The sequence below is a fragment of the Adiantum capillus-veneris genome, chromosome 28 (assembly GCF_014529385.1).
Source record: "Adiantum capillus-veneris isolate H3 chromosome 28, ASM1452938v2, whole genome shotgun sequence".
Taxonomy (NCBI): domain Eukaryota; kingdom Viridiplantae; phylum Streptophyta; class Polypodiopsida; order Polypodiales; family Pteridaceae; genus Adiantum; species Adiantum capillus-veneris.
In genome coordinates this window covers 36,705,367-36,777,455 of record NC_140958.1, presented here as the reverse complement: position 1 = coordinate 36,777,455, position 72,089 = coordinate 36,705,367, and the positions used below count along the sequence as shown (strand labels likewise).

At 43.3% G+C, this 72,089-nt stretch overlaps 1 protein-coding gene across 1 annotated transcript; it reads right to left on the bottom strand.

Annotated features, from left to right (window-relative positions):
* Positions 1–18,620: 18,620 nt before the first annotated feature.
* Positions 18,621–70,787, bottom strand: LOC147420288 (uncharacterized). The gene is made up of 10 exons (XM_086503975.1): positions 70,242–70,787; positions 69,948–70,085; positions 69,551–69,724; positions 69,329–69,466; positions 69,071–69,189; positions 27,775–27,913; positions 27,575–27,704; positions 19,533–19,612; positions 19,310–19,444; positions 18,621–19,219 (listed from the first exon to the last, which is right to left on the bottom strand). The coding sequence occupies exons 1-10, from the start codon at positions 70,695–70,697 to the stop codon at positions 19,019–19,021; spliced, it is 1,710 nt and encodes a 569-aa protein (XP_086360101.1). The 5' UTR covers positions 70,698–70,787; the 3' UTR covers positions 18,621–19,018.
* Between the last annotated feature and the right edge of the window lie 1,302 nt (positions 70,788–72,089).

Sequence of the window (72,089 nt, the reverse complement as noted above, 5' to 3'; positions counted from 1 at the left end):
ATAGACTTGGATAATCCAAAGATAAAATCCATGGATATACTCTCCCATGGTGAATTAGGGATTGGCAATGGCTAGAGTAATCCAGGTTGCTTCCCTCTATCATACTTGGTCTTTTGGCATACCACACATTTTAAAAGATACTCTTTTATGTCCACTTTCATGGTAGGCCAATAAAAGTGCGTCTTTACTCCTCAAAGAGTAGGTTGAATGCCTCTTTGCCCTGCATATGGAGGATCATGGCATTCATACATGACTTTCTCACGAAGAGAGTGGGTAACACATAGCCTATTTCCATGGAGAAGATAATCATCATGCAAGGTGAATGGTTCCTCTTTCTTCCCCAAAGCAAGGGCTGACATTATGTCTTTAAAGTCAGGGTCAATAGCATACTCATCTATCATAGAAGAAAGATCATTCTGAGTTGCTATAGACACAACATTAACTTTTAATCATCGTGAAAGTGCATCGGCCACTTGATTGTGCTTACCAGCAATGTGAGAAATATGAAAATTAAATTGCGAAAGAAAATTTTTCCACCTCATTTGTTTGTTGGAAAGCTTTGTTTGCGTCATGAAGTACTTGAGACTTTGATGGTATGTTCGTAAAATGAATGGAGTTGCCAATAGATAGTGCTTCCATGTGTCTAGGACATGTAGACTAGTTAAAAGCTCTTTTTCATAAATGCCTAAGACCCGTTCATCCGTATTGAGCCTTCGGCTCTCATATGCTATGGCATGCCCTTCTTGAAGCAAGACTGCTCCAAGGCAATCACCACAAGCATCACATTGGGCTTTAAATGGCTTTGAGAGATTCGGAAGCATAAGGACTGGTTGAGAGGTAAACTTCTCTTTGAGCGTGTCAAAAGTATTTTTCTCCTTAGAAGTCCATAAATACTTAACGTTCTTCTTTGTTAAGTCATGGAATGATACTACTATTTGAGAGAGATATGAAGCATCTATAGTATGCAGACATACCAATAAAGCTTCTTAGCTCATGTAGATTCCTTGGACTAGTCCATGCCTTTATTACCTCCAACTTTGATGGATCCATAAGGATACCATCTTGAGAGATAATATGACCTAAGTATTGAATCTCTTGAAGTAGGTAGAGCCTTGTAGCTTATCAAACAGATCTTCTACCCGAGGCACGAGAATTTTGTTTTTGATAGTGATATGGTTTAGTACGCGATAGTCCACACACATGTAGTATGTACCATCTTTCTTTTGCACTAAAAGAATTGGAGAACAAAAGGGAGAGGAGCTAGGCCTCACCATCCCTTTGTCTACCAATTCTTGTACTTGCCTCATGATCTCCTCTTGTTGATCTTGGAAACTCGATAAGGAGTCTTGTTAGGCAATGAGCTTCCTTATAGGAGCTCAATTTAATGGTCATCATCCCCTCGTTTTGGAGGTAAGTCCATAGGGATATCATCGATGAACACATCTTGGAATCCTTTTAGAAAGTTAGACAAGTCTAACTCTTCTTGATTCCTACCATTTACATTTGATGAAACATTAGAACCTTTAAGGGACTCTTTGACAAAAATCATGTACACAGAAACTGAGCTCTTCATTGATTTATCAAGAGCAAGAGGATTTACAAGTGGTATAGTACGACCAGGCTCATTAGCATCTATATACATATTCTTTCCCCTGTAGGTGAAGTAGATTCTCCTTTCACGGAACTTCAAGTTGGCAGCCATGCGGTTGAACCATGGTGCCCCTAGGATAGCATCCTCATGTTAGAGAGGAGAGATAAAGAAGTCTTGTTTGTCGACATAGCTTTGGACATGCAGCATCAACTTCCCAATCAAGGGAGTAACGGAGACTTGCTGTCCCTTGAAGAGACATTGTCAGACAGCATCTCCCATCTCGAAAACTTAAATGCCAAACTTGGTGGCCAACTCCATTGATATGAAGTTGTGAGTAGAGCCAAGGTCAAACACGATGAAGGCATCATGCTCCCTTACCTTTCCCCAAGCATAGGCGATAGGTGATCCTTTGTAGTGAGCATCCTCTTTTGAAGCTTCGATAGTGGAAGCTCTAGGAATCTCATTGCAAGCATTTCTCTTGGGGCAAGAACGATAACCATGTCCTTACTCCGTACACTTAAAACATTTGTGGTCCTTGCAAAAAGTTTCAAGCTCTGCAAGAGAGAGTTTATTTTTACCTTTGTAAACTCCCTTCTCCTTGGACCGATTGTTGTTGTTGTTGTTGGAATGGCCTTGGAAAAAAAATTGGGCATTGGTTTTCCCTTGGCATCATTTTGTCTTTATTTTCCATGGAATTGACATTCCGTCTAGCCCCTTGTTGGAAATTGATGTGCGAAGCAATCATCCCATAGGTTTCGTCGGAAGAGGAGGAAGGTGAAGAAGAAGGAGAAGAGGGTGACCTCTTTCTTGCCCTTTTCTTCCTTTGTTTCCTCTTCTTCTTTCGGAATGACGAGGAGATGGACTATGGGTTTAACCATTTCCTCTTGAGAGGAGTTGGTTATCGTTTAGTCCGCTATCTTCATGGAGCCACATCTTTGGAGGAACTTAGGGACTCATCACTTTCTTGCTCTTTGGATTCCTCCTCTCGTATGGACGAGAGTCTTCTTTTGGGGGTCTCATCAAGAGGCCTCCTAAGCTCTCTCTCCTCTTGGAGAGGAAAGGAAAGCCCATAATCACGAAGTTGTTGAGTAACTTTGGCTTGCAAAGAGGGGTTGCCCATAGCTTGTTGCAACCCAGTAACAAGATAATTAACAAACATGAGGACATCATCGTTAGCACCTTCATGTGCAAAATCAAAGTTATCAATGTTCATTCTACTCTCTTGGTTATTGTCAACAAAATTTGTGAGTTTACGTAGTGTATTCTTTGGCAATTCAAAACCTTAGTTGCTACTCCCCTTAGCCTTTGAAAATAGACACTTGAGTATCTACACCCACGACTCGAATTGGTTAATTATAGAGAGTAGTGGAGTGGGTCTAACATAGCAAAGCTGCCAAGGGATAGCTCCTTTAGGACTTCTTATGGCTCAATAATGGTAAAGCCATAGGCAAGTCTAAAAAGACTCTATTATTAATATCAAAGCTCCGGAGGTGTGCATCATATCCCACATAGTGGGCTCAACAAAACCGATAGTAGATCCCAATCCCACTTACCCTAATATAATTAACAAAATCAACCATTAATACGCTACTTAAGGACCTCTCTTCTTAAGAAAGAAAAGAGAAACCAAATGCTCTGATACCAATGTAATGGAAATGGCCTATAAACTTTAAGAGTAGCGGAATTAGGGATTAGATAAAGCACTTTTGTGAGATTAATTTGTGAGCATAGCGGGTAAACCATTATTCAAGGAGAGGAAGGCACGACCATCCATTATGGCTGCAAGCATTTGTGCAGCCACCTGGATCTAACCTGCTACAAATTTTATCAATAATACCATTGAAATCATTAAGTAATTAATGATACCATTAAAGTCATTCAGCTAACAATATATAATTATGAATAAATGTATAGATGTGCAAGTCTTACAATTAGAGAGCAAGTCTTTGCTTAGGAACTTACAACCTTAAAAGTACAATTGAAGAGGCTAAACGCCATTAATCTATGTTTGTCGGTTGTTAATTATCTTTGGTTTGTTTCGATGAAGAGTTTTTTACCAGTTTTTGTGAAACTTCTCATAGAGTATTTGTTTCAATAGTGTTTTGCAACCTTCTCTTTCCCCCACTGCTAGATATTATAGTGGCCTTAGAAAGTTTCAAGGAATTTGAATAGAAATTATTTTTTTTAATGTCTACCTCTCGGAGACCCCTCCCCAAGTTGATGAAAAATCTTTTTATTAGGAACCTTAAGAGATACCATAGTAAGGCTGATGGTAGGGATCTTATGAGATTATCCAGCCAAGCTCAGAAACCCATCTAGATAGTTTGTCAAATGGAGTTACATACTTTTCTTTTATAAGAGTTGGAAATCAATACATACTAGTTTGTCAAAGTGGTCTAGAGCGACACACATTGGTCATGCGAACTATATATATAATCTTCCTAAGTTCGATTTTGACGTCGGTATTTTAGGAAGCTCTCAAGTTCAAAGAACCTTGCCAATTTCTTGGAAAAACGGAATCTCGACGATATTTTCAAGATTTATCAATAGAGGGTACCCATTTGAGACCACAATTCTGACAATGAGGCATTAAGGTGAATCTCGTCACTTTCAATTGGTCTCTCTCTCTCTCTCTCTCTCTCTCTCTCTCTCTCTCTCTCTCAGAAGATGGATGAGGCGGCATGCGACAAATGTATTTATTTTTATCTTGGCACTATGTGGCCTCCTCAATAGTGACAAAGTCGAAATGAAGGGAAATCTTTTGGAGATGGTGTGTGTGTGTGTGTGTGTGTGTGTGTGTGTGTGTGTGTGAGAGAGAGAGAGAGAGAGAGAGAGAGAGAGATCTCAAGGTGCCAACTTTCAAGATTTTTCAAAACGCAAGCAAGAGTTGGCCGGAGCTGGTATGATCGTACACATGCAGGTTTTTAATCTTGCATGAGATAGTTTTCACAAAGAGTTGCTCCAAGGCTGGGGAGGGGGCGTCGAGAGGGGTGGGGAGAGTTGATGCAGAGAGGCAAGAGGAGAAGACTTGGAGAGGTCAGAGTCCAAAACCAAGAGGAGGCTAATAAACATAAAAAGGAAATAAGTGAAGGGTGAGTTTAGAAAATAAATAGAAGTGGGAAATCAAAAAAAAAATTTGTTTAGAGAGAGAGAGAGAGATTGTCGATTGCACATTGCTACATTGCTACATTTGTGTTTTTCATTCCTTAATTTTTCTTTAACATTTTCTTCTTTGTAAAGTGTCCTTTCGGTATACCTTCTAATATACATTTGTGTTTTTCTTTGCTTAATTTTCCTTTAGCCTTTCTTCTGTTTAAAGTGTCCTTTCACTTTCACTATGTACTATGTAAGAAGTAAATATATTTACTTTGAAGCCATTAGGCATACCATTAGTAATATCTATACATACAGGGGAAGGGAGAATGCCTACAAATTTTTGAATGCTAGGTCCCTCTATTTTCGAGGGGTCTTCCTTTTCAACGTTAGGAATGCGAGCTTCGCCTGGTTTTTTCAAGTTACAAATGAAATTTGAAAGGTGTTGTGGACCAACAGGTAGCGCCATCTTCAATTGCATCTCAACAAAAAACACAAGACTCCATAAAAAACCTAGTGGTTAGTATGGGTGAGTAAGAGCCTAGTCCCACTTTGGTTGAAATGATTAGTGGTATTTAGGATTTATCCTCCACGCAAATGTGAGTTTCAATAGGTGGGATTAAAGATATCAACCCCTGTTGCTCCTAAAGTAGAGGACAATCCCCTACAAAGAAGGTGAGCCAAGCGTTAGTTCTTAATACTCTCCTTTTTGTGAGTATTAAGAAGATCACGTGTTTTGAGCGAAAAATCGAAGGCAAGTTGCAATTTTACTTAGTTTAGAAACTTTTATAATACCATACTAATGCATAGTGAGACCCAGCATTATAGACATAGGTTCGAATCGACACTCTAGATTAAAATTAAAGCTCCAAAAATCTACCATTTCTATGCGATGCCTCAAAAAGGTATAGTGCTTTTTTACGCTTGTATGCATGCCAACAAAAAGCGTTAGGATTCCGACAATATGGCTTAAGAGTGCTATTGTTATACACCTTTGAACAAAGTTTTGCACATAAATGAGAGCTATGTGGTCATGGAATTTGAAGGGCCACAGTTATAGATGTGGGCATCAATGTTCAGAAAGGTGTCTCAGCTTACAATCATGCCGCTAACAAGTTGGAAAAAACTCCTTGAAAGCAAGAGGGAGGGAAAATACCACTTGAACATTTAGGAAAAAATTTCAAAATAATTCTTTTAAATATGATGTGGAATGCTATACGGAATTCCGCATTTTGCACTGGGAAAAAGCACTTGAACCTGAGAAGCTTTTGAGGGAAACTTGCTTTATTTTAATGCTTTTAAAAGGGTAGCTTTTGGGGCTCTGCTTTTGGCATCCCTTGTAATCTATATGTATTCTATAACGGCAGAGGGAGTGCCCTTTATACGTGTTGAAACGAGATTAAGGCTAAAGTCCAAAAAAAAGATAAGCTCCTTTGTGCACGATAAAGAGGGGGAGAGAGAAAGAGAGAGAGAGGCCGCCGAAGGCGGCCGGCCGTACTAGTCAATAAATAGATGGACAGGGCTCCTACTTCCCATAGCATCTGGACGTAGAGTTTGAGAGTGAGACCCCTTCCACTCCTTGTACTTTGAGTTGCAAATTAATACAAAAAGAAATACCGAAAGGGGCGCCAATCTTTGGGGCCAATATCTCTAGGCACGGAACTCCATCGGGCCGTGTCGAATCAATTGTGAACTGTGAACTATTTTGAAGTGAATCTCTCCTGTGTCGCGGTAGAATCTTTACTTGGAGTGCCCAAGTTTGTTACAAATTGCATACGCAATAAATAGCGATGATTGCATGTGATTCTCAATTACATGCAAATACAAATGACACTATTATCCACTTACATGCTTGTTGTAAGGACATGGGCCCTACGGGCAAGGCCACCGGCACAGTCGGACAGTGTGTACGCTAGGGGGAGGCTATAAGATAGCACGGTTGGGTGGAGACTAGCACACGCATTACCACGGCCTTTCATTGGTATCAGAGATTTTTTTAAGAAGAGGAAAAAACAGATTGCATGTGCATGCGACGCACTGCCTCTCTCCCACGATCCGCAGACAACGACGTCTTCGTTGTGCAACAAAAAGAAGACAGGCACAGTTTCCTGTGCGGAGCGCGCGTAAACAGACTACGGCCGCCCCACTAAGGCGGGCGACCAAGGCAAACTCGATCAACAACTCGACGGCACTGAGGCTCCAAAGGCTTCCGTTGGTTGCGCATGCAGGAGGGCCTGCTTAACCCTTGCATGAAGATAGCACGGTTGTTGGGTGGAGACTGGCACACGCATTACCACCGCCCTTTCACTGGTATCAGAGCTTTTTTGAAGAAGAGGAAAAAGCGGGTTGCATGTGCATGCGACGCACTGTCTCCCTCCCACGATCCGCAGACAGCGATGTCTCCGTTGTGCAGCAAAAAGAAGACAGGCACAGTTTATTATGTGCAGCGTGCGTAAACAGACCGTGACCGCCCCACTAAGGCGATCGACCAAGGCAAACTCGACCGACAACTCGACGCCACTGAGGCTCCGAAGGCTTCCATTGGCTACGCGCGCAGGAAGGCCTGCTTAACCCTTGCATGAAGATAGCACACTTGGGTGGAGACTAGCACACGCATTACCACCGCCCTTTCACTGATATCAGAGCTTTTTTGGAGAAGAGAAAAAAGTGGGTTGCATATGCATGCGACGCACTGCCTCTCTCCCACGATCCGCAGATAGCGACGTCTCTGTTGTGCAGCAAAAAGAAGACAGACATAATTTTCCGTGCACAACACACATAAACAGACCACAGCCACTCCACTAAGGTGGACGAACAAGGCAAAATCAATTGGCAACTCGACGGCATTGAGGCTCCGAAGGCTTCCGTTGGCTACGCGCACAAGAAGGCCTGCATAACCCTTGCATAAAGGAGGGTTGAACCCACCCCATGAAGGTAAGAGGCCACCACTTTACCATCAAGCTATTGACTCTTGTTGTGTATAATAAGTAAAGATAGGATACTTGTGTTGAAAGAAAAGCTAAAAGGAAAGGGAAAGCTTCAAACTTCAAGGAAGTAGTTTCACCCTTCCTTTTCACTTCTTGGAGGAAGGCAAGTTTTCCTCCAAAAATTCTTTTTTCTTCAAGAAGGTAGCTTCAAAGTGCACAAAAGCCTTCACAATCGTCGTTTTTGTGAAGAATCAACAAAGGTGTTCTTACGACGAACGACACGTGAAGCGCTACAATTCTCGCAAGGCAAGGTTCATATGCAACACAAATCACGGAGCATACAAAGCACAAAGACTTCAATTTCACAAGGTACAAGTTGACGTTTTTTTCTCTCTCTTTACATTAGTGTGTGTATACAATGGCCAGTGAGGATATCCCACCTACACACATGTTTGATTTTGAGCACGTAGATCAAAATCAGGGCACTACAGGTGCGGCTAACACTAATATACATAATGACGATGATCTAAGAGATCATGGCCTTGTAGATATAGTTGCTTTCAAGACTTTGGAAAATCGCCAAAGCGTACTTGAATGCAACCTCTTTGCAGTCAATGCAAATGTTACCAATCTTATGGAGTTACTTGTGAAATTTATGAATTCACAGACGGCTCAAGGAGCCACAAGTGGCACGGTTCAAGGAAACCAAGCTCGCACGACTCAAGGAGTCCAAGAGACAAGTGCTTGAGAAGATGCAAAAGGTAGCAATGCATTACTTAAGAATATTACTATTCCTGAGTTTCACAGGGAAGAGCCCGATTGCAACAAGGATGCAGTCAATACGTTCTTACACAAATGGAGTGATATTCATAGATTGAGACAAACCCCATATATAAAGACGGCTGTGGAAACAAGTATATCTCTTAAAGGCAAGGCCTATAAGTGGTAGATGACATTTCCACTAGATGTCCGTCCTTCGTCTTGGATTGCGTTTCAAGCTTCTTTCTGCAAAGAGTTTTTGGACTCCAATGAAGAAGATAAGAATTGGTTAGCATGGGATGTATGCCGCATGTCTAGCCTCCCTCTCACACAGTAACTTCAAAATATCGGGAAATCATATTGAAACTAGAAGGTCTAGATGAATTCCAAAAGATGCGAGGTTTTAATAGGGGTCTTGACAAAGACTATTGTCTTCAAGTCAAGACCCAACATCCAAAAACTTTGGAAGAAGCCATCAATCATGCTCAAAGATATGATGATGACCAAGAGAGGAAAGGAAATGTTCTCTACTCTAAGAATAATTTTGCTAAGAGCAATGTGGCTAAGATCCAATGGCGAGGTAGATCTCCCATACGTTCCAAGAGGAATAAGAGACAATCTACCTCTCCACGCCCACAAGAGGCTAAGAAGCCTAAGCAATCACGAGATACTCCCCATGAGTCTCTCAGCACTACCGATTTTGAGCGTGCGAAGAAACACAATTTGTGTTTTAAATGTCTTTCAGACTAACATAACAAGAAAGCTTGTCCTCTTTTGCAAGGCAAAGAAAAGGCCATGCATACGGTGCAACACCTCACATTAGATTCATCTCCTAAATATTGTGTTGTAGAGGTTCTTCGTATGGAAGAAAAGCACAAGTGTTGTGTGCCTGCTTCAATGTGGCAGCCCACCTTTGGCCCCCATGATTTGATCGGCATGCATGGAACTATTAACAAACAATGTGTTTGTATTTTAGTGGATGATGGTGCAACTCATAACTTCTTGAACTATAAGCTAGTCAAGAAATTGAAGCTTACACAGACTCCCTGCTCTCACAAGTATGTGGTGGAGCAGATGTTTAGGAATGATAAAGAAGTATGAGACACGGTAGTTCAAGGGGTTGAGCTTATTGTTCAAGATCATACGATGACCCTTGACTTTCAAGTTATGAACATGGACCGTGCTGATGTAGTTTTAGGACGGGAGTGGCTGCATGGTTTAGGAAACACATTGCACACTAGTTTTGAACACAACTTCTTATCCTTTATGGCCAATGGTAAACATGTACTTTTGCTTAGTGAGAAAAATATACCATCTACACCTCTTATATGTATAGCCGAGATTTCTATTTTGTAGAAAGCAGATTTAATAAATGAAGTGTCACTTCTTGTCTCCAAGTCTTGTGAATTCTCAAGAGCAAAGTGCGGTGAATTCTAGTAATGGTATGCAAAGTGCAATGAATTTTAATGGTAAGCAAAGTGTTAATATATCTAACGCGCAAAGTGCTCTCAATTTTAATTCTATAGAGCAACGTGCAACTATTGTAAAACAAACATTACAGGAATTACAAGATTCTCCATCCCAACATAACTCTAGTTTACTTTCTCCTTTTGCATGGCAAAAGCTGACTCACTTACTCACAGAGTATAGTGATGTGTTCTCAAGTGATTTACCACCGGGTTTACCCCCTACACGTGATGTACAGCATGGCATAGATGTCTTGCCAGGCACTAAACCGATGAGTAAACCACCTTATCGTATGAGTGCTAAAGAATCCAAGGAGGTTGAGAGTCAGTTGGTTGACTACTTCACCGTGGTTTGATTAGACCTAGCACTTCTCCTTGGGCATCACCAATTCTAATGGTAAAAAAGAAAGATGGTACTATGCGCATGTGCGTAATCGCGGATTAAACGCCATAACCATCAAGAACAAGTATCCTCTGCCAAGAGTAGATGAGTTTTTTGATCAACTGCATGGGGCAAGATACTATACAAAGATAGATCTTCGTTCAGAATACCACCAGGTGCGTATCCTTTTACAAGATATCTCCAAAACTGCCTTTAGAACACGGTTCGGGTATTTTGAATTTTTGGTTATGCCTTTTGGTTTAACCAATGCTCTAGCTACATTTATGACACTCATGGATAGTGTCTTACATCCCTATCTTGGAAAATTTGTTGTGGTTTTCCTTGAGGACATTCTCATTCACAGTAAGACTGAAGATGAACACATAAAACACTTACGATTAGTGCTTTTGAACAGCTACAAGCTCACGTGCTTTATGCTAAGCAAAGCAAGTGCAATTTCTTTAAAACAGAGATACATTATCTCGATCATGTGATATTTTGGCATCAAAATGGACACTGATAAGGTCGTTGCTATTCTTTGATGGCCACATCCCAACACGGTTGAGGAGCTTTTTAGGCATGGTTGGATTTTATTGACAGTATATCCATGACTATGCCAAAATCGTTGTTCCTATGACGGATCAACCTAAAGCAAAAGGTAAGACCTTTTCTTGGGAAGAAGCCCAAAAACGAAGTTTCGAACAACTCAAGGTAGCTATAGCCACTGCTCCCATCCTAGCAATCGTAGACCCACTTAAGCCGTTTGTGGTAGAGAGTGATGCTAGTGATAAAGCAATTGGTGTGGTACTTCTCCAGGAGGGAAGACCTATAACCTTTGAAAGTAAAAATTTAGATAGAGCTCAACAGAATTATTATGTCTATGAGAGAGAGCTCTATGCCATAATTCACGCTTTACGAAAGTGGCGACACTATTTATATGGTGCCGAGTTTGAAGTAGTTTTTGACCATGAGAGTATCAAATGATTTACTACTCAAACAGACTTGAAGGGCCGTAAAGCTAGATGGGTAGAAATCCTTCAAGATTATGATTGTAAGCTACGATATCGCAAGGGCCGATATAATGTAGTAGCGGATGCACTAAGTCAGATGCCTCAGATTAATTCACTTACTTTCACGGAACTAAAGAGTAGATTTTTGGAGTCATTACGTGGAAAGTGTGCACAAGATCAATCATATGCTAAAGTGTGGAGTGCAGTTTTAAAAAAAGGATCCCTCACACTTACATGTCTCTGAACAACCAGATCAACATGTCTCTGCACGCGCATATAAAAACTCCACCACACAGACCTCTACCCCTACGCAAGAAGAGCTTAAGCGATGGAAGAATTTTTCCATTGATGATGGCTACTTACTCTACAAGGATAGAGTATGTGTGCCAAAAGACTCAAGACACTAGGCGCCAAATCTTATTTGAGTTTCACGATAGTCCAAGTGCTGGTCATCCATGTATTCGTAAGTCCTATGCCTTAGTTCGACGGCAATTTTATTGGCCGGGCTTACATCATGATGTTCAAGAGTACGTCCTAAACTGCCAACAGTGCCAAGTTAATAAGGCAGAGCACCTCAAGGTAGGTGGCCTTTTACATCCTTTAGAGATTCCACAAGGTAAGTGGGAGAGTATCTCTATGGATTTTGTAGTAGGACTACCTACTACAAATCGTGGCCATGATGCCATTTGGGAAATTGTAGACAGTCTCACAAAGATGGGTCGATTCATTCCCACTAAGACTATGGTTAAGACACCGAAATTAGCACGGCTATTTGTAGAGCATATATATAAACTCTACAGTCTTCCAGCTAGTATCATTAGTGATAGAGACAAAAGTTCGATAATCACTTCTAGAGAGCTGTGTTTCAAAAGTTGGAAACTAAACTGAATCTAAGTTACAGCTGATCATCCAGAAACGGATGGTCAAACCGAAAGAGTTAATCAAGTGCTAGAGGATATGCTACGAGCGTATGTTAGCAAGAAGCAAACCAATTGGGAAGACTACTTACCTATATTGGAATTTGCTTATAATAGTTCAAATCATGTGACTACAGGGTTTGGTCCATTTATGCTTTTGTATGGATTTCAACCTAGATCACCCGTTATGATGGGGTTGGCTAAGTAGAAGATACAACAAGCGAAGGAGTTTCTCCAAGACCATTTTGACATGCTTCGAGTTGCTCGACGGAATATTAAGCAAGCTCAAGATCGATATAAGAAGTATGCAGATGAACATCGTCGTCTTGCTACTTTCGAAGAAGGAGACATGGTTTTTGTCAAAGTTCCGGAGCATTTAGAAAGTCTGAAGATGGGAAAAGTTGCTAAACTATCACCACACTATTGTGGACCATTTACCATTCTCAAACGTATAGGTCAAGTGGCCTATAAATTAGCTCTCCCAAAGAACTCACGAGTTCATCCTCTTTTTCATGTTAGCCGTTTGCGAAAACAGCTAGGACAAAATGATAATGTCATTGACATAGGTGTGTTAGTTGACCTTATCGAACCGCCAAGCATCCCTCATGAGCCCGAAAAGATTTTGGATTCTCATGAACTTCGCACTAGACATCATGTCAAACGACAGGTGTTGGTAGAATGGCTGGATAGACCTGAAGAAGGTTCTACATGGGAAAATGTCTCCGCACTTAAGAAACGTTTTCCTACGTTTTTTTTTTAAGACGAAAACGATTCTCCAAAGGGGGGAATAATGTAAGTACATGGGTCCTACGGGCAAGGCCACCAGCACGGTTGGGTTGAGACTAGCACACGCATTACCACCGCCCTTTCACTTGCTTAGGAAGGGTGGAACCTTCGTAGCACCTTCAATAATCTCAAATGGCGCCTTTCCCATCGAAGAGTGAATCGCATTATTGTAGGAAAATTCCACCAAAGGCAAATACTTTTCCCATTGAGTCTTCTAATCCGAGATGTAAGACTTCAATAAATCTAGTACGACTGAATTTGCGATTTCCAATTGCCCATCTGTCTGCGAGTGGAAAGATGACGAGAACTGCAATCGCGTGCCAATGTTCTCCCAAATAGCCTTCCAAAACAAACTCGTGAATATGGGGTCTCTATTGGAGACAATTGTCTCAGGCATGCCATGTAATTTGAAGATCTGGGCCACAAACAGTTTCGCTAAGTGATCCGGCTTGACTGTTTTTTTCACTGGAATGAAATGAGCTTGCTTGCTAAATTTGTCAATAACAGTCCAGATACCATCGTGCCCACTCTGTGTTCCTGTCAAACTTGACCTTCTGGCATACCAAGCAACTGCATACAAAATCGTCCATGTCCTTAAGTCTCAGCCAAAAGAAGTATCTCTCCACACCTTTCAAGGTGGTAGCAATGCCGCGGTGACCTCTAAATGGTGGACAGTGGCATTCAATTAAAACCTTTTCCCTCAACAACTATGTAACACACGACATCATTTTCTTCATCAAGTAGCCATCCCAAATGGAGGATCCCGCTACTACCTCCCCGTTCCGTATCCCGAGTGAAAATATCTGTAAAATCTGCATCTGTGGCATACTGATCGACCATGTCCTTGGAGCTCCTATGATGTATCGCAGAAATAGCTAGAATCAATGGCTTCCGGGACAAAGCATATGCCACCAAGTTCTTCTATCCATGCACATGGACAATCTGGAAGTGAAACTGTGACAAGATGTTCGCCCACCGCATCTGCTTTTTTGATAGCTGCTTCTGTGACAAGAAGTAGCGTAAACTCTGGTGATCTTTGAAGATCGTAAAATTGGCTCCGAGTAGGTAATGTCGCCACTAAATAAGAGCATGGATAATCGCCAAAAGCTCTTTCTCATATATCTGTGTTGTCAATTCCGGCCTTGAGAACAATTGGCTCTCGTAGGCAATGACATGGCCTTCTTGCATTAAGACAGCACCCAGACTACGACCACAAGCATCACAATATACTTCAAATGACTTCTACAAGTCTGGAAAAATCAAAATTGGTCCTGTAGTCAATTTCTCTTTCAATGTCTAAAAGGCAATCACCTCTGTGGTTCCCCATGAGAAAAGGACTCCTTTCTGTGTCAAGATATGCAAAGGGGAAGCAACCTCTACAAACTTTCTAATAAATTGCCGGTAGTAAGAACATAAGCCCAAGAAGCTTCTAACTTCATGGACATTCTTCAAATCGGGCCAATCACGAATAGTCTCAATCTTGGCCGGCTCCATTTGTACTCCTGCTGCTGCTGAGATGATGTGTCCCAGAAAGTGTATGTCTAGTAGGAAAAATTCACTCTTCTTGGCATTGATCACCAACTTGTGATCTCGCAATGCCTGAAAGACCTATATCAGATGATGCCTATGTTCTGCCTCTTCCTTCTTGTAGACATCTCTCGGCGCGATTCGGATCTAATGATATCCGCTCTTCAAATCGATCTTTCCGAAACTAGAGGATTCCTGTAGTCGGTCTAGAATATCATCGATCCTAAAAATTGAAATATGTTCTTGATGGTGATTTTGTTAAGAGCTGTATAATCAATGCACATTCTCCAAGATCTATCTTTCTTCAAAACCAACAACCTTGGAGAGCAGTAAGGTGAAGTACTTGACTGGATATCAATAAGGACGAGTTGGTGGCAACTCGCTTGGCAGGCCCTCAGAGAAACAATCAGCATGTGAGGAGAAAATCTTGGCGTTCTTTTTCGAGGTCAAAACATATTAGACCTTCAATCATCATTCAGTTCTCTCCAAAAAATTGAGTAAAGAAACCGAATTTGATCAAGTACAATCTCTGTGCTCTTCATTTGTTAAAGTCGCTTTCTCAGCCCGATAGTCAACTACGGCACTGTTCTTATGGTATCAAGGGATTTTGAGGAGGACGTCACAACCTCCCAAGGGCATTACGTAGAATTCCTTGTGCCCTAAACACCCCTGACATTGCGAACGAAGTTTTCCAATGATCGGTGTAATGGCATCATCCCATCCGGGTGCCGCTAGAACTATCTCCGCTCCTGACCTCAGTCTATCGGGCATAATTCCAAATCGAACCGCCAATTCAAGTGAAAAGAAGTTGGCCTTGGATCCTCCACCAAAGAAAATAAGGGCTTCCTGTCCTAAGTGTGGCAAAGTTTGTACTTTCGTTCATATGATTCGGTTTGAGCCCCACACAATGTGGTACCAGTTCTACTTTCATCTCCCTTTTCTGCCACGTTCCTCTGCTGCTCTAGAACTCTTTGGCATGTCTTTAATCTGTTCTTGTTGTGCCTTTTTGGGGCACTTTGCGGAGATGTGTGCAAATTCCCCGCAACCAAAACACTTCCCCTCTTTGAGATAGATAGCCCTCTCTCTAAGAGTCTGTCGGGAATGTGTATCTTTCTTTTCTTTTCTTGGAACTCTTGCTCTTTCTACTTTCATTATTAGGAGTCTGTTGGGTTCTCTGAGTCAAGATCTCATTAGTGGGGTAAGTCAGATTGCCCGAGTGTTATGACAAAACCCCGTTTCACATGACCCATCAATTCTTCAAAAGAATTCAACTTATGTTCCAAGCAATAGTCTCGGACCTCTGTAGGAAGTCCTCAGCAAAACCACTCAATCTGTTAAGACCTTCGTAAATGAAGAAGCCGGTAGAAAAGAGCTCCAAAATCTCTCGCAATAAGCGTCCAAAAAAATCTCCCTTGGTCATTTGAAGATGATTCCAAGCAGTTCGTATATCTCATTCGTTCTCTCGAGTAAGCCAAGAAGAAATAAAAAGCCTTTTGAATTTCAACCATTTAACCGGAGCTTCCTTTCTCCGTAGAAGAGTGGACCACCATGTTCGAGTATCTCGGAACCCGGAAAAGGATTCAAATCGACTATCCACCTTCTTTAAATTCTTTTACTTTCTTGCTTTTATCTTCAAGGAAGTCATATTGGTTGGCTTTATAAAAATGTTTCTTCTTTGCATAAAACATGTGATCGTCGGAGTCTGAAGTGTCTGAAGATGACTCCTCTGTAGAACTATCAAAAACTGGGCGAAATCTAAGCTTCTTTGCCTTTTTCTGCCCCTTTCCGAAGCTTTGCTTTTTGCTTGGCTTGTCCATGTCTTTCTATGAGAACCTGATGTCTTTCTATGAGTACAGGTTCTGCTTTTCTACACTCGTCTGTCTTTTTGGCTTTCCTCCCTATCTGAGAGGAGAAGCAGTGGCTACACGCCATCTCGAGTAAATCTTATCAATCGGGTTATTCTTCGGGTGTGTCACCCATCTTGGGTCCCTGGAGTACTTAATCAATCTGTTCACACATACGCCAATCTGCAGTTGACGTTTGTACTTTTCTGGTAAATTTTTCCAGAAAAATTTGCTCAAATCTTCATTCCTTTTTTCAATTCCCACGCTGGATCTTCAACTTTTCTTAGCCTTCCCACTGAGAGGTGTCATCTCTGTCAGATTTCTCACGAGAACCCATGTGTAATCTGGGATTCTTAATGGCTTTATGCCTTGTAAGACAGAGCGATGAAGACGGGAGAGCGCCCGATGCGCAATGTATGAAGGGTGGAGTGGCTACTAAATCCGGGGTCGGGACACGAAGCTTCTTTCCCAAAAGCTGTGCGTGCTACAAAAAGGATCGGATCCTCCATAGAAGAAGACTCTTTCTGCGCTCTGATACAACTGAAACAAACTTGGGCACTCCAAGTAAAGATTCTACCACGACACAGCAGAGATTCACTTCAAAACAGTTCACAGTTCACAATTGATTCGACACGGCCTGACAGAGTTCCGCGCCTAGAGATATTGGCCTCAAAGACTGGCCCCCCTTTCGGTATTTCTTTTTGTATTAATCTGCAACTCAAAGTACAAGGAGTGGAAGGGGTCTCACTCTTCGACTCTACGTCCATATGCTCTGAGAAGTGGGGGCCCTACCCATCTATTTATTGATTACAAGGGATGCCAAAAGCAGAGCCCCAAAAGCTGCCCTTTTAAAAGCATTAAAATGAAGCAAGTTTCCCCCAAAAGCTTCTCAGCCATTGCGTAAGATGTTCAGCTGCTTTTTCCCAACGCAAAACGTGGAATTCCGTACAACATGCCACATCAGCCTGCTTCCGCGAATCACACCGCAAATCTCGAGTCCGTATAGTGCTACCACGTCAACAGTGCAGAATTTCCAATTAGACAAACCTTACAAATGTGTAGCCACCATGGATGTTATGAGCATGCAAGTCATAATGTGTTGAAGCAAGCATGAAATCTATGCCATCTTGGGAATGGGCAATGAGGGCATAGCCTATTTAATCATATGGTGTCCTACAAGCAAGGGCTACATAATTTGGAAAGGAAAATGACAATTCTAAACCCAAAAACATCTATACAAGACCACTTGAAGTTCGATAAAGGCCTTCAATAGGATTAGCTATGACAAATGTGGTAGCTCACTATGCTATTGAAAAGTGGCATTTCCTATGGTGTTTATGCAACACCCATTTTTGGCTTCCCAAAAGAACCTAAAAAGGAGGAGAGAGTTAGGCGGACATTTGAAATGTTATCATTTCCATTATTGATTGGACCTTCCTTTTTGTGTGAATAGTTGAAATCTTCTTTCTTTCCATTATTGATTGGACCTTCCTTTTTGTGTGAATAGTTGAAATCTTCTTTCATTCTATTCTTCACTTGATGGGTCTTTTCATTTAAAAACCTTTTTCTCTTTCATTTTATTCTTTTAAAGTGAACCTTCACCTTCTTGTCCTAATCCACCCCACTCTATAACTTATGATCAGCCCAATCAGACAATTGTTGAGCACAATCCATTGAACAAAGTTGCACTCACTTCTTTGCTGTAAAATAAGATCCTTGGCAAGGTAAGTGCAACATTTAAGCACTAGTGTTAGCCCACAGGAACATGAAGCCACACCCAAGAAGCTTCAAGCTCCAAACATTACAATTAGATTAAATCCTCAGGACAAGTCACTAGAGCTTTATTCTTACCTTCAAATCCAAACCATCTGTTCCAAAAGATCTTTTTGCTGCATTTTGAAAATGCTGGTCGAGAGGAAAAGGAAAAACCCCACCCAGATTTTGAGGAAGAGGGTGAAAATACAGTGGATTTCTGATTGAGCAAGTCAAAAAACTTTAGAACCCTTTATTCCACCCTATTGTGAGTAATGTTGCATGCTTCAGGAGCAAATTTTCAAATTTTCCTTTTGGAAAGCTCATGAAAGGAAAATGATTTTCCCCAAACACTCACGAGCACGAGAGAGACCAGCAGAAGGCAGTGGATTTCTGATTGAGCAACTCAAAAAAACTTTAGTACCCTTTATTCCACCCTATTGTGAGTGATGTTGCATTCTTCAGGGGCAATCTATTGTACGTGTGTCTTTCCACCTCACATGAAAAACCAATTGAGTTCACCTGTTCAAGCAACTTATTTGAGCGAGGCAGTGAACTTCAAGTGGTAAAACAAAAGCTCCTTTCTGTGTTACTGGTCATGTTATCAATCAGATGCTGATTGCCTTCGGCATCGACAAAAGAATGCAAGAGGTTCAAAAAGACCTGAGATTGATAAATCAAACCATCTCAAGAAGCAACATTCGACAACATGGCTCACATGAAAGAATAGCTCCAGAGCCCTCGACTCCTTTTTGTACAACAGGCATCCGTCTCCAACTAAGCAAGATAATTCCAAGCAGGTTGTCGTCCCACGTAATAAGGGTTGAATTGTCCCTTCCTATGCCCTGTTGTAGCACTCGATTCTCAGCAAAAGGACAGGGCCCTAGCCCTCATTTGAGGGCCCCCACCCTAAATGAGTATAGGTCACAAAACCTGGAGTGCTTCTCAATAAGGCCCCATCACCCTACATGACTGCTGGCAAATCAAAATTCAACAAATAGAATCCGTACACAATGCTTGCACCCGCCATTACACTGGCCATCATCTTGAAGCAAGGGCCCATACGCGCCGACTTTCGCTTCAGCACTTTGGCGTGCCTGTCCGCAGTTATCAGCATTACCTCCAGCTTTGGATCTGCCTTTGCTCCCTTCATTGCTGCATGATTCTGATAATATGATGTAATGTAAGGAATAGCAAAGATTCAACAAAGAGTCGGCATCTAATTAAACACAAGAATCCAAGATCCATGTGTCACCTTATTTTGTATAATGGTAATGGTGTTCCAAAGTTCATCCATGGGAGCTAGCTTGCCAGAAATAGCACTCCAGTCCTTGCACATGTAGCCTAACACCTTCACGCTCCCCTTCAATTTCTCAAGATAAAGCTTCTCCTGCAAACCCAAAAGAGCATATAAAAGTTGATGACAAACCTCATTATACGTGCAGCAAATGCCTCTTTCAGTGCATTCACAATCTTACCCACTGCTTGAAACAATCTGGATTTTCTGTTAAACACCAGACGAAGATGCTGCATGCTTCACTCGACAGGGAAAGTACATCTGAAAGAACCAAAACTCTCTCTCTCTCTCTCTCTCTCGCTCTCTCTCTCTCTCTCTATCTAGTGCAGCCATTTTTTAGTAGACAGCAGTTCACTCTTTTGATCATAAATTTTCATCCGAACTCCGATTTGGGTGATCTATAGCCTCAATCAAAGAGCACGACGCCCTCTACGCACTGGTAAAAACAGAAAACTTCTAAGTAATGGAAGGCTTTTCTGCAGCAACATTACTGAAGTGAACAGGTTCAGGAAAGTTGACTCTCATCTCTTATTTTACATACAATGTCCTCCGGCACTCGCAAGAGTACTTCTTCAAGAAGGTCCATAACCGTTGAAAAAAAAAGATCCAAAATCTCGTATGTATGGACAACACAACGACATCAAAAACCATGATTATGGCATACTTGGTATTGTTGCAAGAGAATGTAAACAAGCAAGGTGAAGACTTACAAGCACTTGCAATGAAGAATGGTACGCTAAGGGTTCTTGTTGTCAACAAAATGTGTGTCCCAAGGCATATGAGGATAGGAATAAGGAAAGCAAAGAGGTCTCTCATGAAAAAAACATGCCCAAGGAGGAGGCAAGTCCCTTCAGCAAATAGGAATGCGTGACCTATAAGACTGAGGTACAATTGAAAGTATGCTTGTGGCATTGCAATGGATACCCATGGAATGTGAGGTCAGGCATAGATGAACTAACGGGATATGAATACTCCCACAAAAACAAACATGATACTCAACAATTTGATACGCCATAGGTAGCCATACTATTGTGCATGGAGTTGAGTTGGCAGCTTCGGAGAGGTTATGTATGACTCTGCGGGTTTCAAATGTGTGGCACCGTTTTAGCTTTGTGAGGCCCCTAGACAGCCTGGCCTTCTCTCATTCGGACCGCAGAGTGGGAGGAGTGAATCTATCTCGGATAGATCGCTTCTACACTAGAGACGACTTCTGTGACTTGGGTGGGACAGTTTGCATTCTGGTTGGGACTTCTTTTTCGGACCATGCACCACTGATCCTCACACTGAGAGATAGACAGAGGGGGGGGAGCACGATGCTACGTATCCCTGAGAGGGTTTTGCTGGACTCTACACTCAGAGAGCGTGTGGTAGCTCTTTGGACAAAGAGCTTAGACATGCAAGACTCTCCTGCTCACAGAGTGGCCTCTGGACTTGCTCAACTTAGTCAGCTATGGGACGGGCTACAGCGAGAGGAGGAGTAGCGTCTCCGACAGGGCGTTGCTTCCTTGCAGAGGATGCAGGAGCAACATCCAGACAGTTCTTGGTTGGAGGAGCACTTGCAGCAAGCTCGCCAGGAGCTTGCGAGCAATGAGGAGAGGCGCCATGAGTTTGCTTTCCATCGACTGTCACGAGGACGTGGCAACTATTAACTACGTCACGAGGACGCTTCTGCAACTACGCTCGGCGTCTGCCAACACTACATCCAACAATTATGCCCTCACCCAGTTTGTTGAGGAGAAGAAGTTGGATTTACACAACTATTATGTGTGGAGAACACGAGTCCGCACAATTATTGCCTACCATCGACTCTAAGAATGCTTGAATGATTTCACCCATTCAACTACTCAGCCTTCCCTTCCCACCGCCACTCAGGCCCAGATCGACGAGTGGGTGGATCGGGACATACGAGTCTTCACCTTTCTTATGATGAACCTCTCGGACCGCATCATGAAGGAAGTTTCCAAAGAGGAGCATGCACATCCATTGTGGAGACAGATTCTTGACCAGTTTGAGGAGACCTCCTTTGCCAGATAGATCACACTTGAACGGGAGTTGTACAACCTCCAATTCAAGGATTTCAACTCACTCGATGGGTTGACCTGCCGCATGCGGGAACTCTAGGACGACCTTGTCTCTGTTGGAGGCGACATCACCTCGGCACGCATAGCTGGCCTCTTACAATTCAAGCTTCCCCCACGCTTTGATCCCTACTTTCAGAGTTTGCTCACATCTGGACGTACCTCTTTTCCCACTTGGGACGAGATTCTCCCTTCTCTTAGACAGATTGAGGGGCACTCCGCATTTCGAGCCGGAGGTGCTGTTGATGCAAAAGAAGCTTTGATAGCTCAAGGAGGTAACAAGAAAGGTGAAGGTGAGAAGAAAAAGAAGAACAAGGACATCGAATGTTACCATTGCCACAAGAAAGGGCACAGAGAATCACAATGCAGAAAGAAGAAGCGAGACGAGGCCAACAGGGAGAAACAGACAACCTCGACTACAATTGTAGCCTCTCACGAGAGAGTGGAGACCACTCTTGTCGCGACGACGGACCACGCTCTTGCTACAGGTACTTTGGTTGTTGACAGTGGAGCCGCCACTCACATGACTCCCCAACAGTCATGGTTTAGCTCTCTCAGGGAGACTCGCGGTAGACCGTCACTATGGGTGACAACCATGAGATTCGAGTGTCTGGAACAGGCTAGATTACCCTTTTTCGTTCTATCTCAGACCTGCAGTTCAGTTCAGTGGAGGCACTTTACGTTCTGGACATGGCCTTCAACCTCCTCTCTGTGTCGCGTTTAGACTCTTAGGGATCTGACATACACTTTGGGAGTGGCACAGTCACCATTTCTGATTCTACGACACATACTATCCTTGCACGCCGTGAGCGCATTGGTTCCCTATACCGCCTCACTGCTCTTCTGTCTAGGACCACGGAGTTTTCTTCTCTATGGCATGCACGATTTGGACATCTATGTTATCAGCAGCTTCAACAAGCTGCTAGGATTTCTGGTGGAGGGTTTACCAACGATACGCTCCTCATCAAGCGTATGCGAGGCTTGCCAACTAGGCAAGCAACACAGGGTTGCCTTTCTGAAGGAGGCATCCAACAGAGCTTCGGCACCACTTGCACTGGTTCACATTGATCTATGTGGCCCGATGAGCAATCCTTCATTTTCTGGCTCACAGATTTTGCTTCTGCTTATGGATGATTTCAGCAGGTACACTTAAGCTTGGTTCCTAAAGCTCAAGTCGGAGGCTTTCAATTTCGTTCGAAATTGGAAGACGATGGTTCAAAAGGAGATGGACTTGCACGTCAAATGTATTCGCTCAGACAGAGGGGTGAGTTCACCTCGAAGGACTTTGCACAGTGGCGCAAGTCAGAGGGCATCCAACGCCAACTGCCTACTCCTTACACTCCTTCCTCGAACGGAGTTGTTGAGCAGAAGAATCGGACTATTATGGAGATGGCTCGTGCGATGCTTGCACATGCTTCTTTGCCCCAGGTTTATTGGGCAGAGGTGTGCAACACGGCGGTTTACATCTAGAACCGTTCTCCTACCCATGCTTTGCAGGACATGACTCCTTATCAGGCTTACTGCGGGCGCAAGCCCTCGATCTCACACTTTCAAGTTTTTGGTGTCCGGCCTTTGTCCATGTGCCAAAGGAGAAGCGGCAGAAGTTGGTCTTCAAGGCGAAGAAGCTCATCCTCTTGGGCTATTCACGAGTCTGACGGATACCCACTTTATGATCTTGATGCCAAGACCACCACAGTTAGCCGTGATGGTGACTTTCACGGAGCTCTTCAGCACAGCTGCAGAGGGGGTAGCATCCAAGCCTATATCTTCCCTACCTCCTCCTCATCCACCTCCTACACCTGATCCTAAACTGTTCCTGTTGCTGTTCCTGTTCATGTACCCTCTACACAGCAGCCACTTACTTCACCCAATCATGCCATGTCAGATTCCGATTCTGATGTGGATGATGGTTCTCCTTGGGTGGAGGTGGTCCCACCTGGCAAGGAGAAGTTAGTACCTAATTGGCTTTACTCTACGGTTTCTTCCTTTGGAGTCACGAAGTTACCACACTCGCCAGACCCTGGACACCCTTGACGTTCTGCACGCCTCAAGGACATGCAAGTTTATGATGGCGCAGAGTTCGTGAACTTTGCACTCACGAGCGGAATAAAACCTTGACTTTGGTTCCCAGGCCCAAACAAGCGGAAGGTGGTTTCTACGAAATGGATTTTTAGGACAAAGTACCAGGCCAATGGTTCCCTCGACAAACACAAGGCGAGACTTGTTGCTCGGGGTTTCACATAGCGACCAGACGTGGACTTTGACGAGACCTTTGCTCCCACCGCTAGCATGACTATCATACGCACAATGTTTGCTCTCGCAGCCACCCTTGGTTGGTCTATCTTCCAGATGGATGCCAAAAGTGCGTTTCTAAATGGAGATTTGGATCAAAAAGAAGTTTATGTGGAGCAACCTCCTGGGTTTCGTATACCAGGCAAGGAGGATTGGGTCTATCAGTTGTAGAAATCATTGTATGGACTGAAGCAGGCTAGACGACAGTGGTACCTCACACTTGACCAATTTCTCGTGAAGTTGGGGTTACGATGTATCTCATCAGATTCCAACTGTTATGTTGTCTCTGATGGCTCTTTGGTTACGATAGTGATTTTCGATGTGGACGATCTCATTTTCACAGGCTCATGGACCAGCAGGATCAAGTCGATCATGAAAGCTATGGAGACGCGTGTCGAGATGACTGACCTTGAGCTTCTTCGCTATTTTCTTGAATTCCAGATTTTTCAGACACCAAACGGCATCTTCTTTTCTCAGTGGAAGTATGCAATCGAAATCCCAGATGACAGGCTGCAGACCGATTGGCACTCCTCTTGAGCCCGGAGAGAACGTATCGCTTCACGATCCTTCCCCACTGATTGACTTGGAGCAGTACAGGAATGTTGTTGGCTGCCTTGTATGGCTAGCTTATTCCCGACCAGTTTTTGTTCTCAATTCCTTCAACCGCCGACCAAACACCTGTTACGCAGTTTTTGTTTTTAGTTCCTTCAGCAACATTGGCAGTGTGCATCAGTGTTCTTTGCGGTACATCAGCGGCACCTTGGACCATGGATTGTTCTATGGTCGCTCCAAGGGTTGCACCTTACTTGGTTGGTGCAATTCAGATTGGGAAGGAAAAGCAGATACTCGGCGCTCTACTACAGGAGTAGTTTTCACACTCGGACTCGGGGCCCATTTCATGGAGCAGTAAGCGGCAACCGACCGTTGCACTATCTTCTACAGAGGCGGAGTAGAGAGCAACTTGCTATGCTGCTTGTGAGGCCATATGGCTACAAAGATTACTGGGAGAGTTGTGTTTTCCCCAGATTGCTGTCTACGCTCCAGGAGTCCCGACTAAGTCCTTATCCTTGTTGTCCTCTATGATGCTTCAGGAGACGCTTTTGCAAAGGGCTTCTTTGCTGAATTTTTATTTTGCTGCCTCCCTTTTGCGTTGCCCAGGAATCCATTGTCATTCCCTTCAACAAGGCAAGACCAGTGTTGGCAACTTCCATGAGCTGAGTGAGGGTAGCCACTCTCTTCTTTGTAGAGTAAGCTCGAAGCCCTTTAGGCAACCCACAACAATACTTCTCAATCTGCAATGTCAGTGGCACAAACCTGTAGGAGGTTACTAAGAGCAATAATTTACAAAACCTCCGATTGTACTCCTGTAGGCTCTTGCAAGTAGCCGCAGTGAGTTGGTGCCAATCCATCATGACCTCGGCTTCAAATTCATTTGACAGCCATGCAAATGCAAATATTTGCTTGAAGTATACCCATGTGGCGGGTGCCTGTCCTGTAGGCTCTTGCAAGTAGCCGCAGTGAGTTGGTGCCAATCCATCATGACCTCGGCTTCAAATTCATTTGACAGCCATGCAAATGCAAATATTTGCTTGAAGTATACCCATGTGGCGGGTGCCTGTCCTTGCATCAAGAGGGTCGTCCACCATGTGAGCGCATTGTCTTTCAAGAAGGTGGCAGCTTTCCTAACCTTGGAGGCCTCTGTAAAATCCCCCCTTGCATAAGCTGTATCAAACTGCTAGAGGAAAGTGAGGGCCTTCGTCTTATCCTCAAAGCCACTGAAAGTTTCAAACTTAACAGTTGCACCACCTTCTTTGTATGCTTTTGGTTTCTTTAGTGCCCCCAAATTGTCGTAGGGAATTGCCTGTAACATGGGCACTATGATAGGAATCATCGATGTGCCTTGGCCATTGTTTGTATTCTTTTGGTTTCTTTAGTGCCCCCAAATTGTCGTAGGGAATTGCCTGTAACATGGGCACTATGATAGGAATCATCGATGTGCCTTGGCCATTGACATTTTGCGTTATAGGTTAGGTGCCATATCTGGCTGCTGTCCAAAAAAATCAGCCATGCCAAAATTGCCCTGTGGCACCCCAAATGGCACCCCAAACTGGCCCAGCCATACTTTGGAACACAAATCCACCCCCAAAATACCCAGGATGTGCCGTGGGTGGTGGAAAAACTCTCCCCATTTTTGAGAGTTGGCCGTTCCGACGCCGTTCCACCGTCCAGAGCGGTTCCGGCCGGCTGTTCCGGTATCGGGTGGTCACCCGGAACGGCAAAACGTTCCGGGACATTCTGGCTTGGCAGGGGGGAAGGAAACGGCATTCCCGGCAAATATGGTTCCTTGTCCATTTAATGCAACATGCGGATTTGGAAAGGTGGCGGGCTGAACTGGCAAAGCCTGTAGAATAGGCGTCCTAACCACCTCTTCATGGACGGAAGGAACCTGTTTTGGAGCCCCCGACTCAAAAACATGCGAGTGCTCCCTCTCCTGCAGAGAGGCATGAAGTACTTGGGCTTGAGCCTCAACAGGCTCCACGGGCTGTGTGAGTTGCCTTAACTGTTGTGGCACTGATGGCACTTGCAAACATAAACCTTAGGTTCTGCACCAGTCGGGAAAACACGTTCACAACAGCAACTAACTGAGTCCTGCATGCATCATCTTCAAGTTGCCGAGTCATAAAGCCTTTCACTGGGGGAATATTCACCTCAGCAAGAGGTACAAACACACGTAGCCCTGAACTCTCGCCAACCACATTGTGGGAATTTCGTGTTTGTCCTTCGTAGAAGGAACCCTCTTCCATAATGCCTTTTCCTTTGTTGGCCATAGTGTAATCCCGCGTTCCTGTAATCTTGTCTTCACCAAAAACCAACCGAGGCTCGCTTCTTGAGGAAAACGCCCCTTTCGGTATTTCTTTATTATATTTCAAGAGGCCTTATATTTCAACCTGTGATCTCCTACAAGCTGCCCCGCATAATCGGGCTGAAAATGACCTGATCTGGCCCAGTTAGGCAAAGCATAGAAAAAACCTCAAAGGATCTTGATAGTGGTCACGAGAGTGCATGCGTTTGGTGTACAAGAACTTAGTTCACAAATATTGCTGACACAAACTCTCAAGAGGTGGAACGGATTGATCTAAGGGATGTGTTCCCTGCTTGGAACAGCGTTCCAATGTGACAACGTTCACAAGGCCATTTCTAAACCGTACCTGTGACCTCTCAAAATCTTCAAGGATAAAAGGCAAACAAAGGGTTGGCAAGTGGATAGACAAGGGTGCTGTAAGTGGTAGCTACAAAGGGAAAACTGAGGGCACATCCTCAGGCTGGACTGGAGACTCCTGTGAATCTGAGGCTCAGGTCTCAGAGGACACTGATGCCCTAACATCAGGGGGTCTATCAGAAGGCTGTCTTTGCTACCTGTATCTCAGAAGACACTAACATCAGGGGGTCTATCAGAAGGCTGCTCCTTGCTACCTGTATCTGGTCCCTACCTTCTGTGGCCTTCTATGGTAAACTAAGACACATTGTCTGACTGTCTGCCTCCAGTCTTTGACACTTAACTCAGAACCTCGCTCTACGACAATATCATGAACATCTGATCTGGACTTCAGAAGCTCTAAGGACCAGACTGTCTCCGTCTGTTCAGCACCACTATGGCGCATGACCACTAGGAACTTCTTCAAAGGCAACTAATACACACCACCCCAGTCATCTTAAGAGCGTTAAAACATAAATTTTTAGCAGAATGATGGATTATGAACATTCTAAAAATCCATATTACCAGGTCAGTAAATTATGAAATTCTTACAAGGTGTACAAAATTCTAGAGGCGACAATCTCAGACGAAGCCAACCTTTAGAGGCAGATTCCAGGCACAATGGTAATAACTGTTGTGCAACCGCCCTTGTTGATTTGCTTTTTGAAGGTCCATATAAAGCAAGTTCTTTTACTAAGGGATAGATTTTCTCAAACCGTTCTGTGGCCTACACCAAAAATGAAACATGAATGAGGCTTTGTTTCGTGAAACTACTCAAGAAACGTAAATTGTCATACCTTTGTCCGACTTGCATCAGATGGGAAAGCAGCATGGAGTAGCGCATCCAAGGATGCTGGTGGAACAAGCCTCTCACCTTTTCTTAATGCACCATTTTGAAGAATGGCCGTAGCTTTTTTTGTATTGCAGAATAATATGCTGCACAAGTACAACTCATAAGTTGACATGGCAGATATTTCAACCTCAAAAAAAGCCAAGAGACATTTAGGAAGTAAGCTGCTAAACAAAAAGAAAAACTAGAGATTCCTTACATGTTATGGTACTTTCATAACGTCAAAGCTAGAATTATAGCTTCTCAACTACGAAGTGGGTTTTAACTTGCGAACAATAAGGGCTGAACACTTGCTCAAAATACACAATCGCGACACAAACATATATACCCATAAAAGAAACACAAAATTAATTTAAAAAAGAGTTGGGCAAGGTCAATAAGAGCGACTTGATTGAATAAAGACCACCTGCTTCAATTTCAAGTCATTGACATCCATGACGAGAAACTCTAAAAAGAAGTAAATGTGAGAGCCTTATTTGAATAAAATTCATTATTTCTCCCAAGACTCGACTTTGAAAGCATTCACTTTGAGGACAAAAGAATTGCAAAGACTTCTTCTTAAACCTAAAACTCTGACAACAGTAGTGATTAAAACACATGTCACAGTCTTCAAAACTTCGACACCAAACAGTCTTAAAAGCATTGATTCTCTACACAAGTGGAAAATTATCCCCCTTGTGTGGGTTGATGTCCTACGCTCGCGTTTATGGAATCTGGATGTGGGGGGATCCTCTCTTGTCACCGTACACTGGGACCCTGGGAGTCCTACAAATACTTCAACAGTCGCCGTTTCTTTCTTTTTTTTAAAAGCCGGTATTGGCCATACCCTTCGAAAAGCCCCATCAGAGTAGACGATTTAAACATTGGCTTGACTAGTGGCTCTCACATGCTTTCATTTCACAGTCCTAGTTCAGCATTTGGGATCAAAAGCTTCAAATCAATCACATCAAATCTCCCACTTCATGTAGATGCTTACACATGCTGAATTGCCAGCGTAAACTTAAGTCAGTTGTGCAGGACACGATCTCCCATGTATGGGCTAAACTGTAGACGTACAAAAGTCTTTACAACCGTTGCTGGGCTCTTCTGATTTGCTGCATGGTTTGTGAACTCCTGTCATATTACAAGAAACAGTCCTAGGGATGCTCTTGCAATGGAAGCCTAACTGGCGTTTAAGAGCCCTCTATCATTGGCTAAGAAAGCTCCTCTCTAAGATTGACAAAAGCAAAGTCACATGCAGCTAAACACTGGTTTAATTGCTCCCAGAGATCTTTAATCTCCGAAAAAAATACATCCATATCATTCTGCTTTTGCATAATCTTTGATTCTAACCTTTTACGCAGCAAGAAATTCGATGTCTATCTATTCGTTCAGCGAATGTGTGGAGTAATCGAACAATTAACGAAGAGCGCAGCATGAGCCAAGAGATCTCTACCATTACCACATGCTTGCTCAGCAATGGGCAAAACACCTACTAGAATGTGGCCCGCAATAGAAAGTTGTCCACAACAGATAGCATGCTCGAAAAATCATTGTTATTGGCCATGCATCCGTGGCCACGATCGCACAGATGCACACAAAAATCTTGAAGGAGAAGAAACTCAAGAGCACCAAACACAAGAAGTAGAATTACTTAGTGTGCAAGTGTAAAGGTAAGTGATCCCTAGGACTATGGAGGTATATACAAGCTGGGGAAATGTCAGCAGGAAGATGGACGAATATGGCTGAAAACAGTGGCAATGGGTCCAATGGTGGACAGCAGCAATCTCCGACCGTGGAACCTCCAAGAGGTACCCCATCGTGGAGATCTAGATCTACAAAGCCGCCGCAAGAAAAGCGACTAGGGCAGGAGACGGTGTTAGCGTGCAAACGGCAAAGAAAACGAGTGCCTCTATAGACTTGCACGAATCACACCGTCGGAAGGAAGAACTATTACACCGCCGAAAACACCTGTGATAACCACCTGTAGAGATTTATGAAAAACCCTTCCAAGCATGAAACACACTCGAAATTAAGAGAAACTAAGGACATCATGACAAAGCTCATCTCATGGAGATGTCCGTAGAGTATCCATAGGCAAAAAACAGATGAAAGATGAAAGAGTTATCGCCGCTCAAAATCAGAGGTGTACACTTTCTTGCTCAAAAATGAGCTCTCTGGTGCTGCAGCTATTAAAATGGGGGGCTCTCTTATCGTTTATCCCAAAATTTCTCTCTTCTCAACCGACAAGGCTCTCTTGGTAGACATCTTTTAATTGGCTCATTTTTTGCCTTTTTTGGGTGAAAAATGAAGTGTCGGTGACCCTTTGACCAAGAGAATGGGGTGGAGCAGGTGTCGAGTGGACCAAAAGTGGACCAAGCACCTGGCCAAGCAATGCGGACAGCTGGAAAAGGCGGCCTCTCTCCCCAAGGAGCCCATCAAGCCAAGCTTTGCACCAAGTGATACACCTAAAGGACACTCCCCCTTTAGGCTATATACCCCCCACTCTCCCCTTTTCCCTTCTCAAGTGGGATAATTTCGTTGCCACATGGCAATCTCCTCCTCAATCCTCCCAAACCCCTTGTGCCCAACAATTTTCCAGATTCTCCCCAAAGCAGAAGAACTTCTCGGACATTTTCCTCCAAGCATAACTTGCTGCTCCGGTCACCGAATGACACAATGTAACACGGCTCGAAGCAGTGGGATAATTTCGTTGCCACATGGCAATCTCCTCCTCAATCCTCCCAAACCCCTTGTGCCCAACAATTTTCTAGATTCTCCCCAAAGCAGAAGAACTTCTCGGACATTTTCCTCCAAGCATAACTTGCTGCTCCGGTCACCGAATGACACACTGTGACACGGCTCGAAGCCCATCATCTCGGCTAATTCTAGAAATCTTAAATCTCAACATTTCCAATTCCAATCATCAAGTTGACCCAATTGCCTTTGTCGCATAAACCTACAATCACTTGCTAAGTTGAGACCGCCCACTTCGAATGCTCCTAACTCATGATGTACAAGCCCGATTCACGAGCTATAAAGCACGGCTGAATATACTTATTGAAAACCATGTTTTGGAGACTCGAACAACCCGAGACATCAACACCCAAGCTTGGCAAAGTCACACCTTTGTACATGAATTTTTACATGGTCGCTTCCAAGACTTGCAGGGCTATGTACTGATAGCCGTTTTTCGGCTCTTTGTAATTGCCACAATGAGTTACCTCACCCTACCAAAATCACACAAACACTGTGGCTATCCCTACCATTTCACTGTACATAGGCGTGCGTGAGTCACGGGACTTTTCCCATATCTTCTTCAAAAACCCTCAATTAGCTAGTCATTGGGCTAGTTGAGCCAAAAAAATAAAAATAAATAAAAAAAATAAAAAATATAAGTATATTATGGCCCATGCATATGTAAATATTTCTTTGTATATAGGGCCTAAATAAAAGATTTTTTCATAATTATTTTGGTATTTATTTAAATATTTCTACCTAAGTGTGTGTTATTTATGCTCTGTACATTGCCTCACCATTACCACAATTTTTTCTTACCATTTTTCATACTCTTTATTCCATATAGAAATATTTTCATGTAAGCTTCTCTTATATTTGGTGTAACTCCACCCCAACAAAAATCCAAAAAAAACTAGTTTTATTTATGTGTATATTTTTTCACTATTTTGATTTTTCCCTTCCTACATCTATTTTGTTTTTTTTCAAAAAAATTAGAACACCAAAAATATTTATCTTTTTATGGTAGCCTCATAATGAGAGAGATTTCTTTTGACCCCTTTATATTTTTTCCACTTATATTATTTATATTTGACATGTACATATTTTTTAGACCCCTCAATATTTGATTTTCTTAGTTGTACTATTCACTTATATCCTAATCTCAACAATATCTTCAATTATAGACCTACCAAATAAGGTCAAGGGTAAGTGGCATGCATACATGCACTATGGAGGGCTCACTCTTGGAGGTATTCAAAAGAATCATCCAAAGAAGGACCCCACAAAGACCTTGTGCAGTGGAAAAAAACGGTCGGTTTTGCTGAATTTTTAAAGTTCACTTGCTCTCCGAATTTGAAAAGGTGATACAAACAAAAGTTGTAGCTCGTGGGCTGAACTTTTGCCTCAAATTTTTTCATATTTTTTTGAGCTACGAGCTGTGAGCTATGATTTTTTTAGTGGACCTCAGTTTTCCCATGCTATGCAGCCACACTCTCTCTTCCACTTTATCATTTTCCTCTTTCACACACACTTCTCCACTCATCATCCCCACCTCTCTCACCCCTCCTCTCTGCACCCTACTCACCTTCTCTTCAACCTTGAAGAATAAGAGAAACCATGGTAAACTCACACCTCCCACACCCAATTCCATTCCAAAATTGACCACCTAGTCTCATTTTTCCTCCTCCAAATTACCCATATCTATCAAAAAAACCACAAAATTCAGCCTCTTCTCTTAAAAGACAGCATCATGGTGGTTGATTACTCAGCTTCAATTACCTTGTCTCTCAAGGAAGGTCAAGAATGGAGAAAAAATGTACCGTCAAAGCTAGTGGACCGTCAACAAGCATCAAAATCGGCTCTACTCAAGACACTTGGAGCATCAACCTTGTAAGAAATCCACCTTTTCTTACCTCTTAAGAGTTTTCTTCCTTATGTGTATCCTACATAGATACTCCCATTGTAAATATCCAATTCCATTTGTAAATTAATACTAACTCTACTAACACTAACCCACTATGAAAAGTCCTATCACCTCCATTTCTCTCCTCTCTCTTTCCCCACCAACTTCTTGATAATTCCAAGCAAAAGAAATTAGATAAATTGCTGAAAATCTAACCCAACCATGGTTAGAGGAGTAACCCTAGCCTTCAAAATTGCTATAAAAGGAGGGTGTAGCTAGCACAAAAGGGGGGAGCCATAAGCAAGAGCACTATGCTATAGCTTGAGAAGCCAAGCTCAACCTCTCTAGAAGGAGCTCTTGAGTGGAAGCTCATTGTCTTATGCATGTGCATGTGTTGTAATAGGGGATTAGCAAGGGAACTCTATGCCATTGTAAGAGAGAGAGTGATCATTCAATTGAGAGTAGGAAATCTATCATTTCTCCTACTAGTGTAAGCCCAACATTTGCTGAATCAAGGAGGGTGGATTTGGACTAAGCTTGGATATTTTGTCTCCCTTCCAACGTGAAGTAATGGACAACAATGATGCGTAAGTGTCTTGGTGTTTTTTGTTAAGTTCTTGATAGCTTGTTCTCTGGTGTTGTTATCAACCTAGCCATAAATCCCACATACTGTAAGAGGGCGACAGGGTGGAGAGGACTCCCCTGGCTTTAAGACAGTGATTAAGGTGGCTTTTCTTGTGATGTGTTGTGGTGAAATTTACGCAAGCTATGTTGAACAGATACTAATTTCACTTTGATTTGTCATGACAGATTTGTAAGAAGATATTAATGCAACAAGCACCCCCTCCCCCTTTCTCTCTCTTTCTTAAATATATAGTTGTGTTTGCTTGATCATTGCCGATACGTTCCAAAGCAGCCCGAGCACTATCTCTCTCTCTCTCTCTCTCTCTCTCTCTCTCTCTCTCTCTCTCTCTCTCTCTCTCTCTCTCTCTCTCTCTCTCATTTTAGGGTGTGAGTATTCCATTGGTGTTAGGGTTAGTGTAAATTCCTTGCTTGTTTGTGGGTTGCTATAATGATTCTCCTCTTTTGCGTCCTAGTTCGCTCTTAAACTAGGTGGTGCCCCTTGTGTAGTTGGGATTTGGCTGTGGGTTTGTTGTTTTGGTTTGTGTTGTGTTGTGCCCCAGCCCCATTGAGCAGCACGGGAGCCTTGAAGGGTGTCTAGAGGCCACTCTTCTTGTTGCCCGCCCCGGACCGCCTCAAATTGGTGCCCCCACTGAGGACAGGCTTGTGTATGTTTTGTGAAGGCTCAACCTTTAGCATAATCAAGTAGCTTGCATGAATCACGAGAATTTGTATGATCCCTTCATTCCCATTGCAAGGCAAAAGGTACACATAATTGTTAGTACTAAGTTGCAATTTCAACGTGTCATTCGTAGAATTTTAGGTCCTTTAAGTTGGCCGAGATAAACGCTTCAGTAAATCCTTTTATTTTGCCTCTCATTAGGTACGACCTTAGTTTGGACGTCTATATTTTTGTTTTGTTTTAAGCATTAGGACATGCATAGGCCATGGATAATGGCCCGGGAATAGAGGTTTTTCCCTTTCATTTTACTCCACACATTAGAATAAACGTTGCAATTAGTAGAAAGATCCATTTTCAACAACGAATGGTATTCATGTTTGGTGCCCAAAGAGCAGGAGAAATTCTTGCATCACCAAACCCTGTCATTCTACCTCTCATCAACTACCACACTTCTTTTGATGTACATGTGTTCATTTTATTTTAAAATGAAGTGCAGCCCGACAAAATAGTGTGTATGTTTGTTTTTTCTTTGTCCAAGTTGTTACAAGAAACAAAAAAACGATCATTTGTTCTAACTGGGAATGTGTGTGCAGTGAAAGTTCAATCCTTAGAGATCTAGCTCTATTACCAATTGAGTTGCAGGAGCAAGTAGTAAGGCGTCTCCCTCATAACAAGAGGGTGGTGAAGTTAAGACGGAAGGTCCTACGCGTGGATTCCATTTTCCTCTTGTTGTTGGGCACTAAGGAAGACCGCGCATTCATCCAACTAGTGTGTGCCCTAAGATTGGTAAATAGAGTGAAATTTGGCGTTTGGCGAGTGCATTTCACCATTGAGGAAGACTCTTCAGGAAACTTGCGGCCAGAGTTCACGCTTCATAGACTCACATTTGGTGAATTTTTCCCTCATTTGCGTCTTATTAATAGTCTTCCTTTCGCTTTCAACAAAGGAGATAGGGAGCTATTTAGAGCTTGTCTTAATAAAGAGAGCATAGAGAAGATTGCAAATTTGTATAAATTCTCATCCTTCTCTACTTTCTATGACACTTTGTTCATAGAGACATTGTAAATCTCTTTATGCTTTTGAATGATTTAACCATAATCCTAAGGAGTTTTTGTCCAGGAATTTTGTAGCACAAGTGGAGTCTTTAAATCTTGCAAACTTGATTGGACTTGATGAGGATGTTCTTTATGAAATTGTGAGAAGGTTGCCTCACTCCGACTGTGTGGAACTCGAAGGAAAGGAGCTCCTAGTCAATTGCTACTTTCTCACGGCCTTCGACGAGCATGAAGATCTAGTTTTTATACAAACCGCTTGTGCGTTGGGAATTGTAGAGCAAGTGCAATTTATCACTTGGGACGTGGTTGCTCTTTTGGATCCAGAAAATGAAGTTCTAGAGATTTCTGTTTATCGCCTTAGCTTTGAAGAATTTCAACCCTTCTTAGAGCTCATCAATAGTCTACCTTTTTGTTTTGATCAAACAAATCGAGACCTTATTGAAGCTTGGATAGCTGAAGAAGAAAACCTAGAGTGGTATTTTCTCACTTCTTCATTTGCAGGCGAGTGGTTCTAGATCTCTATTGTATCCCTTATTGTAACTCGTGTTGTAATCTTTCATAATAATGGAGAGCCAACGCCAAATGTCTGGATATCCTCTTTTCTTTGGAGAGCCTGGAGAGGATGCAGAATTATTTTTAGCAAATTTCAAGATGTCTTGCCGTATCAAGAGGATAGTAACCGATCAAGAACGTGTAGAAATGTTTGAGGTGGTCCTTAGGAAAGATGCTAGTACTTGGTTTGACTCTTTGCCTGAGGAAGTTAAGGGGAATTACACAAAAGTTTTGAATCGTTTTAAGAGATACTTCTTTGATCCCCAAAACACTCAAAAACTATGGCAAGACATTGTTTCTCATAAGCAAAAAAACTTAGATGACTACTACTTGTACAAGCAAGAGTTTCTACGTCTTTGGGCTCTATGGATACGAAATGTTGCTAACCCTGGTTATGGTGCAGAATTTCTAAAGAAGGAGAGGTTCATAGCCGGACTCTTTCCTGACCTTAAGGTAAAAGTTGAGGCGGGTGCACTTGCTACCTTTGATGCAGCTGAAACTAGGGCTGCTGAGAAATATAGGAAACTCAAGTGCTTAAGGGGAGAGGTTCCAATAGAAGGTCTTAGACCCAAAGGTAAGTCACAAGCATCAACATCGAGGGAGCTTCCTGAGGTAACGACGGAAGTAATTGAGAAGTTAAACGAATCTTTAAGCAGCCTGTCAATTCACCTTGCACAAGCTGTAGGTCCAAAGGGACAAGCAAAGAAGTCTGAAGAGCGAGATCCACGACCTAGGAGAGTCTTGCAATGTTGGAATTGCGGAGAGTCTGGACATGGGATGTATAATTGTCCTTGGCCCCGTGGGGAGCCAGGGAGACCTAACTTGAATTACCCAGTGATGAATGCAGGTGAAGGAGCTGGTCAACAACCAAGGCTTCTACAAAGGCCAAATGGACCAAGACCACCTCCACAAGGGGTAGAAGGAGTTCCACCTTTGCCAGATCCAAATGTGCATGTGGTAGAGGTGACAAATTCAAATGAGGTTGACATGGAAGCCAATGGAATTAAGCGTGGCCGAGGAAAAGGTAAAGAGAAAGAAGGTGTCCCATCACAGAGTGACCATGGACAAGGCAAGAAGGCAAAGGAGACCAAGGAAGCTAAGAGGACTCGACGTCGTATCAATCTCCAAGACTTCCCTCTTGGACATGGTATGGCTCCATACAACCTGTTGGAAGACATGCGAGGTAAGGGTCCTGATATCTCATGGCCTCAGTTTCTTGCATTATGCCCACAAGTTAGGAGGGATTTAACAAAGGCAGTTAGCACTAGGAGAAAGGTAAAAGAGAGTTTTCCTGTTGTAAAAATTGCACATGCTGAAATGAACGAGGATATTACACCTGTGCTAGATTGTTACATAAAAGGAAGATTGGTTAGGAAAGGTCTAGTGGATGGGGGTGCACAAATTTGCATCATGACAGAAGGGCTCATGCAAAGACTAGGCATGCACATCCATGAGACACCTGAAATCAAAGTGAAAATGGCAAACAATAGCAAGGCTAGGTGCGTAGGCATTTGTAAAAATGTTTTTGTGGAGGCCTTTGGCATTAAGAAGGCAGTGGATTTTTATGTTATGTCGACCAAGGGAAGTGGTTATCCATTTATCCTAGGAAGACCATGGCTAATGAGAATGCGAGCTTTGCAGGATTGGGAGAGTGGAAAGCTAATTTGCAGGAATGACAATCACAAGAAGGTTGTCTTTGACATGAAGGAGCAACGCCAAGAGGAGCTCCATGAAGAATCATCTCAAAGTGAGACGGAAGAAGGTTGGACCGATAGCACTTCAGAAGAAGAAAGTAGCAGCAGCATTACTGAAAAGGAGTCTTCCATCGAAGTCATGGGGGTAAGGTTTAAGCCACGCAACCAAGAGACCTCTTGTCAAGGCTTGGAGGAGGTAGGTCCTCAAGAGAACGAAGGTGTTCAAGATGAAGGGATGCTGGAAGGTATGCTATCAACAACACTTACAAAGGATGAAAGAGAGGAGTTCAAATGTGTGCTAAGGAAGTTTCCTAGGCTTTTTGCTAAAGACTACACCGATGTGCGTGGAGTAGATACTGTTCAACACAAAATTGAGTTGAAGCCAGAGGCCACACCTAAGGCTCAGAAGCTACGAAGGCTAGGAGTCATCAAGGAGCAGGCTTTACTCAAGGAGGTAAGAAAGCTTCTAGCAGCAGGTTTCATTTATCCAGTGGAGAATTCAGAGTGGGTCTCTCCCGTTGTTGTCACTCCTAAGAAAAACGGAAAGTGGAGGGTGTGTGTGGATTACCGTCCACTCAATGAGGCAACAAAAAGAGATCACTTTCCCCTCCCATTTCAGGATGAGATACTAAATGAAGTAGCTGGTCATGAGACGTACACTGTGTGTGATGGCTACTCGGGTTACTTTCAAATAGGTATCGCATTGGAGGATCAATTGAAAACAACCTTTATCACTCCTTGGGGTTGTTATGCTTTTAGAGTCATGCCATTTGGTCTAACAAATGCTCCTGCAACATTCCAACGTTTCATGAACATGGTGTTTCAAGCATTCTTTGGAAAGTCAATTAGGGTGTTCATCGATGATTTCTGTATTTATAGCTCAAAATCATTGCATCTACAAAGGGTAGAAGAAGGTTTAAAGAAGCTCTACGATATGGGAGGTCAACTCAACCCCGACAAGTGCCACATAGGTGAGGATGAAGTGATCTTGCTCGGTCACAAAGTTTCCTATAAAGGCATTGAGGTGGATCCTTCAAAGGCAAAGGCTCTTATTGAGCTCCCATCACCGAAGAGTCTTAAGGAGGTCATCTCTTTCATTCAGAAGGTGAAGTATATGTCACACTTCATTCACTTAGCCTCGGAGTTGCTTCATCCTTTGCAAAAGTTGACACAACAAGTAGAATTTGCATGGTCTGATGAGCTTGAAGAGTATTTTTGTAACATTAAATTCATTTTGTCAGAGCTACCAACACTCATGCCTCCTTGTTGGGAGTACACATTCTTTGTTAGCTCTAGTGTTGGAAGGGAAACAATTGGTGCCGTGTTGCTACAACAAGATCCCCACAGTACAAGGATGCGACCCATCTACTTTGCTAGTAGGGTCATGAATGCTTTGGAGAGAGACTACACAGAAGCAGAACTCATGATGCTTTCTCTCATGTTTGCGGTGAGAAAGTTTAGATCCTACTTGCTCCCAAAACCTTTTGTAATCCTCACCGCAGAGAATTTGTTCCCTTGGGTGTCATCTCAAATGAATCTTAGTACTAGGATCTCAAAGTGGATTATGGAGTTGCAAGAGTTTCAATACTCTTTCAAGGTAGAAGATAGTGTGCGTGCACAATTGGTAGGGATTCTCACTTATAGGGTGCATGAAAAGGAGATTAAGGTGCCTGAAGTAAAGACCCTACCATTACCACCACCAAAAAGTATTCCTAATGCTTTTACCTTGTTCTTTGATGGAGCTTTTCGTCGAGCCACAGGAAAAGCAGGGGGAGGGCTAGTGTTGCTCAACCCAAGTGGAGAGGTGGTCATGAAAGAGAAGGTCAATCTACCAGGTTCAACTAGCAACAATGAAGCAGAATACGACACGCTACTTCATGGTTTGAAGATGTGCATTGGCCAAGGGATACAACGCCTCATGGTAAAGGGAGATGCACTTCTCATTGTTAAACAGATTTTAGGCATTTGGGCATGCAAGAATGAAAGCTTACGGACAAAAGTTCATGCCATTCGTAGATTGTTTAATCAATTTGAAGAAGTGCAACTATATCATATTCCTAGGAAACAGAATGAAGATGCCGATTTACTTGCACAGCAAGTAGTTACATGTGTTGAGAAAGAAGTGCAGGTCATCATGGTGGCAGCAACTATCAAGCAACCGAGATACCAGGGATTGGAGTCATTGACTCCCATTATTAGCTACATTTTGGAGGGCGAGTTTCCACAAGACTTCACGAAGGCTCAAAAGAGGAGACTCATGAAGACGGCAAGCGCATATCTCTTCCTAGAAGGCTCCCTCTATCAAAGAGGGAGGGATCAAGTATGCAGAAGAGTACCAACTATTGAGGAAATTCCAGCCATTCTAAAAGGTTTGCATGAAGAAGCATGTGGTGGTCATTTTGCCCAAGAATTAACTATGAAGAAGATTTTGCTTGCGGGGTATGTTTGGCCAAGTCTGCATGTGGATATCCAACATTGGTGTAAAAGTTGTCACAATTGTCAGGTAAATGGGAATAGAAGATTGGTTTATGGTCCAAGGCAAATCGTTCTTGCAAATGGACCCTTTGAAAAGTGGGGCATTGATGCTATGGGTCCTCTGCCTAGGACAAAAAATGGTAAACTCTACATTCTAGTGGCTGTAGACTATATGACTAGGTGGGTGGAAGCACAAAGTGTGGCAAAGGTAAATGAGAGGACAGTGAGCAAATTCGTCTACACTCACATTTGTTGTAGATTTGGCACACCTTTGGAGATTGTTTCTGATAATGGTCCAGGGTTTAGAAAGGGATTGCTCACAGAAGTCTGTGAAGAACTTCACATTCTACATCGTCACAGTACACCCTACTATCCCCAATCAAATGGTTTGGTAGAAAAAGCTAATGGTGTCATTGCAGGCATCATTAGAAAGATGGTGAAAAACAAGACAAAGTTGTGGGATGACTTCTTGGATGGTGCCTTGTGGGCGTATCGAACCACATATAGGGAAGCCACGGAGTTCACACCATTTCACTTGGTCTATGGTCAAGAGGCTTTACAGCCAATTGAACTAAACATTCCAACAATGCGACTTCATGACAAAGCAGCACAAGATGATCAAGAAGCATGGATGGATCGACTTCTTACCTTAGCTGAGCTTGAGTGGAAAAGAGAAGCAGCATACGAGTGCTACAAGAGGAAAGCTACGCAGGCGAAGGAGAAGCTTGACAAGAAACTAAAGGACAAAGGCATCAATGAAGGAGATCTGGTGCTAAGGTATGACAATCGACTTGACAATCGTTTTGATGCCAAGTTTGAAACAAGATGGCAAGGGCCATACATAGTCAAGAAGGATTTCAATTCAAGTTACTATCAGCTTATGGACTTGAATGGTAAAGAGCACTCCAGGAAAGTAAACGGGTATCGCTTGAAGCCCTATTTGAGTCGCCTTCTACCAAAGGATCTACCAAAGATCTGTCCAAAGGCCGCTGTCTTATGTAAGTATTGTTACATGAAGCATGAGTGTAACTCCAGCCAAAATTCTGAGGGACCAAACAATGAAGATCTCGTCAAGGACTCTGAAGCACTCTCTTTGGAAAAGATGCTCTATGATGGTACATGAATATACCATCATCCAGGGGGAGCGCTAATGATAGCCGTTTTTCGGCTCTTTGTAATTGCCACAATGAGTTACCTCACCCTACCAAAATCACACAAACACTGTGGCTATCCCTACCATTTCACTGTATTTAGGCGTGCGTGAGTCACGGGACTTTTCCCATATCTTCTTCAAAAACCCTCAATTAGCTAGTCATTGGGCTAGTTGAGCCAAAAAAATAAAAATAAATAAAAAAAATAAAAAATATAAGTATATTATGGCCCATGCATATGTAAATATTTCTTTGTATATAGGGCCTAAATAAAAAAAAATTTCATAATTATTTTGGTATTTATTTAAATATTTCTACCTAAGTGTGTGTTATTTATGCTCTGTACATTGCCTCACCATTACCACAATTTTTTCTTACCATTTTTCATACTCTTTATTCCATATAGAAATATTTTCATGTAAGCTTCTCTTATATTTGGTGTAACTCCACCCCAACAAAAATCCAAAAAAAACTAGTTTTATTTATGTGTATATTTTTTCACTATTTTGATTTTTCCCTTCCTACATCTATTTTGTTTTTTTTCAAAAAAATTAGAACACCAAAAATATTTATCTTTTTATGGTAGCCTCATAATGAGAGAGATTTCTTTTGACCCCTTTATATTTTTTCCACTTATATTATTTATATTTGACATGTACATATTTTTTAGACCCCTCAATATTTGATTTTCTTAGTTGTACTATTCACTTATATCCTAATCTCAACAATATCTTCAATTATAGACCTACCAAATAAGGTCAAGGGTAGGTGGCATGCATACATGCACTATGGAGGGCTCACTCTTGGAGGTATTCAAAAGAATCATCCAAAGAAGGACCCCACAAAGACCTTGTGCAGTGGAAAAAAACGGTCGGTTTTGCTGAATTTTTAAAGTTCACTTGCTCTCCGAATTTGAAAAGGTGATACAAACAAAAGTTGTAGCTCGTGGGCTGAACTTTTGCCTCAAATTTTTTCATATTTTTTTGAGCTACGAGCTGTGAGCTATGATTTTTTTAGTGGACCTCAGTTTTCCCATGCTATGCAGCCACACTCTCTCTTCCACTTTATCATTTTCCTCTTTCACACACACTTCTCCACTCATCATCCCCACCTCTCTCACCCCTCCTCTCTGCACCCTACTCACCTTCTCTTCAACCTTGAAGAATAAGAGAAACCATGGTAAACTCACACCTCCCACACCCAATTCCATTCCAAAATTGACCACCTAGTCTCATTTTTCCTCCTCCAAATTACCCATATCTATCAAAAAAACCACAAAATTCAGCCTCTTCTCTTAAAAGACAGCATCATGGTGGTTGATTACTCAGCTTCAATTACCTTGTCTCTCAAGGAAGGTCAAGAATGGAGAAAAAATGTACCGTCAAAGCTAGTGGACCGTCAACAAGCATCAAAATCGGCTCTACTCAAGACACTTGGAGCATCAACCTTGTAAGAAATCCACCTTTTCTTACCTCTTAAGAGTTTTCTTCCTTATGTGTATCCTACATGGATACTCCCATTGTAAATATCCAATTCCATTTGTAAATTAATACTAACTCTACTAACACTAACCCACTATGAAAAGTCCTATCACCTCCATTTCTCTCCTCTCTCTTTCCCCACCAACTTCTTGATAATTCCAAGCAAAAGAAATTAGATAAATTGCTGAAAATCTAACCCAACCATGGTTAGAGGAGTAACCCTAGCCTTCAAAATTGCTATAAAAGGAGGGTGTAGCTAGCACAAAAGGGGGGAGCCATAAGCAAGAGCACTATGCTATAGCTTGAGAAGCCAAGCTCAACCTCTCTAGAAGGAGCTCTTGAGTGGAAGCTCATTGTCTTATGCATGTGCATGTGTTGTAATAGGGGATTAGCAAGGGAACTCTATGCCATTGTAAGAGAGAGAGTGATCATTCAATTGAGAGTAGGAAATCTATCATTTCTCCTACTAGTGTAAGCCCAACATTTGCTGAATCAAGGAGGGTGGATTTGGACTAAGCTTGGATATTTTGTCTCCCTTCCAACGTGAAGTAATGGACAACAATGATGCGTAAGTGTCTTGGTGTTTTTTGTTAAGTTCTTGATAGCTTGTTCTCTGGTGTTGTTATCAACCTAGCCATAAATCCCACATACTGTAAGAGGGCGACAGGGTGGAGAGGACTCCCCTGGCTTTAAGACAGTGATTGGGGTGGCTTTTCTTGTGATGTGTTGTGGTGAAATTTACGCAAGCTATGTTGAACAGATACTAATTTCACTTTGATTTGTCATGACAGATTTGTAAGAAGGTATTAATGCAACAAGCACCCCCTCCCCCTTTCTCTCTCTTTCTTAAATATATAGTTGTGTTTGCTTGATCATTGCCGATACGTTCCAAAGCAGCCCGAGCACTATCTCTCTCTCTCTCTCTCTCTCTCTCTCTCTCTCTCTCATTTTAGGGTGTGAGTATTCCATTGGTGTTAGGGTTAGTGTAAATTCCTTGCTTGTTTGTGGGTTGCTATAATGATTCTCCTCTTTTGCGTCCTAGTTCGCTCTTAAACTAGGTGGTGCCCCTTGTGTAGTTGGGATTTGGCTGTGGGTTTGTTGTTTTGGTTTGTGTTGTGTTGTGCCCCAACCCCATTGAGCAGCACGGGAGCCTTGAAGGGTGTCTAGAGGCCACTCTTCTTGTTGCCCGCCCCGGACCGCCTCAGTACGTACACACACACACACACACACACACACACACGAGGCTAGTGGGCAAGCTTTTCGGCATGACCTAGTGACTTTATGCTCATCCAAAAAAGGCCTGACATAGCTTGCCAACCCCTCCTAGCCTGTTTGATCATTCATGACAAGCAGAGGTTTCTAGGGTGAACAACTGTTGTAGCTCATTCCCAGAAACCTCATTTACATTCTCAGATGTCTTCACATTGTTTTCTTCCATTGATAGCATCTCATCTGTCACAATTGTCATCAAACGTGCCAGATATTTCTTCAATCTGTAACCATTAACACGATATTTATGTTGTGTACCACTTAAATCTGCCAACTGATATGTGCCATTATCAAACTTGTTCACAAAAGTAAAAGGACCTTCCCACTCGATTTGAAACTTTTTCTGAAAGGTATTGTCCAACTTACTATTGTATCGCAACACAAGATCGCCCTTTTCAATTCTCTTATCCTGCACGCATTCATTAGCTGAGCCTTCTTTGACACTTCTTCATAGTAGCTCAAAGCTAAAACTCTGTCCAATTGCAAACATTGTAAATCCAACAACCTTTTCTGCCAAGTATTTCTTTGCTCTTCATTTCCCAATGACAACAATTTGAGTGCAGGAATCTCCACTTCAATTGGCAATAAAGCTTCCTTGCCATAAACCAAGTAATAATGAGAAAATCCTATGCTCGTTTTGATAGCAGTTCTATAGGTCCATAATGCACAAGGCAACTCTAAGTCTTCCCATGTGTCTGGATCATCTTTGTCAAGATTTTCACCAACTCTCCATTGAACCTCTCATTGAGACCATTGCATTGTGGATAATAAGGAGAACTATACATGTGCTATATATTGAGCGTTTCGCATAGGAAATCAAACAGCTCTCCTCTAAATCCCGGTCCTCTATCAGAAAGTAGTTCTAGTGGCACACCAAATTTGCAGCATATATGCTCATATACAAACTTTCCTATTTCCTTACTGGTAATCTGTTTAACAGCTTTAGCTTCTGTCCATCGTGACAAATAATCCATTGCTGTCAAACTGTAAGCATTCCTTTTGCTAGTCATAGGTAAGGGGCCAACAGCATCAAGACCCCATTTTTCAAATACATCAAAAGCTAGAATTGTCTTCCGAAATTCAGGCTTCAAAATTCTCTTTCCCATCTTTTGGCAAGGCAAACAAGACTTGCACCAATTATTAACATCCCGTTGAATGCTTTGCACACATAGCCTTTTTGCAAAATTTTATGCAACATGATCTTCATGGCAAAATGGCCTCCACAAGATCCCTCATGATTTTCTTCCAAAATCTTGTAGATTTCCTCTTTCCACAGTACATGACGCAAAACCAAATCACTTCCTTTCGTGTAAAGGACATCATCAAGCATTTTGTACTTTCTAGCTTTTCTTATAAAAGCATACTTTTTGGAGAATGGTAGACCTTCCGGTAAAACACTTGTCAACAGGAACTCCATCTCCTTTGATAACACTTCCCTTCCATGATATAAAGGGGCATTTGCCTTCAACACAAACACACAAGTGATCATTTCTTGGGTAGCATCATGAGCTTCTTCATTTTGAGACCTCTCAATATGCTGCAAACTCCTTGTTTCAAACTTTTTAAGCAACGATTTCACCTTGATTCTTCAGTTTAGGATTCTTATCTTCTATACTCCCAATACTTGCTTCACGACCAACAAGACATCTCCTTTGATCTGTAAGCGTCTAATTCCCAACTGTACACAGATGTGTAGACCACCTTCAAGAGAGACCATGATTTATTGGAATGCAATTAGCAACCGCATCTAGTGTTGCCAAATTGGCTTTATCTGACAGAAAAATAATTCTAAATGAATTATTGGATTTATAAGTGAGAGGGTTTTCTCGCTTGGAACACCAAGGAAAAATAATTCTAAATGAATTATTGGAATTTTAAGTGAGGGTTTTTCTCACTGGAGACATCCGAGTATAGAATATTCCTAGTGAGTCATTCAGAGTAATGACGGGAGCACTGTGAAAGGGAATATCTGTAAGGCCACCAGGAACGGGTACTTCTGATGCGTCACATCGGATGGGTGACAGGGAGCATCGGAAAGAATTATCCGACCATCCGGGAACGGACATCTCTGATGCGTCATAGGATGGGTGACATAGAGCATCATGAAGAAGATTGTACCGTAAGTACGATAGGAAAGGACTAGGTGATAGGTATTCCTGATGCGTCACAAGGTGGGTGACGGGTGCATCGGAAAGGGAATATCCATAGTCGGGAGGAAATTCCGAACTGTGTTAGAATTGTGCACAAGGAAAAAGCGAGCACTTGAATGAAGATGGGTTCAGAGGAAACTTTGAGGAAAAACAGATGCTTTCTGAGAAAGCGGGATTGCTTTTCGGGAAAGCAAATGCTTTCTCGCGAGGAAGTCTATGTCTGCATTGTAACTGTGTGTGTGATTGCATCCAGGGACGCCTGGGAAGTGCTGTGAAAGCATTGTTTTTAACTTATAAGGTTTTATTGAGTTTTTGGGCAAGTTCAGACTATTTTTAAAATACGTCGGCCGCCCACTTAAGAAGTGGGCAGCCATCTGATAAATAAGGCAACAGATCAGCCAGCGTTTTCTCTCTCTCTTTTTCAGGCAGAACAAGAAAAAAAAAATTGATTTATAAAATTTTTTTATTTTTTTATTTTTTTTTTTAAAAAAACGACCGCGATCTCTACGCGAGCAGCTATTCGTGCCCGTGGCTAGGAGCTATAAAAGCATCGCATGCCCTCACTCAGAGGGGAGGACCAATCTTTGCAAAGAGGAGATGTTGTTGCAGATTTCAACCGTAAAGAAGACGTTGCCGGTGATGCCCATGGCTGCCCCAAGTGTACCATATGTCGCCAAGACCCAGTGCGCGAGTTCCCTCGCGAAGAAGTGCCTACGAAGCGTGTTTCCATCGCGACAAGTTGCTGTTTTTCTCTGTTTTCAGCCCATAAACGTCGTAGACGGGGCTAATTTACGAGAAGGAACCCGAGAACCACCTCTTTTGTGTGTAGGATTGGAAGAGAGGATTTTCTATGGAGAGATCTCTTCCGGGGAATTGCTTTTCGAGAACGGAGTTACGTTTTGAGCGTCGAGACTTTGAAGGTAACGATTTTCATGTTATGAACTCTAAGTATTTGTTTGCAGGTGTACTTCCTCTTGGTGAGGGAGTAGGAGCAGAGGAAGGTATGAGCCTCTGCAGGAGAAAAGCGCTCTGAGGAACTAGAGCCAGATCAGCCCAAGGGTTTCGTACCCGAGTTTGGGAAGTAGATCCACGGATCGGAGAGAGGTAGTCTCTCAAGTTGTGATCCGGAAGTTGGGATTCCCAAGTAAGGACTTCGTGTCCAGGAAAGCAGAGTTGTTCTGCGGGAAGAGGACTCTGGAAAGAGAGTTGCAGGGATGCCATGCCTTGAGTCTGGAAGGTGAGATCCAGAGGCGAGAACCTTGATTCTCGAGGAATTGGAATAAGGAACGGAAGTTCCTTGGAATAGGGTTTTGCCCTAGGAATCAGAAGCTGAGGCTTCCGGGAAGCATCAAGTCTTATTCTAGAACGAACGTGGTAATACGTTCGGTTCAAGTGCTTGTATAGACTTCTCCTCAGTAATAAAGATACTATTACGGGGGGGGGAGCAGCCCATCTTCTGGTCCCCAGTACTGTGTCGATCTTCTCTCTCTATTTATTTCTCTCTATATCCTCTGGCTTCAGTAATAAGTGATAAATCCTATTTATCCAAATGTATTTTATATTGTTATGCGCTCCCGTTTGTGACATCTAGATCCACTCATGACCTCATAGATGCCCGATTGACTAATCCCTATTGCAACCATGTCTACCGAGATCATTCAGACCAAAATGCTGCAGTCATTTCGTCTATCGGTTCTTGCACATAAAAACAAGTTAAGAACAAATTGGTTTCATATTCGAGAACTCCATTTCATAAAGTCATTACAGCAGAATACTGTCAGCTCTCAGTATCCCTGAAGCTCAAAGAGACATCAGTGACTCTAGTAGTATTCAAAAATTCGTGGCATCTGTTGACAAAGGAGCGGAGTAACTCCCCTCTTGTGCATACCCACTGCACCAGATTTCCAGCCAAGCTGAACTCGGAGTTCCAATTGGAATATACTATGCTAAACCAAAAGCTTCAAGGTTAAGTTTCACAATCTGAGAAGTATCTGCTAGGTCCTCCTCCTCCATCCACTTCGCATCCAATGCAGGATAGTTCTTGAATTTAACCAAAAACCGCCTTATTACTTTACCCTTAATCTTTCTGTCTTTACGTGCCAATATCTATTCTGGAACAAGGATCTCCTTCTTTTCTTCCACTTCGGGTTGCTGATCAGGCTCCCCATCGTCAAGCACATCGCCTCTAAAAGGCCGCAGGAGACTCACATGAAAAGCATTGTGAATCCTCCAAGTTTCGGGTAGCTTCAGTCGGAAGGAGACATCATTTATCTTTTCGGAGATCTGGAAAGGTCCGTAGTATGGCATACTAAGCTTTAGAAAAAGCCTCTTCTTTCCCTTTTTCTTTCTCAGGCGTGCCTTCTCAAAACGTAAGAGCACCCAATCGTTCTCCTTCAATTTCAGATCACGATGATGGCGATCTGCTGCCTTTTTCTGTCTTTCTTAAGATTTTTGCAAAGCCTGGCGGACCTTGGCAAAAGCCGTGTCCAAGTTGCACGTGTACTCATCGGCTTCAAAAATCTTCTTTCGTGCTTAAGAAGGGTGGAACCTTCATAGCACCTTCAATAATCTCAAATGGCGCCTTCCCCGTCGACGAGCGTACCGTGATGTTGAAGGCAAATTCCACCAAAGGTAAATACTTTTCCCATTGAGTCTTCTAATCCGAGATGTAAGACTTCAATAAATATAAAACCACTAAATTGGCAATCTCACATTGCCCGTCAGTCTATGGGTGGAAAGATGACGAGAACTGCAACCGCGTGCCAATGTTCTTTCAAATTGCCTTCCAAAACAAACTCGTAAATCTAGGGTCCCTGTCAGAGACGATCATCTCGGGCATGCCATGTAATTTGAAAATCTGGGCCACAAACAATCTCGCTAAGTAATCCGGCTTGACTATTTTATTCACTGGAATGAAATGAGCCTCCTTGCTAAAATCTGTCAATAACAATCTAGATACCATCGTCACCACTCTATGTTCTCGGGAGATCAAAAATGAAATCCATTGCAATACTTTCCCATGGGCGGGTGGATATGGGCAAAGGTTGTAACAATCCCTGTGCTTTATGCCTGTTAGACTTGACCTTCTAGCATACCAAGCACCTGCGCACAAACTCGTCCACATCTTTCTTGACTGTCGGCCAAAAGAAGTCTCTCTCTACCCCTTTCAAGGTGGTAGCAATGCCGCGATGACCCGTAAAAGGTGGACAGTGGCATACGGTCATAACCTTTTCCCTCAACGGCTGTGTAACGCACAACATGGTTTTCCTCATCAAGTAGCCATCCCGAATGGAATATCCCGCTACTATCTCCCCATCCCGTATCCGTGTGAAAATGTCTGCAAAATCTGCATCTGTGGCATACTAATCGACCATATCCTCAAAGCTCCTATGGTGCATCGCGGAAATAGCCAGAAACAACAGCTTCCGAGACAAAGCATCTGCCACCAAATTCTTTTGTCCCTGAACATGGACAATCTGGAAGTTGGAAGTGAAACTGTGACAAGATGTTCGCCCAGTGCATCTGATTTTCCGATTGCTGCTTCTGTGACAAGAAGCAACGTAAACTCTGATGGACTATAAAGACAATAAAATCCGGTGGTAGTGCCGCCACTGAGTATGGATAACGGCTAAAAGCTCTTTCTCATAAATCTATGTTGTCAATTCAGACCTTGAGAACAATCGGCTCTCGTAAGCAATGACATGGCCTTCTTGCATTAAGACCGCACCCAGACTACGACCACAAGCATCACAATATACTTCAAATGACTTCTGCAAGTTCGGCAAAGTCAAAACTAGTATTGTAGTCAATTTCTCTTTCAAAGTCTGAAAGGCAGTCACCTATGTGGGTCCCCACGAGAAAGGTACTCCTTTCTGTGTCAAGATATGCAAAGGGGAAGCAACCTCTGCAAACTTTCTAATGAACCGCCTGTAGTACGAACACAAGCCCAAGAAGCTTCTAACTTCATGGACGTTCTTCAAATCGGGCCAATCAAGGATAGTCTCTATCTTGGCCAGGTCCATCTGCACTCCTGTTGCTGCTGAATGTGTCCCAAAAAGTGTATCTCTGGTAAGAAAAATTCACTTTTCTTTGCATTAATCACCAACTTGTGATCTCGTAATGCCTGAAAGACCTGAAGCAGATGTTCTCTATGTTTTGCCTCACCCTTGGAGAAAATGATGTCGTCGTCAAAGAAAGTGCCAACAAATAGTCTGTACTCTCGAGAAATCTTGTCCATCATCCGGTTAAATGTCGCAAGAGCATTGGTTAAGCCAAAAGGCATCGCCAAAAACTCATGTAAGATGCAGCAAAAGTAAATGTTGAACTTTGCTCAAGATGAGTGCCCCGAACTGTGCTCAAGGTTCCTTTAACTTACTGGAGGGAGAGCCTTCCCTGCCTTTAATGAGAGAGTGCAAGCGATCACAAACAAAGTGGATAAACACTGTGAATGAAGGTGCTCAGACTAAGAGATAGAGAGAGAAGAATACGACACCAGTAAGTCGTCAAACCCTCCTCCAAGGGTCCCTCTCTCGATGGCGAGAGAGGTCTATGCTATTGATTGCACAAATCTGGTACAAGACGCTGATGCAAGTCGTGAGACTATAATGCAAAGTGTCTAGGTTGGAGACGACGGTCGACGAGGGCGGCGACGGCGACGTCTGGCTGAAATGGCTCTCTTCGGGCTGATCTTTATCTGCTGAGTTCGCTGGTTCTACTGCTGAACTGCTGCTGTTGCAAAACGCTGAACTGCTGCTGCCTTTACTGTTGAAATAAACGCTGAAAAACGCTGGTATATGGGGCTGAGATCGCCAGAGTCCAGTGCTGAAAACGCTGGTGATGCAGGCTACAAAAACACTAATCTGCTGCGAGTAAAAAATGCTGATTTGAGAGGCTGAAAACGCTGGTCTGTGGGGTTGGAAAACGCCAGGAGATCATTGCTGAAAACGGCTGGCTTAACTGTTAAGGAAACGCCAAGCCTTCAAGTCCTTGCTTGAGATAGAGATAGAGATGCATGCTGCAAAGTGAATCGCCTGTGCATTCCTCCTCTTCTGCCAGATTGTGCTAGCGCTAGGTTTGCTTATATATTATCTTAGCAAAATTGCCCTACCTAGTTCCCAACAAAAGTCACTTAAAAATAATAAGTGAAAATGGCTAAAATAGGGAAAATAGGTTCTTTGTATTGGAAAATGCTCCTGATGGATTCTGACGGTAATGCTGAGATCATGTTGTGTGCAACCACAGGATATGCACGGTCTGCGAACAGACTCACAAAAGTGTCAGATCACTTCCTATTCTAACTGAACTGAACCCCATGTCATGAAGTAGCTTGTCCACGTACACATAGGGTTAGATGTGCACGTGAATCCCCTCCTTTTCAAAGTGAGGTACTAGTACCGAACTATATGGCGTCGAGGGAGATCGCCAACAACTGCTGGAATCCTAGAAAGGACTCTTCGCCGGCCCACTCTGATGCGTGGGTCATGCGATACTTGAACTTCATAAAGGTCTGCAATGCTTGCTTCTTTGGGCCGCATCGAAAGCGACACAACGTCATTTGGCTCCTCAATGCTTCAACTTCGTCTATAGTCATGCGTCTATCTTCTTCAAGAATCTTTGAGGCTGAAAATTCTTGAAACACACTTCCAACACAAAAACATGAACACACCCATTCCATGTAAAGTGACTGGAAAAAGACTACCCTTTCGAAAAACTGTGCATACAATGTAGATGAACAGAGAGACGGAGTGCCAAACCGCTCATCAAACACACGCAAACAATGGGGTCGAAACTTGTCTTTTTTATCTAAATGAATCAACGGTGGCAAATCACAATGGGAATGCAGATTCTTGATGCCCAATCTTTCTTGTGATCTTTCGGATACTGTGTCATGCCAAGGAAGAGACATGGAATGTGAATTCCTTGGGTGCAAACATTTCATCTTTTCATGAATCATCCGCATACATCCGTGCTCATTCATGAGTGAATCGTGTTCAACGTGCAACATGTCATGCCTATGAAAAGGGATCACATAAGGACGGTGACTAAAATACGGAAAGCATCACGAATGAGACACTCGAACAATGCGTGCTGACTAATCATACGAACACATAGTACTTCCTGTGGGGGTTCTTTGGACCTCGACTCGAGAGCCAAGATCGGTTCGTCGTGATCTATCGAATCTGCAATGAGGTTAGCTTTGCTAGAAAAAGCATCAACTAAACCATCATCCTTGTGAAAAATCACATCATCTTCCTGCAAATCTTGTGAGAAATCACATCTTGATCATGCAAATCATCATGCTTGTCATTGTCATCCAAGTCATGTATGATCCTATTAAAGCACGAGGATCCCTGTAATCTATCAAGTATATGATCGATCCTAGGAATCGGAAATCTGTTCTTGATGGTGATTTTGTTGAGAGCTCAATAATCAATGCACATTCTCCAAGATCCGTCTTTCTTCAAAACCAACAACACTGGAGAGCAATACAGTGAAGTACTAGGCTGGACAAGACCCTTTTCCAAGAGGTCTTTCACTTGATTCATAATTTCTACATGCTGGGCTCGGCTCACACGGTAAGGTGGCCGGTTCGGTGGTGTGCTTCCAGGTATCAAATCAATAGTATGATCCTCACGACAAGGAGGTGGTAACTCGCCTAGCAAGCCCTCTAAGAAGCAATCGGCATGAGTGTGGAGAAAATATTGGCGTTCTTTATCAAGTTCAGACATATTTGTCCTATTCTCATCATTCATCTCTCTCAAGAAGATCGAGTAAACAAACAGACTGGATTTCATTAATTTTGAAATGGCCGAAGCCGATACAATAGGGATAGACTCACCCTTAGGTTTCACATCGGGTACAATGGTTCTGCCCTTCTCTGTGGTCAAAGTCGCTTTCCTCGCTAGATAGTCGACCACAGCATTGTTCTTGTGGTACCAGGGAATTCCTAAGAGGACATCACAACCTTCCAAAGGCATTATGTAGAAGTCCTCATGCCCCAAATACCCCTGACAATGCAACCGAAGTTTGCCGGTGTAATGGCTACGTCCCTGCCGGGTGCCGCTAGAACTACCTCTGCTAATGGTCCCATCGGATCGGGTGTGATCTCGAGCCACGCCGCCAATTCAGGTCAAATGGAGTTTGCCTTGGCTCCTCCATCAAAGAAAATCAGAGCTTCTTGGTCTTTCACTTTGTCCCAAGCTTGGCAAAGTTTTATACTCTCATCAATCGTGCTAGGGTCAGTACCCATGCAATCTGGAACCAGTCCTGCTTTCATCTTGCCTTTTCGTCCATGGTCCTCAGCTGCTCTCGAAGTCTCTGGCATGTCTTCATCCTTGTCATTCTATTCTTTCAGTGCCTTTTTAGGGCACTTCGCGGAGATATGCCCAGTTTCCCCGCATCCAAAGCACTTCCCCTCTTTGATGTAAAGAGCTCTCTGTGAAAGAGTAAACTTGGGTAGTGCATCCTTTTCTTTCTTTTTTGGGTTACTCTTCTTCTTTCTACTTTCATTGTTCGAAGTTTGTTCATTCCTTCGTGTCATGATTTCATCTGTGGGGTAGGTCAAACTGCCAGAGTGAATGGCAAAACCCCGTTTCGCATGCCTCATGGAAGTCAATTCCTTTCTTTTGCTTTTTGTCGTGCGTTTTTGCTTTGTCTGCGCGTCAAAAAGTTGAGAAATCCGTGCATCAACCACCTTTCTAATTCTTGCTCAGTAAGTAAACATCCTTGGGGTAGGAGGTTTCTTGAGTACTGGTTTTGGGGGTGGTTCAGTGGTCTGCTGCCACTGTGCATATACACCTAGTCGAAGGAGGTTTGAGTCATAAATTCTGCATATTTCGAGTCCTTCGCAAAATTTAACATCATCTTTCCTGCGTCGTTGATCAGTCGTCGACGCTCCATCTCTTCAAGCTCCGCCTGAGTAGGCGGAGGCGGGCCGTACTCCTCGCGTGAATCTTCTTCGTGCTCTCCTCCCGCATCTCCACATGCAGAGGGAGTCGAAAGATCTCTGTCTGAAGCCATAAGTGCCGCATAAAAAAAGATCGCATTTCCGGGTAGAAGAGAAATCAGTGGCACTCATATACCATTGTAACAGACTTGGACACTTGGGACACTCCAAGTCAAGAATCTACCGCGACACCACAAATAATCACTTCAAAACAATTCACAGTTCACAATTGATTCGACACTGGCCCGAGGGAGTTCCGTGCCTAGAGATATTGGCCCCAAAGACCAACGTCCCTTTCGGTATTTCTTTTTGTATTAATATGCAACTCAAAGTACAAGCGAGTAGTCGGGACTCACTCTCAGACTCTGTCACGAACGGGAGCGCATAACAATATATAATACATTCGGATAAATAGGATTTATCACTTATTACTGAAGCCACAGGATATAGAGAGAAATAAATAGAGAGAGAGATAGAGAGTGAGAAGATCGACACAGTACTGGGGACCAGAAGATGGGCTGGTCCCCCCTCGTAATAGTATCTTTATTACTGAGGAGAAGTCTATACAAGCACTTGAACCGAACGTATTACCACGTTCGTTCTAGAATAAGACTTGATGGTTCCCGGAAGCCTCAGCCTCCAATTCCTAGGGCAAAACCCTATTCCAAGGAACTTCCGTTCCTTATTCCAATTCCTCGAGAATCAAGGTTCTCGCCTCTGGATCTCACCTTCCAGACTCAGGGCATGGCATCCCTGCAACTCTTTTCCAACTCTCTTTCCAGAGTCTCCTTCCCGCAGAACAACTCTGCTTTCCCGAACACGAAGTCCTTACTTGGGAATCCCAACTTCCGGATCACAACTTGAGAGACTACCTCTCTCCGATCCGTGGATCTACTTCCCAAACTCGGGTACGAAACCCTTGGGCTGATCTGGCTCTAGTTCCTCAGAGCGCTTTTCTCCTACAGAGGCTCATACCTTCCTCTGCTCCTACTCCCTCACTAAGAGAAAGTACACCTGCAAACAAATACTCAGAGTTCACAACATGAAAATCGTTACCTTCAAGTCTCGACGCTCGAAACGCGACTCCGTTCTCGAAAAGCAATTCCCGGGAAGAGATCTCTCCATAGAAAATCCTCTCTTCCAATCCTACACACAAAAGAGGTGTGTTCTCGGGTTCCTTCTCGTAAATCAGCCCCATCTACGACGTTTATGGGCTGAAAACAGAGAAAAACAGCAACTTGTCGCGATGGTAACACGCTTCGTAGGCACTTCTTCGCGAGGGAACTCGCGCACTGGGTCTTGGCGACATCTGGTACACTTGGGGCAGCCATGGACGGGTGAAATCTGCAGCAACATCTCCTCCTTGCAAAGATTGGTCCTCCCCTCTGAGTAAGGGCATGTGATGCCTTTATAGCTCCTAGCCGCGGGCACGAATAGCTGCTCGCGTAGAGATCGCGCCTTTTTTTTTTTCAAATTTTTTTTTCGTTTTTTTTTTCACTGCTCTGCCAAAAAAAGAGAGAGAAAACGCTAGCTGATCTGTTGCCTTATTTATCAAATGGCTGTCCACTTATCAAGTGGGCGGTCGATCACCTTTAAAAATGGTCTGAATCTGTCCAAAACTCAATAAAACCTTATAAGTTAAAAACAATGCTTTCACAGCACTTCCCAGGCGTCCTTGGATGCAATCACATGCACAGTTGCAATGCAGACATAGACTTCCTCGCGAGAAAGCATCTGCTTTCCCGAAAGGCAATCCCGCTTTCTCAAAAAGCATCTGTTTTTTCCTCAAAGTTTCCTCTGAACCCATCTTCATTCAAGTGCTTGCTTTTTCCTTGTGCACAATTCTAACACAGTTCGGAATTTTCCTCCCGACTATGGATATTCCCTTTCCGATGCACCCGTCACCCACCTTGTGACGCATCAAGAATACCCATCACCTAGTCCTTTTCTACCAAACTTACGGTACAATCTCCTTCACGATGCTCTATGTCACCCATCCTATGACGCATCAGAGATGTCCGTTCCCGGATGGTCGGATACTTCTTTCCGATGCTCCCTATCACCCATCCGATGTGACGCATCAAAGGTACCCGTTCCTGGTGGCCTTACAGATATTCCCGTTCTCAGTGTTCCCGTCATTACTTTAAATGACGCACTAGGAATACTCTGTACTCGGATGTCTCCGGTGAGAAAAGCCCTTTCACAAAAAATTCCAATAGTTCATTTAGAATTATTTTTCCGTAAGATAAAGCCAATTTAGCAACATCCCTCACTTATAAACAGTTGTCCTCAACTGTAGAGCTCCAACTAAACTGCCAGGGAGAAACCGGAAAGATTCCAAATCTTGCTCAATTGTAAGTTGAGCTAGTTCTTTCTCAAAAGAGAACTTTAAAATTAATTTAAACAGAAAATACTTACATTACCGGTTCATGTCCTTCCTCTAGTACCTCGAGGATATCCTTCAGCAATTATCAAACTTACGAGCCATGTAAGAACTCGTCATTCGCGTCTTTCCAATAGATCGAAAGTTTCCTCATCCGAGAATCTGTTAACTCGAGAAGAATAATCCTTCTAGAAATCAATCTAGGTATCTGTCCTTGCACATAATCCTACGATGTTAGTCCAGAGGGTATTAAACCTCCCTTTCGCCTTCTCAACCTCGAGAAGAATAATCCTCCTAGAAATCAATCTAGGTATCTGTCCTTGCGCATAATCTTGCGCTGTTAGTCTAGGGGTATTAAACCTCTTGTGTCCCGAGAATGCTCAAATCATGAGTATTAATCTCGATATCTTCCTTCACAAACAAAGTCTGCGATCACCTTAAAGAAGGTTCTTGTTCGGGGCCGTCGCTCAACGTAGGCGGACAGTTCCAATCCGAAGATTCTGTTACCATATACATGTGGTAGTGATGTGTGTGAACACACTAGGACCGCCGGGGCATTTTTTCCCTCTTTAGGAGGTTTTTTCCCCCGTGCATTGTATATACGCCCATCACTCTAGGGCTATCTATCTTTCCATTGCGCACTAAGTAACACACTATCTATTGTGTGCCTTGAGCTTCCTTCGTCTTCTCCAAGCTGTGTGTGTTTCTCTGCAACCCTAATTCCAACAATTGGTATCAGAGCAGGTCACGTCCTCCCGGGCTTAGTCGCCAGCTGCTCCAGCACACGCCTGCTCACTTTCTCCGATTTCAGTGAGCTTTGGCGAGCGTTCGCAGGTCGACAACTATTTTGGGGAAGCTCGAAGAGCCCGGTCTGCTCAGAATTTTGATTTGGGCTCATTTCGGCCTCCGTTTCCACTACGGGCAGTACTGCACAGGCTATTTCGTCATTTTGTGCAGATTTTCTGTCAGTGCCGTTTTCTGCATAACAGGTGCCTTATAGTCTTCTACGGTTTGTGCTATATAGCACAAGTTGTTCCCGCTCCATTTCTTCTATTTTCGGGCAGTTTTCACATCAGGTGCAGCATTTACCATGGCTGACAACAACAACACAGATGTGTTCAAGATGTTTGCTGCTGAGGACAGGTTGGATGGGGACAACTACCCTATGTGGGCTTATATGATGCAACATGTTCTTGTGTCAAAAGGTGTCTGGAACATTATGCAGGGCATTGATGTACGTCCTGGTTCTGAAGATGTAGGCGATGTTGAGGATGTTGCAGGTCTTGCTGCAAGGATTGCAGCTGTTAGAGTTGTTTTGCCTACAGCAGAACAAGCTCGTTGGGATGTTAAGGATGCGCAGGCTCATGCATTGATTGCGTTGTCTGTGAAGCGCATCATTATTCCTCACATCCGTTCAGCAAAATCTGCAAAACAGGCTTGGGATATTCTAGCAAGTCTTTATGCAAGCCGCAATGAGGCTAAAATTGCTTTGCTGCGTAAAGAGCTAGAGTCGAAGATTATGCATGAGGAAGATGATATGGACACTTTCCTTGCTAGTGTCAAGGATATCAATGAGCAACTCATTTCTGCAGGTGAAGTCATTTCTGACAGTTCCCTTGTGCAGACTGTTCTTGATGCCTTACCAGATTCCTACCAGACTTTTGCTAGTACTTGGAGACTGATGACCCAAGGAAATCCTGAAGTTGTCAAGTTTGATGCATTATGCACATTGCTGTTGCAAGAGTCACTTTCTAGAAAAAACAGGACTAGGCAGCGTGCAGTTGAACAGGCTTTTATTGCTTCTCAAAGAAAGGGTGGTAACAGTAATGCAGCCACTTCTTATGGTTCTGCTGCGAGTGGCAAAAATTCTGTTCCTAATGCTTCTACTGGCAGCACTTCGTCTGGCAATTCTGGTGATAAGGGCAAAAAGAAGATGCGTTGCCATTATTGTAAAGCCAATGATCACTTGATCAAGTCGTGTCCTAAGTTGAAGGCCAAAGAGGCTAAGAAGAAAGAGGGTGGTTCCACTGCAAATGCTGGTTCCACTACAAATGCAGCCATTGTTGAGTCTTCTGTGAAAGGAGATTGTGATGCTGATGTTGATGCAGAATGGGCTTTTAGCGCAGAGTGCACTTACAATCCTGCTGTCCATGATGCATGCTTGTCAGTTGCTGCAGATTCACATGTGTGGTATTTCGACAGTGGTGCTACAAAGCACATTACCTCACATCGTGAATTGTTTACCTCTCTCGAGTCTGTCCCTCATGGGAATTCAGTCACTTGTGCCAACAACGCCTCTTATCCAGTTCAGGGAGTTGGAAAGATTGTGCTCACTGCTGCTAATGGCAGTTCCTTCACACTTGTTGATGCACTTTATGTACCTGGGATCAAGAAGAATCTATTGTCTGTATCCGCACTTGCTAGACTTGGACTTGTAGTCAAATTTGTGGATGACAGATGTACAGTTCATGATCTCAGTTTTGGTGATGAAATTGTTGCATCTGGGCTTTTGTGCCGTGGGCTGTATAAGCTCACTTTGTATGACAAGTGTGGACAAAATTTTGCAAATGCTGTTGCAGATTCAAGGGCTATTTCAGATGCAAAACTTTGGCATGCACGTTTTGGTCATCTGAATTTTGCCAGTTTGCTGCGTTTGCAGAAATCTGATATGGTTGCTTCTTTGCCGCCTCTTGAAGCACCTATCAAACATGTTTGTGAAGGCTGTATTCTGGGTAAAATGCAGCGTTCTAAGTTTCCAAAGGATGGTTCAGTTAGGGCCACATGCAGGTTGCAGCTTGTGCATAGTGACGTTTGTGGGCCCATGCAAACTCCGTCCTTGGGCAATTACCTGTACTTCGTGACTTTCATTGATGATTACTCCAGGCATGCGTGGGTATTTCCGCTTAAAGCGAAGTCCGAAGTTTTTATGTGCTTCAAACAATTTTTGGCTATGGCTGAAAATGTCTCAAAATGTACTATGGGCACCCTCCGTTCCGATCGAGGGGGGGAGTATATGTCTCATGAATTTAATGCATTTCTGGCTAGTCGTGGGATAAAACACCAATGTACAGTGCCTTATACACCTCAGCAAAATGGTGTTGCTGAGAGGAAAAACAGGTCACTAACGGAAATGGCACGATGTATGGTCAAAAGTCAAGCTTTGCCGCATTCTTTTTGGCTTGAGGCCATCATGTGTGCCACTTATGTACTTAACAGGTGTCCTACGAAAGCTTTGCAGTCTATTACTCCATATGAAGCATGGCATGATAGAAAACCTTCTATTGAGCACATGCGTGTTTTTGGCTGTTTGGCATATGCTTTGGTGCCACAAGTGCAGCGCAGAAAATTGGATGATAAGGTTGTCAAATGTATTTTTGTTGGTTATAGTGCTGAAAGCAAAGGTTACAGGTTGTATCATCCACAAACAAAACGTATTTTGGTTTCACGGGATGTAGTGTTTGTGGAAGATTCTGTTCAACCCTTGCTGTCATGTACTAGAGACAGTAATGTAAGCTCACAGGACATCTATGACACTTTGTTGCCTCTTTTCAGTGGTGGAAATACGAATGTAAGTTCCAATGAGGCAAATGTACAGCCTATGGGGGTTTCTGAAAATGTTTTAGAACAGCCTATTACTGATGCAGATGTACATGATGTACTTGATGAGGAAAGGGCTGAAAATGAGCAGGCTAGAGGTATGCCAAAATGGCTGGTGCACACTTTGCGTGACAGTAAATTGGATGCACCTTTATCTAGTCGTACTCGTTCAGGCTCTCGCCATGCATCTTATGCATCAGATTGTTATGCTTTGGCTGTGTCTAGTTTACATGATGTTGAGGAGCCTCTGTCTTTTGATGAAGCACAGAATTCAGAAAATTGGATTGCTGCCATGAAATCAGAATATGATGCACTTATAGAGAATGACACATGGACTTTATGTGATTTGCCTCTTGGCAAAAAGGCCATTGGTACGAAGTGGGTTTACAAGTTGAAACGCAAGCCGGATGGTGAGATCGATCGCCATAAGGCTCGACTTGTTGCAAAGGGTTATGCACAACAAAAAGGCATAGATTATGAAGAGACTTTTGCTCCCACTTGTCGTATGACTACTGTGCGTTTTCTATGTGCATTGGCAGCTCATTTTGGTTGGGATGTACATCAATCAGACATTGTTACTGCTTTCTTGAATGGTGACATATTTGAGGAAGTTTATGTAACGCAGCCTCGCGGTTTTGTCATAAAAGGACAAGAGGACAAAGTGTGCAAATGTAAGAAGGCTTTGTATGGGTTGAAGCAATCTCCTCGTGCTTGGTATGAGAAAGCTGACACTCATTTGGTTAAACGAGGCTTTCGTAACAGTCCAACAGAAAGCACATTGTATGTAAAGCGTGAGGATGATGTATTTCTCATTGTGGTTCTTTATGTTGATGATTTGCTGATCACTGGACCAAATGAGGGACATATTGCTGAATTTAAGGCTGATTTGAATGCTACTTTCAAGATGAAAGATTTGGGGCTGTTGCATCATTACTTGGGTATACAGTTTAAGCAGTGTGATGGTGGTATTGCCTTGTGTCAGAAAAGTTACATAGAGACATTGCTATGTAAGTTTGGACTTGAGGATTGCAAACCTATTGCCACTCCCATGGAAACAGGTTTGAAGTTGAGTCTACATGATGCTGGCGATCCTGCTGATGTCACTCTTTACCAAACTGCTGTTGGCTGCCTCATTTATGTATGCAACACGAGGCCAGATATTCAGTTTGCAGTCTCGCAGGTCAGCAGATTTATGCATAGCCCAGGGTCTAAGCATTGGCAGGCTGTCAAGAGGATTTTCCGCTACCTTAGTGGCACTTTACATCTTGGCTTGTTTTATCCCAAGGGGGGATCATTGCCGCCAGACTTACATGCTTTTTCGGACTCAGATTGGGCTGGTTGTTTTGACACGCGAGTGTCCACAAGTGGTTTTTGTTTCATGCTTGGCAGTTCATGTATATCATGGTTGAGCAAGAAGCAACCTACTGTGGCCACTTCGAGTTGTGAGGCTGAGTACAGGGCAGTCTTCACAGCTACGGTTGAGTGTGTATGGCTCAGACGCCTTATGGCTGACTTGGGTGTTGGACAGGACACTGCCAACACTATCTACACTGACAGTCAGAGCGCATTGGCAGTTGCGAGGAACCCAGTTTTTCATGCTCGCACAAAGCACATTGAGGTGCATTACCACTATGTCAGGGAGAGGCTCTCAGCAGGAGAGATCAGCTTGGCTTATGTGCCAACACAGGACAACCTTGCAGATCTTTTCACAAAGGCATTGTCTCGTGAGAAGCTTGAAGCTTTCCGCAAAGCTTTGGGCTTACTCCCCTTTGTGGACTGATCCTGTCCTCAGGGCATGGCACTTCCCTTTACTCATGTGCCAGCTCTCGTTCACCGCATCACTCCAGGGGGGATTTGTTACCATATACATGTGGTAGTGATGTGTGTGAACACACTAGGACCGCCGGGGCATTTTTTCCCTCTTTAGGAGGTTTTTTCCCCCGTGCATTGTATATACGCCCATCACTCTAGGGCTATCTATCTTTCCATTGCGCACTAAGTAACACACTCTCTATTGTGTGCCTTGAGCTTCCTTCGTCTTCTCCAAGCTGTGTGTGTTTCTCTGCAACCCTAATTCCAACAGATTCCTTGTGCACAGCGGCACTTCCTTCCAATCTTATTCTCCTGCGAGTTATTACCACTTGCAGTGTTTTCCCGACGCCCATTAGCGTCTCTTTCTTGCAAAATCATAAAAAATGATTCACCTTGCAAGCATCAATGACAACTTGCAAAATCTCAGGCAGATAGGATTCTAGCCATAGCATTTTTTGAACGTACGTTCAGACCCGGTTCACAATAGAGCGAACCCTCTTTGAATCTCAAGGATGTTCTCCCATATGTAATTCTTACCATTTTGAAACGGTTGGCAAACTATATTCTTATGAACATAATAGTTCGAATTTATTCCAGCATCGTGTAAATGCTACGTGACCTTCTCATGGAGAAACATATACCGCAACCAAAAGTTGCTACTATAATGGTAAAAGCACTTCTCCGTAGTAACCAAAAGTTGCTACTATAATGGTAAAAGCACTTCTCCGTAGAGAATCCTTCTACCGAACACATCTCAAATAGAGATTCTCGTGTCGGAATATCCTTGCGCATAAAAAGGCGCTCAAGAGAGTATACCAAACTCCCGTCGAGTTCCTGAAAAGGAAGTTAGTTCATCTCATTCCGTTTAGCAGAAAAAAAATTCAACTGGTAGATGACCCACCTTGGCATAGGTCTGTATCTTTGTGTGTTATCCATGTACCCAAAGGTGTACATAATTCTTAAGCTGTGTTAGAGTTTTGGTGAACCTGGGAAATTACCTTCCCTTCGTAAGATCCTTAGAGCGAAGACGCTCAACTTGACAATCACTTGGCTCGATCTTAGAGCAAAACCCGCTCATCAAATAATCTAGGATTTTAATCCTTGGATTCCTCAAGCACATGCCGTAGTCGTCGCTTGTTCCTTCCCTCGTAAAGAGAGTGTTCATTCACTTGTGCAAAAAGCACTACCATATCTTCCCTTACCGGGTAGGGGGTGTGGGCTTGAAGAGTACTCAAGCTTCATGAAAGCTTTTCTTTGCTTGAAAACTCAGAATGGTTCCTTCATAATTTCCTACCCGCAATAGCAGGTAATTTGTTGGAGAACTACCTAATACCAGATCAATCATGGACCTTCCGGATGGTTAAGCAAAGCAATTCATCGTATAAACAATGTTCTGACTCAACCTTACTCTCATAAACACTCGAGAGTGATTGTCCTGGTTAGACACAACCATACCTCGTGCAAAACAGCAAACAAGCATAATGCACTTTATGATTTCCTCAAAGATGTAACTTTGATTAAAAACCTACCCTCTCACTTAAAGTTCAAGGGTCTTCTATTCAAGAACTCAAGAGTTAGATTTAATTCCCTTACTCCAAACTTTTTGTGTTCAATGTTTCCCGTCCCACCACGGGGATTGGATTCTATGTACACTAAGGTGTACACTTTCAGCTTTGTATTGCTGACTCCACCATCTGCTGCAAAGTATCTTGCGGATGGGTTTACAAATTCGAGCAAAAGTCCTTCGTTAAATTTGTTCATCTTTCCTTCCTCAGAGAGGATCAAGAATGGAGCTACCTTGGCAAGAGAGAACCACTACTTGCTTTGACTCACTCGTGTTCCTATTGGGCAAACCGATCCCAATCTTCTTGGATGCCTTCCTCAAAGTGTAGAGGAAAAAAATTTGTCGAAAAATTCAGCCTTGAATTGAATCCAAGTCTTGTTGTAAGTTCCTTGCAGAGCTTTGGTATACCACCAAGTACTTGCAATCCCCTTGAGGTGTTTAATCACATGCCTCATCTTCGACGCTTTTTCAGAAATTGCCGTTTGCAAAGGCAACTTCAAACTTGTCGAATCAAAGTGGTAGCTTTCGGGGCATCTTCCCTTCCGTCAAAAGTATCAAACTTGACTGGAAGTGTTCCTAGGTCTAGAGACCTTCTTCATATCCTTCCCGGAATGACGGGATTTCATGGCTATAGTTCTCGATTGACGTTCATGGATATTTTCTGGATTCTGAAGAATCTCGAGCATTCCGCTCCTTGGATCTCTAGGTTCTTGAGCATCATCATGCTCTTGTCGCCTTCTCACAGAATCCCAAATCTTGTGTCGCCTTCTTGCAAAGAGAAAAAAAAATTCCAACTCTGCGAGCTTTTCCTGCAGGACTTAGGTTTCCGCCTGCTTACTTCTCTCTTGGCTTGTCATGGCTTCTTCCCGTATCTTCCCAGAGTCGTCCTCTTTACAGAGAAAGAGAGGAGACCATGCTCGATACCACTGTCACAAACGGGAGCGCATAACAATATATAATACATTCGGATAAATAGGATTTATCACTTATTACTAAAGCCACAGGATATAGAGAGAAATAAATAGAGAGAGAGATAGAGTGAGAAGATCGACACAGTACTGGGGACCAGAAGATGGGCTGGTCCCCCCCCCGTAATAATATCTTTATTACTGAGGAGAAGTCTATACAAGCACTTGAACCGAACGTATTACCACGTTCGTTCTCGAATAAGACTTGATGGTTCCCAGAAGCCTCAGCTTCCGATTCCTAGGGCAAAACCCTATTCCAAGGAACTTCCGTTCCTTATTCCAATTCCTCGAGAATCAAGGTTCTCGCCTCTGGATCTCACCTTCCAGACTCAGGTCATGGCATCCCTGCAACTCTTTTCCAACTCTCTTTCCAGAGTCTCCTTCCCGCAGAACAACTCTGCTTTCCCGAACACGAAGTCCTTACTTGGGAATCCCAACTTCCGGATCACAACTTGAGAGACTACCTCTCTCCGATCCGTGGATCTACTTCCCAAACTCGGGTACGAAACCCTTGGGCTGATCTGGCTCTAGTTCCTCAGAGCGCTTTTCTCCTCCAGAGGCTCATACCTTCCTCTGCTCCTACTCCCTCACTAAGAGGAAGTACACCTGCAAACAAATACTCAGAGTTCACAGCATGAAAATCGTTACCTTCAAAGTCTCGACGCTCGAAACGCAACTCCGTTCTCGAAAAGCAATTCCCCGGAAGAGATCTCTCCATAGAAAATCCTCTCTTCCAATCCTACACACAAAAGAGGTGGTTCTCGGGTTCCTTCTCGTAAATCAGCCCCGTCTACGACGTTTATGGGCTGAAAACAGAGAAAAACAGCAACTTGTCACGATGGTAACACGCTTCGTAGGCACTTCTTCGCGAGGGAACTCGCGCACTGGGTCTTGGCGACATCTGGTACACTTGGGGCAGCCATGGGCATCACCGGCAACGTCTTCTTTACGGCTGAAATCTGCAACAGCATCTCCTCCTTGCAAAGATTGATCCTCCCCTCTGAGTGAGGACATGTGATGCTTTTATAGCTCCTAGCCGCGGGCACGAATAGCTGCTCGCGTAGAGATCGCGGCCGGTTTTTTTTTTTCGTTTTTTTTTTTTCACTGCTCTGCCAGAAAAAGAGAGAGAGAAAACGCTGGCTGATCTGTTGCCTTATTTATCAGATGGCTGCCCACTTATTAAGTGGGCGGTCGGTCACCTTTAAAAATGGTGTGAATCTGTCCAAAAACTCAATAAAACCTTATAAGTTAAAAACAATGCTTTCACAGCACTTCCCAGGCGTCCTTGGATGCAATCACATGTACAGTTGCAATGCAGACATAGACTTCCTCGCGGGAAAGCATCTGCTTTCCCGAAAGGCAATCCCGCTTTCTCAAAAAGCATCTGTTTTTCCTCAAAGTTTCCTTTGAACCCATCTTCATTCAAGTGCTTGCTTTTTCCTTGTGCACAATTCTAACACAGTTCGGAATTTTCCTCCCGACTATGGATATTCCCTTTCCGATGCACCCGTCACCCACCTTGTGACGCATCAGGAATACCCACCACCTAGTCCTTTCCTACCAAACTTACGGTACAATCTCCTTCACGATGCTCTATGTCACCCATCCTATGACGCATCAGAGATGTCCATTCCCGGATGGTCGGATACTTCTTTCCGATGCTCCCTGTCACCCATCCGATGTGACACATCGGAAGTACCCGTTCCTGGTGGCCTTACAGATATTCCCGTTCTCAGTGTTCCCGTCATTACTTTAAATGACGCACTAGGAATACTCTGTACTCGGATGTCTCCAGTGAGAAAAGCCCTCTCACTTAAAATTCCAATAATTCATTTAGAATTATTTTTCCGTAAGATAAAGCCAATTTAGCAACAGACTCTGCGTCTCAGAGCATTACCCGTTCCTGGTGGCCTTACAGATATTCCCGTTCTCAGTGTTCCCGTCATTACTTTAAATGACGCACTAGGAATACTCTATACTCGGATGTCTCCAGTGAGAAAAGCCCTCTCACTTAAAATTCCAATAATTCATATAGAATTATTTTTCCGTAAGATAAAGCCAATTTAGCAACAGACTCTGCGTCCAGATGCTCTGAGAAGTGAGAGCCCAAACTACCAATTTAAAGAGTTTACAAGGGATGCTAAAAGCAGACCCCAAAAGCCTTGCCCAAAATAAAGCAAAAGCTTTCTGTTTCTCACAAGCTCTCCCTTTAGGAAATAAAGGGAAGCTCTCTCTCTCCCCCCTCTCTCTTGCGTAGAAAAGCAACCCACGCAAACTGCCAAAAACAGCGCCGTAAATCACAGATGTCCGTACATGTTGCCACGTGTCAGTCAGTCCGCATTTTTCGGGGCTGCCCTACAGCCAACCACATCAGTAAGCCAACCGGGGGGTCCTTTGCAAGAGGGGGTGTGTGTGTACTGGGCAGCCACGTCACAGAGTTGTGACGCATCTTCACCCTCTTTCTCTTTCCCTTTCTTTTTGCTAGGACCTGAAGCGGCATAATAGTCCTCCCTCTCTTTTGCCTACGGGCAGCATATCTGCTTCTTTCTTTTCAACCCGGACAATACCCACATGACCACCAGAGGTTGAGGCCTGCTTTTCCTGTTCAGTGCCTTGATCTTCTCGTATATCCAATGCATAACCATTAGCCCTGTTAGGAATCTGCTAGGGTAGTGAGAACATATCATCTCTCATCCTTGTTGGCTTTGAACAATAAGTGCAGATATAACCAAGTTCACCACAATTATAACAAGTAGGGATGAACCTCCACTGCGGCTCAAAGATGCCTTGTCCACGACCCGCATTAACATTACGCTGAGCTTCACATAGTTGGGCCATTCCTCTACCATGTCCACGACCGCCTCCACCTCCAAGAACACTGAGTCGCAATTCCTGTATCATGGTCATCATATCCTGCATATTTCATTGTAACTGTTCACTATTAGCAACCTTTTGAGCAGGTTGGGCTCCAGTCTCTGCCTGATTTTCCTCCTTTTGGCCACCATTACTTTACACAGAGACTGCTTTTCCATACTCACTAAAACTTTGAGCCTTCCATTCTTTCTCCCTGGCAATAGTGACTGCTTCCTCGAAGGTAGGAGGCCTTTTTAGCTCAACTTTGAACTTTATACTTTCTTTTAAGTTTGCCACAAAACGGTCCTTCTTTAACATGGATGGAGGGATTTCATTCCCGAAAGCTCGGGCCCATTTATCCTATAAACGCATGAACTGCATGACAAAATCATCAACACTTTGATTAACCTTTTGAGTGTACCCCAAAATTTCATGCTGAACTTCATCAGAGACTTCAATGGATCTGTACTGTGCCATAAAAGCTTGCTTCACCATAGTAGTCCAAAACCACCCCTAAAGTTTGTGCCTCCACCAGCTCTTCATGATTTTGTAACCGAACTTTTGCCTCATCCTGTAAACTGTATTGAAGCAGCCGCAACAATATAGCTTGGTCTAGTATATTTCGCAGTAAGCAATTGACTTCCAATTTTTCAATAAAAGTCTATGCATTCTCATTAGGCAATCCATGAAACTGTGGAAACTCGTCCACCATGTTTGATTGCCAAGTGACGTCGAAAGCTCAAGGGATGTCGATGGATCGCTCCAGTACCCCACCTCAGTACCCCACCTCACACTGGGTAATCCGCCCCCAATGCTTGGCTTCACAAAACCTCACGACCCTCCAAAGGCTGCAATGCAATCACAGTTTGCACATACATAAGCGGTTGTCCATAAAGACCCACATCCCCTTTACATTCTCTGCCTGCAGAATAGACATATTTCATAAGAATTGGAGCATGGGAGCACTTGCTCCTCAGTGGGGGCACTAAAACGATGTTTTCATCCAAAAAATGTCTGACAACGGCACAGAAGGAGAGGACTTGCAAACAACGCAAATGCACAGGGAGAGGGAGGGCAACCTGGTAAAAACGCGAGAGAAAACCCTGCTAGAGAGAGAATGAGCCAAAACGCAGGCTCACATTGTTGTTGCTCAAACCTAATGTTACAAGGGTGCCCCCCCCTATAGCAAGGCTGCCCGACCCCCCCTAAAAACCCACAATCCAGAATATAGGCAAAACAGGAAAAACCATGGAACCCCCCATAGATGACAAACCAGAGGCATTGAGGTCTAGGAAAAAATGCCCTAGACAGGGAGCCACCAAGAGGCACACCACATGGCGCCAAACAGGGCAAGCAAAACAATGGCGGAGATAGGTCGGAAATGAGAAAGCTACCTCACATAGGCCGGGCACAGCCAAAAAATCAGCCATCACTTCCTATGATCAGCCCCTCGGAGATACTTGTGCACTAGCAACTCCGCTAGGACCGGCCACAGAGGTGACGAACTCTAACAAGGAAAAGCTTCCTAGTGTGCACCTCGGCGTTACTAAGTGAGTTCACACACATTACTACCATCGCAAAAGTCACCATAAAGTGCATGTGGCTATAATGACCGTATAGTGGACACACTAAACCTTACCATCCCTCATGAAACTAGCATCTGCATATCACCCTGCAAATAACATGAGTAGACATCTGGAATAGCATCATCACTTCCTATGATCAGCCCCTCGGAGATACTTGTGCGCTAGCAACTCCGCTAGGACCGGCTACAGAGGTGACGAACTCTAACAAGGAAAAGCTTCCTAGTGTGGGAAAAAGCACCTCGGCGGTACTAAGTGTGTTCACACACATTACTACCATCGCAAAAGTCACCATAAAGTGCATGTGGCTATAATGACCGTATAGTGGACACATCAAACCTTACCATCCCTCATGAAACTAGCATCTGCATATCACCCTGCAAATAACATGAGTAGACATCTGGAATAGCATCATCTATCTTTGAAATGAGTGTCGGTCACCCCTAGAATGTTTGCATAAGCAGCAATTTTATATCACGGTGTTGGAACTTGGGACTCTAACTGGCACCAAAGTAATGGGGCCAATCAACCATCCCAAACGGCCTAGTCACCATGGAGCTCTCTCCTAGCTGTCTGCCTCCTAATTCAAGGGCTGACGCTCAACCTCTCTATGAACAAATCTTATTATAAGCAGTCACATGATATTGAAAGAGTCAGAACAAAGAGGAATTTAGATAAGACACGGAGCAGCCTCCAGCTAGTTAAAATTGATACACGCAAGTTCTAGATGATTTCAGAAATCGACTGAAACAACCTAGATTGCTTAAAATTTGAGCACTTTAAATACCTTTCCGCAAATTGGAGAGCAAGATCTCGTGATGCAGGTGTGCTTGCCTTACCACATGCAAGTGGTAAGAGGTTTTGAACCCAAGCTTGCATTCCAGCTACTAGGTCTCCTTGGGCAGCCTATGATCATTACAAGTCACACCTTGAACTTGGGGTTCTGAACAATAACAATATCAAGAAAAAGCAGGGGTGCCTATATACAAATACAAAAACAAGAAAAATGCAAGCTTTCCCTTGAACAAAAGGAGCACACACTCACTTGTCCATAAGCCCATGCAAGAAAAACTAGCTTTTCTTGCCCTAGAAACTGAGTGTTCGTTCTGATTGCTGTAGTTGAATGAAACAGTGTGTCTGACCTCTTTCGCAAGACAAGGGCTAAGACCACCAACACACCTACCTGAAGAACGCACGATGTATTCACAATCAGTAACCTTTCATTGCAAGACATAAAAATTGCTACATTTCTCCAATGATAGTGTACCTTCGTTTTATGTTGTAGTGTTACTGTTGACTTTGAGCCCTTAGTGGGCAGCATATCACTTAGCACATCAGCTAGGGCCCATATCAAAAAATCGCAAAGGGCATCCAAAGGCTTCGTTGCTACCCAATCAGACGCAATTTTCACAATGGACTCGGGCACAAAGCACAGTGGCACCTTTCACAGCCAACAAGTCCACATTAGCCACAATTTGTGAGATTCTTTCAGTCAAATTCTGATTTTATAATGAATGCAAACTATGCCCAATGTGATCCTTCAGGGTTCAATACCAACAATTTACTACAAGAACCTCTCAAAATCTTCGGAGAGGACATGACAGCAATGACCAAGCATAGATGCAAGCAATGTGACTTGCCACTAGGTTTCAACCGAAAAGTACCTCCACAGCCTTGGCAAGGGAAGACTCCTTCAAGATCTTGTTCCATCCAAACTGTGTAGGAGTGACTAGGCTGAATGCTCTTCCAAAGTAGTCAGCAAAACGCATTAATTGCACACCTGGAGAGGTTGCAAACAATTCCTGAAACCAATGTGCAGATTCAGTAAAATCAAACCCATGGACACGAGGATCGTCATTGAACACATAAATGTACATGCCATAAATATTGTGCGTGCAAAATAATTCAAAAAACAACGATTAATAGATCTCATTGTGGTCTGCCTGCAAGGATCTTACCGAAATTTCAGCTAAGAAAGAGGCAAGGTTATCTGCATCAATGGCTGATGCAGCCTCCAAAACAGTAATTTTGGGCTTCTTTGGTTTTTTAACCTTAGGTTTCTTCTCGAGATCTGCATCAATCATTGCAGCCTTCAAATCTGCAGCATCATCATCGCTTTCTGAATTAATTGTTGCTCCAGACGAAGTAGCCAAATCTTGATGGTAAGCACGAAGAATAGCCTCCTTATGAGCCCTCTTCTGCTCTGCCTCCTTCTCCAGTGTATGAAAAACGCGGCTGTCAGAGCCATTAATCCCAGTATTGCGGCCCCCAGATCCGACAGTTTTTGCAGCGGCCTGCTCCTGTTGCCTCTTTGCCTTCTTCGTGTTTACCACCTTCTGCCAGCCATGGCTGCTTGAACTGTTGCTGCCTGCAAGAGCACTCATGAGCTCATCGGGAACTCCATCGGAATCCATGGAGAGAGAGAGAGAGAGAGAGAGAGAGAGCGCAAAGAGAAGCTACAGGCCTCCTCCGTCAGCGGCGTATCAAAAAGCGCAATGGTGCTTATCAAAATTTAATGATAATTATATATACGCATATATAGAAACTAGAGTGCTAAGTCGAGCCAAAATGCTGCCAAATGCAGAGCATGTCTAAATCTGTCCTTAGCGTGGGTTCAGACTGCACGGAAAACTATTGCATTAAGGGCGTGTTGCCATTGTGGATAGGTTCGATTCGTCCTTGCCATTGTGGATAGGTGAGATTCATCCCTATGCACTTCTAGAGTCTAGACCCACCAAACAACAGGTGCCCTCATCCCCTCGGAAACAAAGTCCTTCCACGCTCTTTGTCAACACAAAATGCCGAGAAAGCTTCGAGAATTGAGCTCTGAATCTCGTCATTTGAGGTATCCATGCTAGCCATGCTGCAGAATTACGATTCGCTCAAAATTATTGTGCTCTTTCTTTTACGCATAGGTGTGAATAGCATAGTTATGGAAGGTGAAGCTCGTCACGCAGTCTGAAAAGGGCCTTAGCTTCCAAGAAGTATGAACTCAATTTCACTTTATTGTGTGCATTCCGTCATTTGTACATGAATGTGTTTACTATTTTGTGTGTTGTGTCATTTCACCATTCAACAAGAGCATACATCCCCCTTAACAAAATGATGAGAGAGAGAGAGAGAGCGCTTGTGCATTGTTTTCATCAAAGCATGTTACCTTGTTTTTTACTTGGTACCATGTTTAGTATGTTGCAATCATAATATCTCAAGTTTGATCCGTGTACCTAGCAAAAAAACCATAAGTCTAAGACCCCACGGGACTAGCTTAGGAGGTCCACCTCCCTCCCACCCTATATATAGACCGTGTGGCTAGCCCTAGTCCAATTGGATCCCCAGTCCGCATTCCAAGTTGTCCAGGCCCTTGGTCCAGGTCCGTGACCCCCTAGGTTGCCCTTGGCCTTACATTATTTCCCCCTTGGAGAAGTGTTTTCATCCTCAAAAACAAAAATTAAAACTTCTTTTTCAAAACACTAATGTTTTCCCAAGTGACGCTTTCTTCAGGTCGATCTTTCCACTTAACTAAAGCTTGTCGACGTACATGACGGCGAGTCCGTAAATCACGATAGTCTAAGATGCATTCAGGTTCATGCGGTTGGACTGGAGGTTCAATGGCATTGTCCTCCCCATACAAGCGTTTGCGTAAACGACTTACATGAACACCGGATGTATACGAGAGTGCACAAGTAATAAGAGTTTGTAGGCGCGATCACCAACTCACTTGGGTATTTTGAAAGGCCCACAATATCTCGGAGATAATTTAGGTGTTGCCCTAGTCTCTAAACTTTTTGAACGCTCTAGCACACGTA

Coding starts and splice junctions, on each gene's coding strand:
- LOC147420288 (XM_086503975.1), bottom strand. CDS start 70,697: ATGGATTCCGATGGAGTTCCCGATGAGCTCATGAGTGCTCTTGCAGGC. Junction 69,190..69,328: donor TTGCATGGGCTTATGGACAA/GTGAGTGTGTGC, acceptor TAATGATCATAG/GCTGCCCAAGGAGACCTAGT. Junction 19,220..19,309: donor TTACCATTATACAAAATAAG/GTGACACATGGA, acceptor TCATATTATCAG/AATCATGCAGCAATGAAGGG.